This window comes from Notothenia rossii (assembly GCF_949606895.1).
Source record: "Notothenia rossii genome assembly, chromosome: 2".
NCBI lineage: Eukaryota > Metazoa > Chordata > Actinopteri > Perciformes > Nototheniidae > Notothenia > Notothenia rossii.
The window spans coordinates 41178695-41250783 of NC_136904.1; the positions used below are offsets into that span (position 1 = coordinate 41178695).

The 72089-nt window shown below is 40.4% G+C and overlaps 4 protein-coding genes and 2 long non-coding RNA genes across 12 annotated transcripts; 2 read left to right on the top strand and 4 right to left on the bottom strand.

Annotated features, from left to right (window-relative positions):
- Nucleotides 1-5007: 5007 nt before the first annotated feature.
- LOC307029485 (uncharacterized protein) lies at nt 5008-27311 on the bottom strand. 4 transcript variants are annotated; one of them, XM_079665559.1, is made up of 5 exons: nt 26817-27311; nt 24366-24437; nt 24211-24289; nt 5706-5756; nt 5008-5507 (listed from the first exon to the last, which is right to left on the bottom strand). In XM_079665559.1, exons 1-5 carry the CDS (start codon nt 26862-26864, stop codon nt 5455-5457), a joined length of 303 nt encoding a protein of 100 aa, XP_079521685.1. In that variant the 5' UTR covers nt 26865-27311; the 3' UTR covers nt 5008-5454. The 4 variants fall into 4 exon arrangements, 1 of the variants encoding a protein (XP_079521685.1); XR_013805343.1 differs by lacking the exon at nt 26817-27311 and adding an exon at nt 24515-24583 and having other exon boundaries at nt 5008-5756; XR_013805342.1 differs by lacking the exon at nt 24366-24437 and having other exon boundaries at nt 5008-5756.
- Nucleotides 27312-28007: 696 nt separating this feature from the next.
- On the bottom strand, nt 28008-29203 carry LOC307029486. Its single transcript, XR_013805345.1, has 2 exons — nt 28980-29203; nt 28008-28595 (listed from the first exon to the last, which is right to left on the bottom strand). It is a non-coding gene; the product is annotated as an uncharacterized lncRNA (long non-coding RNA).
- Nucleotides 29204-35142: 5939 nt separating this feature from the next.
- On the top strand, nt 35143-36915 carry LOC307029606 (piggyBac transposable element-derived protein 4-like; the record flags this gene model as incomplete). Its single annotated transcript, XM_079665686.1, has 1 exon — nt 35143-36915. The coding sequence occupies one exon, from the start codon at nt 35143-35145 to the stop codon at nt 36913-36915; it is 1773 nt and encodes a 590-aa protein (XP_079521812.1).
- Nucleotides 36916-40869: 3954 nt separating this feature from the next.
- Nucleotides 40870-45138, bottom strand: LOC307029484 (uncharacterized protein). The gene is made up of 3 exons (XM_079665558.1): nt 44445-45138; nt 42234-43486; nt 40870-41964 (listed from the first exon to the last, which is right to left on the bottom strand). Exons 1-3 carry the CDS (start codon nt 44787-44789, stop codon nt 41562-41564), a joined length of 2001 nt encoding a protein of 666 aa, XP_079521684.1. The 5' UTR covers nt 44790-45138; the 3' UTR covers nt 40870-41561.
- A 14-nt stretch (nt 45139-45152) lies between these two features.
- LOC307029487 lies at nt 45153-50351 on the top strand. 4 transcript variants are annotated; one of them, XR_013805347.1, is made up of 4 exons: nt 45153-48738; nt 48887-49010; nt 49190-49397; nt 49835-50351. It is a non-coding gene; the product is annotated as an uncharacterized lncRNA (long non-coding RNA). The 4 variants fall into 4 exon arrangements; XR_013805348.1 differs by having other exon boundaries at nt 45153-47927; nt 48318-49010; XR_013805349.1 differs by having other exon boundaries at nt 45153-45593; nt 47821-49010.
- A 10776-nt stretch (nt 50352-61127) lies between these two features.
- Nucleotides 61128-62297, bottom strand: LOC307030324 (uncharacterized protein). The gene is made up of 3 exons (XM_079666671.1): nt 62288-62297; nt 62070-62156; nt 61128-61948 (listed from the first exon to the last, which is right to left on the bottom strand). Exon 3 carries the CDS (start codon nt 61811-61813, stop codon nt 61148-61150), a length of 666 nt encoding a protein of 221 aa, XP_079522797.1. The 5' UTR covers nt 61814-61948; nt 62070-62156; nt 62288-62297; the 3' UTR covers nt 61128-61147.
- Nucleotides 62298-72089: the final 9792 nt, after the last annotated feature.

A 72089-nucleotide genomic window follows, 5' to 3' on the forward strand; every position in this document is an offset into this window, starting at 1 on the left:
AAGAAATGCTATGTCCTAGGATTTTTGTGCTCAACTTTGTCGGAGGGCCCACAGACCTCTGAAACGTGGGTACATTTATGTTTACACATACGTTTTCTAAAGTCTAACATTACACGCTAGAACCTTTTTAAAAGACCAAAACATTGCTACGTTTGATTTTTTTGTTGTTCAACTTGACTACTCGTGAAGATATATCAATACTTTATTTATAATTGAAAATCCTGTGTGGAAGAGCTGCTATAAATCTTAAAAATTGTAGAAGAGCTTGTACCTTGACTACTCTTTAAGTCTCAATATAGAAACTACCTGGTTACCATGCATTCTAACACTGCACTAAAGGGAGAGGACAATGCACGACACCAGATACAAGGTAAAAATGAACAAAGGCTTTTACTCTAAACTGTGGGTTTTCTCTGGAAGTTTTTCCTTGTACGATGTGAGGGCCTAAGGACAGAGGGTGTCGTGTTGTCATACTGATATTCTGTACAAACTTTGAAGACCACTGAGACAAATGTAACATTTGTGATATTGGGCTATATAAATAAACATTGATTCTTTTTATTTTATTTTTTATTTTATTTTTTTAACAGACATTACTCCAGATAACAAACCGTACATCAAAATATGTAACAACAAACAACTAAACAAAACGTAACGGGGGAGGGGGGTGGATGCAAGGATGACTTCCTAAGACAGCTGATTGTGACATACACAGGACATTACATACACAATACATTATACATTACACAGGAGATGCCATATTGACAGGGTTAGATAGGAAAGCTGCGGACAGTGAACCGCAATCCTCCTGTCTCCCCTCAAAATCCCCCAGCAGAGAAGCTGCACGCTCCATGTTCAGTAGGTCCAGATACTCCCTCAGCCATGAGTCCCTAGTAAAGCAGGCTGGTTTGCGTTCCTTCCAGTTTAATAGGATGAGTCTTTTTGTGGCTAAACAGCCCAATGTCCAGAGCCGATCGGTAGTCCTTGCAGGATTGCCATCTGGCTTGAGACCCAGTAGACATGCAATGGGACATGTATGGAAATTAACTTTGAAAGATTCAGACAATAAGGATATTACTTCTGACCAAAGTTTTTTTTTTTTACCGCTGGGCATTCCCAGAGTAGGTGCAACAATGTACCTCGCTTGCCACATTCATGCCAGCATAAATCTCTGTGTTTATTGTCCATCTTGGATTTTGTAACAGGGGTGATGTAAGCTCTATTTAGAATTTTGAACTGTGTGATCCTGAATCTTACACATTTAGAAGAGAACATAGCTGAATGCCAAATGGAGTTCCATAATAAATATATATATATATATATATATATATATTATAAATAATAAACATTGATTGATTGATACTCAAGAGGTTGATACAAAAATACAAACAAAAAAACACAAAATGCTCACTTTGAGGTTCAAAACATGAAAAACACAAGACGGTCACCAATACACAAACACTGGAAGTTAAGTTATCTGAAAGAGCGGGAGAGGTTACTACAAAATAAAACAGTAAGTTACGACACAAGGCACAGGAGCAGACTTGAACTAGATAAATATACTTATCATAAATATAGACACCATATCTCACTATGATGTCATACACATACCCTTTTGCTCAAATCTGATTAAATAAATAAATAAAATAGCTTTTCAATGCGCTGATATAAGTTATATAATATTTACTTATCAGTACCATCACATTAGAAATGTGTCAATTTGTAACACCTTTAAATTGCAGGCCAACAATGACGGTTACCCGTTGATTCCCTGAGGGTAGGATGTTGTTCATGAAAATCTACCTGTGTGCATACATTCATGTGGCTGTGTATACACTGTGTATAATTTAGGGCATGAAAGGATGCGCTTTGGGTGTTTGTTTGCATGTTATTCAGTGTGCGTGGTTATAATGCGTGCACCTCTCAGTCACCAACACTTCAGTGTGTGTGTGTGTGTGTGTGTGTGTGTGTGTGTGTGTGTGTGTGTGTGTGTGTGTGTGTGTGTGTGTGTGTGTGTGTGTGTGTGTGTGTGTGTGTGTGTGTGTGTGTGTGTGTGTGTGTGTGTGTGTGAGACATGCTAGCAGCCCCACTCGGCCAGCTGACAGGCCACTGTCTGATTATGAAGGCACTTTACTGGTATTAATATTAATGCCACTCCATTTTATTCAGGATGTCTGCCTGCCACTCCGATGAGACTGCACTTTACCGCTTTAAATGGTGTGTGTGTTTGACAGGAGGTGTGTGAGTCTCCCCAGCATAAATGCAGTTGTCAGAAAGAAAGAATACTTCTAGTCCATTAGCAGCGAGGCATTTTTTAAACTTGACCCCACTCTTTAAAAAAGATTATGTTCATTTCTCACCTGCGTGTGTTCCTCTGAAGGGTTTCTTTTGCTACCGAAACAGAATACAAATAATTTTTGGGACAAAGGGTTTGCTTGCAAAGACATACAAAGTGTGGAGAGAAGCATTAGTTCAGATCAGAAGTAATAGGGATTTTGTTGAAGAGGACTTATTATGCTTTTTGGGGTTATCCATTCATGTAGTGCACTGGTCACAAACCTTTTTAAGTCCAAGATCCCCGACCCCGGCTGTAACATCTTGGTGAATACAAGATATTTGATTACAGAGATCACGTTGATGACGTGATGAATGTGTGCATGTTACGCGCCAGTTGAATAAAGATGGACTCTCGGAATGAGAGAAGTAGTCCGCTTCATCTGTTTATGTAGACACTTACATGTCCATAGAACAGAATATTACACGGTGTCAGTTAGTTCATTTATCATCGACCTGACGACGGAAGATGGAGAACAAAGGCGTTCTAACACCACAAATGGACTGGGACTCGTCCAATCTGCCGGACGCATGGAGAAAGTTTCTGTAGCATGTACAGCCAATGTTTTCAGGCCCGCTACATGCTAAAGATGAGGAGGAAAACTGTAGCTATCTACTCCTATGGATTGGGGAAAAAGGCAGGGATGTCTTTTGCCAACACACTCTCACTCCATAATCGTCCAGGAGCGACGTTTGGTCAGGGTCCCGTGGCGTGCAGTTGTGACGCTCCTAGGCTCCTTCAGCTTCATAAAGGGACGCAAATAGCTTTCAACTGATTGCAATGTATTCCTATCTGCGGCGGGATTTGACGCTCATGGAAGCATGGCATTCGTTTGTGTCGGCTGCCCTTAAGGCGAGACACGGCAGGCAAAAACATCGTTTTTCAGGTACTGGTCAATTTTGAGATTTTGTGCTATTTTGATTTTTGATTCTATAACATGTTTTCTTTCAGGCTTTTGGAAGGAAAATGTACACAATACACATTTAAGTGTTTATCTTACTATAGTTTGTCTATTTGCGTCTGTAGATTTCTCCTAAATTCAACAAAAGTTAGCATTCTAACGTAACATAAAGTACCGCGACCGCTGTGTGCACCATGTCAACAGAGATATCGTTGGAAAGCTGTGTCTCTCCTGCACAATCTCGTCGGATCCAAATATGGTCATTTCCTTTGTATCAGCAACCAATCGTGAAAGTACAAAGGGGTCTTAAACCAAGAAACAAAATGTCATTGGCTGGTGTACATTTCTGACAACGTGATTCGTTCAGATGCGTCACGTGGTGTGCTAAAACACTTCCTGGTTAGCTTTCCGCTCGAAATTGAAATATCAAAATGGCAAAAGAACGGCGAAAAAAACGTTCACAGAGAAGACGACAACAATTGTCACTTGCACGAAGCAAAGTTATACAAAAAACAAATGACCCCGAACATGAAATACCTTCACGGAGTGCGTCGATGCGCAAGCTGCCATCCAAAAAACAGGAGGGTTTAGCTAGCGCCTCACTGCAATCTTTAAAGGTCGTTTTCTCAAAATCAGTTTTTTCTCCTACTCTGAGTTCAAAATTTCAACTTCAGTAGCACGTAGATACACCAAACCTTCCAGTTATATTCCTATCAATATTATGAAGGCTTTTACTGAAGGGTTTGTTCATATATCATTCATAGCCTGAATTATACAACATTGTATACCTAAAAACATGGCGAAAATTGATATTTTAGGGCTGATTGGTTGACCTCCAACTGCATTCCATTCATTCCAATGGCTGGCGTCTATGTCACGTGATCTTCGAATGTCTTATTATGGGAAATACGAAAACGTCTTTTAAAACTACAACTCCCAGTAGCGACGTGCCATAGATAGAGAACATGCTGCGAAACACAATAGCCAGCATGTGTAGTTCAGGGGACGTGGTGGGGGAGGGGGGGACGGGGTGGACACGTTCAAATCCAGTTTAATCTTCGTAATAACTAGCAAACTAAAGATCATGTACATCCACTGCACACATAATCTGAAATAACAACTCATATTTCTCGCATCAAAGACATCTAAACCGATTTTAATGGCCAAACTAACTTTAAAATAGGCATTTTCCACCGAGAATAAAACGAAGTTCAGCCATGTCTTTTTTTTCTGCAGGGAGACATTTTAAGATCACGTGACATAGACGCCAGCCATTGGAATGAATGGAATGCAGTTGGAGGTCAACCAATCACAGAGCTTGAGAACTAATCACGGGGCTTGTCAAACAGAGCACATGGTGTAGTCCTAAACGATAGCTGGGGATTCTGGGTAGTGTAGTGTCTTCTGCCATCCTTTACTCCGAAAAAATATTTGTTTCTCCGAATCGAAGGGGAAAAATACTAAAGCATTGCACACAATTTAAACCAATCACTTTTGTGTAATTAACAAGGATAATCTGGTGTTTTTTAGTCGATGAGTAGTGCAGATATCACTGTAAAATCAATCGACAGTAAGGGGAATACTTACTTCCGGGTGTACAATTTTCCATTATCCAATGGGAATGGACGCTCACATTGCCTTTAAGGGCAGCCGACACAAACGAATGCCGTGCTTCCATGAGCGTCAAAACCCGCCGCAGATGGGAATACATTGCAATCAGTTGAAAGCTATTTGCGTCCCTTTATGAAGCTGAAGGAGCCTACAGTAGGAGCGTCACAACTGCACGCCACGGGACCCTGACCAAGCGTCGCTCCTGGAAGATTATGGAGTGAGAGTGTGTTGCTTTGACACATGGACTCTCACAGAAGACCAAAGTAAGGTACTAAAAACGTACTATGACGGTTTTGAAGCTTATGTAACTCCGAAAGCAAATCCCATATTTGCGTGCTATAAATTTCATGAAAAAATCCAAGGAGACAGTGAGAGTTTCAACCAGTAACAGAGCTAAAATTGCTAAGACTGCAACTACCCAAACAGTGAGGATTAGCGAAAGTGTAATACTAGGCCCCCCATCAAGCAAACTCTCAGATTATGGTGGGCACAGGATACCGTTTGAAGAGACTGCCTTTTGGAATCATATCTGCTCAGGATGAGTTCCAGAGGAGAGTGGATGAGGCCTATGAGGGGCTTCCAGGCGTTGCCGCCATCGTAGATGACATCATAGTCTACGGCCGCACCAAAGAGGAGCACAATGCCAGCCTGCGTGCCATGCTGGAGAGAACCAGAGAAAAAGGCATAAAGCTGAATAAGGACAAGTGCAAAATCTGTGTGCCTGAGGTAAGCTATTTTGGGCACAAGCTGACAAGAGAAGGCATCCGCCTTGACCCGACCAAGATTAAGGCCATCAAAGAAATGCCTAACCCACAGAGCAAGGCAGAGTTGGAGACCATACTGGGCATTGTCACTTACCTTTCCAGGTTCGCCCCGGGAATGTCAGAGGCAACAGCTCCACTCCGGAAACTGTTAAAGGAAAACAGTGAGTTTGTGTGGGACTCAAATCATGATGCAGCCTTCCAACGAGTAAAATACATCCTAACACAGGAGCCTGGCCCCGTGCTCACCTACTTCGATCACTCAAAGGATGTGAAGTTACAAGTCGATGCTTCCAAACACGGCTCACCCCTAGATTCCACCGGGTCCGTCTGCGTCGCGTAATGGCTGCGCCGCGGTTTTGGTCCGGCCTCCTCCGGCGTCAAACCCTATCGGGCGCGTTTCAGAAGCATTTCAGAAGCGGAGCGTCTTGCCTGCCGGCTCGCAGTTTTTGTTGATTTGGGCATATTTCCTGGACAGGCTACTTTGTCATCATAATTATTCTATATATATCTACACAGTGCCTGTAAACCGGAGGAGAACGCTGGCATTCCTCCTCCTACTTGAAAGACTACGGAGGGATAGGGTCTGCAAAATTAGTTTGTGTGTATATATATATATATATATATATATATATATATGTGTATATATATATATATATATATATGTGTATATATATATATATATATATATATGTGTATATATATATATATATATATATATATATATATATATATATATATATATATATAAATATATAAATATATATGCTATACTGTATATGGTCTGAACGTTCCACTTCCTGCCTGCCCAACATTACCTTACGGCTGCGTCGCGTCGAAAAATAGACTTCAATCCTGTTTTGAGCGGAGCCCAGCGGCAAGAAGCTTCTGGGACGCTTCTGAGCCGTAACACGGCGCGTCTGGTGGAATAGCACCCATTGACTAGAGTGGCCGCGATCCTTGCGGACACCGCGGCACAGCCGTAACGCCTGCCGCAACGCGACGCAGACCGACCCGGTGGAATCTAGGGCTCAGGAGCTGTCCTGCTCCAGGAAGAGAAACCAGTCGCATACGCATCAAAGACACTGACTGAAACTGAGGAGAACTATGCTCAGATCGAAAAGGAGCTATACGCAGTGCTCTTTGGATGTAGGCGGTTTCACCAATAGCTGTACGAACGATAGGTGATCGTCGAATCGGATCATAAGGCACTTGAGTCAATCATGCGTACGCCCTTAGCAGCTGCACCACCACGTCTGCAAAGCATGATACTGCAGCTAGAGATATGACATCACTATCGAGCACAAAACCAGGAAAACAAATCCCTGTTGCAGACACTCTGTCCAGAAAGCCACTTGAGTGTTACGACCGCTCCATGAGTGAGGGCATGGACTACCAAATACACACTGTGATCAGCAACGCTCCAGTAAGCGACCGCAAAATGGCAGAGATTAGAGCCGCTACAGCCAAAGATGAGCAGCTCTCAGTGCTGAGACAGGTGATCCAAGCAGGGTGGCCCGAGAAAAACATAAAATCTCCACCTGCAGTCTCAGAGTATTGGAATCATAGGGATGAGATATCAGAGACAGATGGCATCCTACTGAAGGAGAGAAAATCATCGTGCCGCACTCACTCAGGGCTGAAATGCTTTCACGCATTCACACAGGACACTTAGGGATGAAAAAGTGCAAACAACGTGCAAGAGATGTACTGTTTCCAATTTGAGGCCTTTTATGTAGGCTAATTGCATCTGTATTACATCAAATCCTTTGGTGCAACTTCCGATTTGATTAAACCAAGAACACAACATAACTAACATGTCAAAAAGGATCAATATACAGTTGCAAGAAAAAGTATGTGAACCCTTTGGAATTACCTGGATTTCTGAATAAGTTGGTCATAAAATGGAGGAAGCCACTGCTGTCCAGAAAAAACATTGCTGCACGTTTGCAGTTTGCAAAAGAGCATCTGTAAAATTTTCTGTGGACAGATGAAACCAAAGTTGAGTTGTTTGGAAGGAACACACAACGCTATGTGTGGAGAAAAAAAGGCACAGCACACCAACATCAAAACCTCATCCCAACTGTTAAGTATGGTGGAGGGAGCATCATGGTTTGGGGCTGCTTTGCTGCCTCAGGGCCTGGACAGATTGCCATCATCGACGGAAAAATGAATTCTCAAGTTTATCAAGACATTTTGCTGGAGAACTTAAGGCCATCTGTCCACCAATTGAAGCTCAACAGAAGATGGGTGATGCAACAGGACAACAACCCAAAGCACAGAAGTAAATCAACAACAGAATGGCTTCAACAGAAGAAAATACGCCTTCTGGAGTGGCCCAGTCAGAGTCCTGACCTCAACCCAATTGAGATGCTGTGGCATGACCTCAAGAGAGCGATTCACACCAAGCATCCCAAGAATATGGCTGAACTGAAACAGTTTTGTAAAGAGGAATGGTCCAAAATTCCTCCTGACCGTTGTGCAGGTCTGATATGCAACTATAGGAAACGTTTGGTTGAGGTTATTGCTGCCAAAGGAGGGTCAACCAGTTATTAAATCCAAGGGTTCACATACTTTTTCCACCCTGCACTGTGAATGTTTACATGGTGTGTTCAATAAAAAAATATAATTGTTTGTGTGGTTTTAGCTTAAGCAGACTGTGTTTGTCTATTGTTGTGACTTAGATGAAGATCAGAACACATTTTATGACCAATTTATGCAGAAATCCAGGTAGTTCCAAAGGGTGCACATACTTTTTCTTGCAACTGTATATATTTACATCATACCTATAATTTTAAGTTTCATTCATTCCTTCATTGCAATCCTAAATATAAATGTATGTAGCTTATTTTCCATTTGTTTGAACGAATGAATAAATTATTTTGTTGACAGTAACCACAACAAAGAAAAAAACATCTTGCAGTGAGCAGATAACAAAAAGTGACATTTTAACTGTGAGGCTTATCCACTGAAGCTTCATGCAAGTGCAACATTTAACATTAACATTACAACTAGTTATTTTAACACAATTCTGAGAAATTCAAAATTCTAACAACATTCTTTATCGGTGTGTAGACCATTGGTGCGTTCACACCGGACGCGATGCGAATGACGCGTTTGCGCGGTAGCCAATCAGTGGTGAGGATCTCAGCCTGCCGTCACTGATGTTGAATCAGAAAACCAAAACATCAGCCGTTAGCTGTTAGCACACAGAGCTCACAGCCCCTCATATCTGTTCAGAAATGGGACAAAAGTTAAACATGAACAAACCACAGACTGTCTGTGTCATTGTGAATACAGTCGCTGTTGTATCTGTGTCTGTATCATGTTGTTACGAGTGTGGACGGAGCAGATGCAACGTTAGTTTAGCCAGATCGATCCGATCTCCATTCAGAAAACACGAATTAAAACGTTTTTTCGCCTGCCGTCTTGTCTGCAGACTTGTCAAACCATTAATTCATGGTTTTTACTAACCGGTATCAGTATGTTGTTAATTCGGCATCATTTTGAAACGTGTATTACAATTAAATCGCAGTAAAATGTGTTCATTTTGTTGTAGTTCATATCTATCATAAGTGCAGTGAGTTCAAAAATATGCAGCATCACTTGAAGTCAGTCTATTATTTTTGGGAGCGACAAGGAATATTTCAAAGATACGTCAATCAAGTGGCACCTGGTAACGGGGTGGTGGATGATGAAACTTTATTTAAAAAAAAACTTATTTTTCGTTTTTAACGGTGCGCGATCTACCCGCACCCGACTGGTTGGTGTCCACTGCTCCAGTGTGTTCTATAGGTTTTTTTGCATGTAAATGGTCTGCAAAGGCTAAAATCACAAAATTCCCCCCAGAGGAAGTTTCTCTCCCACACAATCCCCCCCTGCCTGAAATGCATCCATGGGACTCCTTTGTTTACTTCGGTAACATAATTACATTAATATGCAAGACTCACAAATTGGTGAGAGCTCCAACATATAGTGAGCAACAGATCCAGCCAACTAACCAATCAGAGCAGACTGGGCTCTGGTTTCAGACAGAGGGTGAAAAAAGGTGCTGCAGCACAGGCAGTATGAGAAAAATTAAGAGCTTTTTGAACATTAAAGCATGGAGACATATCACAGTAGAGACACTACATACTAAATTAACCTGAAAATGAGCAGAATATGTCGTCTTCAAACAGACCCTAAGGGTCACACTGGAGGGACACTTGGGTTTCATTAAAGTTGGTGGAAAGCCAGCATATTTTTAAAGTGTGGACATGGTTTGAATTTGAGGTCTCAATATAATGTTGGAATACTTTGAATGTGTGATTTAGTTTAAGAGCAGACAAAGAGTTTATATATAAGACAACAAAGCTACTAGCGTTTTTTAAAGCTGGTAGCCCCCTCCACACACACATGTACATACACACAGCTCCCTACATATCTATCTTGTTTTTCTCTTGTTGTTGGACATGGTGTAGGTCGTCCCTTCCTCTGCCATCTGGGAAGTCTCTCTCTCCATCCATTATGGCCGTCCGGGGACAAAAACCCTTCAACACCAGCATGTCCCACACATGCACATACGTACTACCAAACACACATGTACACTTGAAATCCAAGTGTTGAACTTTCCTATCGGCTCCCAGACCGTAGTCGAGGAAACAGGGGGGATGACTCTCTGTCGTCTCCCAGGTCAGAAGCAAAAGCAACTATGAAGGTAGATATGGTGCAAAATGCGAGAGCGTGTAAAACCTGATGTGAGCACTTGCAGAAAAAAAATCTGAGCTTCTGTGCATACATTTACACTTGTATAAAATATCCGCGTATCTCTGAACCAAATTTTAAGTCACAGAAGAAAAAAAAAAGTTTTGTAGCTTGTACAAAAAAAGTTAACTTAGTGATGAAATGTTCACTTGCAGAAAAATATATATATTTTTTAATATATTTTCAATTACAACTGCAATTTGGTTATTACAACCTCTGAAATCAGTCTCTACAACTTCACAAATCTGCTCTGTGGCAGTATACATCAACGAATCTGCGGCCTTGACTTTTGCTTCACTTCTTGCGATGGATGTGTCTAAAGTAATTTTCACCTGTAGATGTGGGGGGAGGGAGGGGGGTTGGAGCGAAGGGGTGGAGCTATCAGAGCGGGGAGGCGCAAGCTCAGGTAAAGTATTATCATCTGAAAGTAAAATGAATCATTATGTTATTAGTATTAAATACATATAAGTATTTTTACAACTTGTATTTAGAAATACTCCGTTGTAATTATTGATGCATAAATGTGTTCATCCATTCAATGTGGCATCTGCTATAATGGGGTTAATGCAGGACCGTTTCTAGCTTTTTGGGGGCCCTATGCAAGATGCTGTTTGGGGGCCCTAGTTTTGACAGTTTTTTTAAACTACAATGGGGGGGATTCCGAAGCCTTCAAGATGATCTGTGGAGATGCATCAATCTGTTACACTTTAATAGGAAAACAGGCTAATTTCACGAAAACCAAGCAATTGAAAATGACAAATGATTTTGAAAAGGTAAACAATAAGGCTCCTCTATGTCAATAAATGCAAGAGATGCAGCATTTTCTCAACAATGTTTAATTTACATTTTTCATCTTCCTCAGACGTCACTCATTGCCTGTCAGCCAATGAGTGATCGTTGTCGTTGTCAGCCCAACGATGATTTGGACTTTATTACCCCCAAAACCCAAGCCACAGCTTTGCTATCATTGCAGTTTAGTTGTGTTTATATCCTACATTGGATTTGTAAGCATATAATGCTTCACCGAACACACAGTGGCGACTGGTCATTAGGTAGACACTCCAGAAAACGCGGGCAAAAATCCTTGATTATGCGGGCTAAATTCCTTGATTATGCGGGCTAAAATCCTTGATTATGCGATTAAACATGCAGGGTTTTTATGTGATTTTATGCGGTGAAATTGCGGGAAGTTGCGAAATATGCGGAAAGTTGCGAAATATGCTAAATTGCGAGGGAAAAGAATAACAATTTTTTTTAATTTTGGGCTGTCTTATTTATTCTCTCTCACACACAACCTGCCACTAACGTTAAACCCCTTTACTATTCAATTAAACACATTCAATGTTTATTTATTGTAAAAGCAATTGGGCTATTTTAATCTCACACACACACACACACCCCCCCACACACACACACACACTTCTCCGCCTCATTCTGTTTTCATTTACTCGTTCGTTATCTGACCAGCTTCAATCTTGTAGGCTACTCACTTCGTTTCTTGTAGCCCTCGAAAGGGTTTTGGAGGTTGATGCTCACCGTCGATTTTCTCTTATGCTCCAACCAATATACAGTCTATGGCTCCAGCATACAGTTGCACGGGGTGCAGAATAGTTTCCCCCCACTTTTTGCCCGGTCTTTAGTAGAAATGTTCGTCGGTAAATGAGATGGATTAGATTTTTTCATCTTGGTGTTTTCTCTATCGTGTGAGCTCCACACGTTCACTCTATACCGTTTTGTTTACATTCTGTGATGCGCGAGCTGATGACGTCACGTCAAGACGAGTTAACTTTTTTTCCTTCTCAACTTTGTGTGGAAAAATGCGGGGATTATGCGGCCTTTTGATAAATATGAGGCCTTTTAAAAATCTGCGCCATTTTGCTGATTATGCGGTAAATTCTGCGATCACAGAATTGCGTTTTTCTGGAGGGTCTAATTAGGGGCAGGGCACAGCCCCACCTAGTGTCAGCAGAAAGTATTACAAATAATGATTACAAAAAAATGCAAAAAATAAATAACAAAATATATTTTAAGATCATGGTTAATCATCTGATTCGTCTGTACATTGCTGTCTTAGTCTGTGTTCTTCTAATTAGTGTATACAGTGTGTGCCTATTGAGTTGTTTAGAGCCAAGTGGGACAAAACCCGATCATGCCCCTCCCTCTCCCTGTCTAAGTGAACGGTGACTATAAAAACTACACTGCGCATGCTCAGAGTATTGTCCTATTTAATGTGTGTGGCAAAAAAATAATGACCAAAGGGGCATAGAGCTGCCATCCCCACCATACGTCATCTCACATCATTCAGAGCTGATTGGCTTTAAGTACGTGTGCCGCAAAAAGTTTGGTGTGTGAAGAGGAGGAGAGAGACGCATCCTAAAACCAGGGAGTAAGCTGCGCATGGCTTCCCTCCACAAAAAAGCAATGATATTTCTCCATGGGATTTTAGAAAATAGCTCAAAATAAGGTCTGTGGGAAACGTACCTGTTAAATGCACGTTTTGTTCAGCAGGATTATATCCACATGTCTACCCTACTTTTATAATTTTCTAATCATAAATCTATCGATTAGATTTATGATAGACTTTTGAAACTACAAGAAGATAAGGAGGACTTTTACAAAAAAGTAATAGAGATTTTTGTCCAGAAGGATAGGCAAATGGACTTCATCTTCAAGTCAAGGTAAGACCGCAATTTTATTGAAAATGGGATCTTACTAAGAGAGAACAATTCAATATTTAAATGATAAAATTACATTTTTTGGGTATCCTTTTGTTGAACTGTCTGTTTAAAATTAATCGAAGCATCAGACAAAAAAAGCTTTTGAAACTAATATTATATTTTGATTTAGGTCAAAATATAATATTTGTAAACCTGAAGACGAAGAGTCAGTGCCAGTGCCTCACCAGCCATGAACCTCACTGCAGAAGCTTATATATACTGTAGACATCTACGTTTTTTGTGCCCCACCACTTTTGTACATATAAAAACACCACTGCGAACACAGGAGGGGGCTTGGCTGTCTACAAATAAAGACGGCTCATTTTAATTCTCCCCAAATATATTGAGGCTGAACCTGAACTTTGAATTCTTGGCGATCTTGTTAAATTTGTGAATGCAGAATTAAAAATACTTTGTAACTGGTTTGCAGTTAATAAATTATCCCTTAATGTGGCCAAAACAAATTACATGTTATTCAATACAAAGTCTGAGAGTAGAAATTACTGCATTATACGGATTTGCAATACAGAGATAGAAAAAGTTGGTGCATGTACATTTTTAGAACTGCTTGTTGACGAAAAACTCAATTGGAAGCACCATATAAATTATGTACAGACTAAACTGTCAAAAACAATAGGTATTTTGTATCATACTAAGAACATTCTTGAAGAAAATATACTCTTTATAACAGTCTATTTCTCCCTTACCTTTACTACTGCTCCGAAATATGGGGAAACACGTACTCAACAAATCTACAAAAAATAATAACATCCCAAAAAAAAGAATTACGAATAGTCTGTGGTGTTGGTAAATATGAACACACAACTCCCATATTTAAAAAAACTCAATCTATTAAAATGTGTTGAGATAGTACAGCTTAAAATAGTACTGATTATGCACAACATTTTCCATAACAAAATGCCAAATAACATTCAAAAGCAGTTCCAAACCACAGCGTGAACATGGAGCACTGAATTTCGGACTCCAGCTTACAGCTTCCTGCCTACGGCCTGCCAAAGACCAGTATAGAGGAATGTTAAGCCCTCCCACTATTTTCCAAGAGGGCGTTGCCAGATTTTCAATTTCAGGTTTTAACCAGGAGATGGCGCTTCATTCACAAATACAGAAAGACAAGTTTCATGGACTTTCAGTTGTGTTTTGAAGAGCATTTGAACACATCAATATTTTAGATCAACTAAAGTATATCTAATCTTGTAATTCAATAATATATAGTCTTTATATATTAAATAATCATAATTATAATGTAAATGTTTACATTACACTTCTTTATTTGTTATGCTCATACTTTAACCTTTACAATCAATTGCTTTAATAGGCAGTACCGTATTTTCCGGACTATAAGTCGCACTTTTTTTCCTAGTTTGGCTGGTCCTGCGACTTATAGTCAGGAGCGACGTATATATGTTTTAAATGTCAATTCATGCTGACTGACATGAACCGTCTACAGCCACCAGAGGGCGCTCTAGGCTTGTGACAACTATATGCTGCCCCTGTACCACCGAAAAAAATAACATTAACATTAAAAGAAAAGAAAGACTGAACAAAATCGAAATGCCTCCAAAAAGAAAATCGTATGCTGCAGATTACAAACTGCAGGTTGTGAAATATGCATCCGAAAACGGCAATAGAGCAGCAGAGAGAAAGTTTGGAGTCAACGAGAAACTTGTGAGAGACTGGAGAAAAGCAGAGGTTGCTCTTGCCGCCATGAAAAAAACAAAAAAAGCGAATCGCGGGCTGAGGGCGAGATGGCCAGAGCTGGAGGAACGACTATATAGATGGGTTTTAGAGCAACGTGCTGCCGGGAGAGGCATGTCAACGGTGCATGTACGTCTCCACGCCCTGGCAGTTGCCAAAGACATGAATATAAACGACTTCAGAGGCGGGCCGTCCTGGTGTTACCGTTTCATGCAACGGAACCGGCTCTCTATCAGAGCACGGACAACTGTATGTCAGAAACTGCCAGCAGATTTTCAGGCCAAGATCGACAGTTTCCGTGAGTTTGTTGCAAAGCAGGTGACTGAACACAACGTGTCACCGGATCACATTATAAACATGGATGAAGTCCCCCTCACGTTTGACATCCCCATGGGCCGAAGTGTCGCAGAGAAAGGGCAGAAAAGTGTGAATATAGTGACAACTGGTCATGAGAAATCACACTTCACCGTGGTGCTTGCATGTTGTGGAGACGGATCGAAATTACCACCGATGGTCATTTTCAAGCGCAAAACCATGCCAAAAGACGACTTCCCCCCCACAATTGCCGTGGCCGTGAATGAGAAAGGATGGATGGATACAGAAATGATGAATGTTTGGCTTACGAAGTGCTACACTAAGCGTCCCGACGGCTTCTTTAAAACACGCAAAGCCCTGCTTGTGATGGACAGTATGCGAGCGCACATAACGCAACTGTTCAAAGATAAAATAAAAGCTTGCAACTCCATACCTGTCATCATCCCTGGAGGCTTAACAAAAGTACTCCAGCCACTCGACATCTCCGTGAACCGGAGCTTCAAGGCTGTCTTGCGTCGCCTGTGGGAGGAGTGGATGGTGGATGGAGAGCACAGCTTCACGGCAACGGGAAGGATGCGCCATGCAACTTTCCAGCAAGTCCTTGGATGGATCGACAAAGCATGGACTTCTGTGACAACCGAAACCATACTGTCCGGATTCAGAAAGGCTGGGATAACGGGAAATAATGCTGCGTCTGACGACAGCCCCGCAGAAGAGGAGACAGTGCTTCGTCTTCCTCCGGAGTTGGCGGAGTTGTTCCGCAGCGACACCGAGAATGAAGAATTCAATGGATTCAGTGAAGTGGAATGAGATCGGGAGCTTCGTTAACTTGCTTACCGAGACTTGGCTCGTCGTGTTAATTTAGCCTCTTTTTTTCAGCCTCCCAGCGATGTTCCTTATGCTATTGTGTAGCTGAATAACTGTACATATGTTACGTTAACATACCGGACATTCAGCCTGTTCTGTGTTAAATTAACTGAATAACTGTTTGTGTTAAATTACCGGTAACATACCGGACATTCAGCCTGTTCTGTGTTAAATTAACTGAATAACCGTTTGTGTTAAATTGTTAAGTGTGAAATAAATGTCTGAATAAATGCGAATTCATACTTTTTGACAAGAACTGTCTACAGCCGTGAGAGTGCGCTCTCGGCTTGTGACAACTATATGCTGCTCCTGTACCACTGAAAAAAACGAAGAAGAGAGCGGACGGTTCTTCCGGGTTAGCTGCTTGTTAGCCATCTGTTGTTAGCCGTCTTGTTAGCTTGTTAGCCGTCTGTTGTTAGCCCGCCGTCTTGTGTCCGGTGCGGCGCAGGGTCCACCCCTACCAGCCCAGCGGCCGAATGCTCAGTGGGTGCGTCCGAGATGCCCCGTCTGTCCCAGCAGTCCTCCGTCGGAGCGCGTCAAGGGGTAGAAGCATGCCACCCTAGCCCGACTCGCAGAGCCAGCCTCCAGGTAGAAGGTATGTGTTGCGTTAACATACCGGACCTGTGTAGTTAATAACTTCCCTTTCCAGTTTACCGTAAATGTCTGTTATTGGCTTGGATTTGAAAATAAATATCTGAATAAATACGACTTATAGTCCGGTGCGACCTATATACGTTTTTTTCCTCTTCACGACGCATTTATTGGCTGATGCGACTTATACTCAGGAGCGACTTATAGTCCGGAAAATACGGTATATTTTTGTGTTTACTTCCTCCTGCTCCCTTTCGGACACATACTGTATGATTTATTATTATTATTAATATGAAGATATTATTAAGATAAGATAAGATGTTACTTTATTGATTGAACATTTTAGTTTAGAATGTGCTGTCCCACGGTAATTCAGAAGGCTCACAGGTCACATTCCGACCATTATTTAAAACAATAGGTGCTTTCACACCGTCTACAGTTTGATTTGTATAGAGAGAGCTCTGTCAGTTTTCGAATTACCCATTTGCTTTCAGGGAGCCCTATTTTTCAGAGCACATCCTGCTTCTAAATATGTCGCACGCACGCTCTGTTGACTGGCGCAGCAGCGCGGATGCGATCAATTGCTATAAAAACACTCTTCTACTAATACAGACGGTGTCACTATGCCGGCGGATGTGGCCGTTGTTGAAGCCTCTTCAGGCTCCGCATTGGCAGGCCTCTCCCTCGGTGTGGAGCTATCAAACTCGACCCTAACGCCGCTTACAGCCGGCCAACTAAAAGTTGTTTTCCGTTCACGTTGTCATTTTTAGACTCCTTCGCTTCTTTGCTTGTGAATCCAAAAGCTGTGACGCTTGGCTGTTTTTGTTTTGCCATATTTTTTTATTACACAGCCAGAGTTAAAAAAATGTCAATATGAACATTTCAAATACCGCGCCGGCATCACCGCCATAATCATAGCAACGTAAGTAAGAATGCAGCGCCGCCACATACAGATGGCAACACCCAGACATATTCACAAATATAAAACAAATATTCAGAAACTGTGATGAACAATAACTATTATTTATTTCAAGAACTGTTATTTACAGAAACTCAACATTTCTAATCTGTATGACACAAATATGCACGATTGTTTTGGGCTCCCCCTATTTATCTCAAAGTCAGCCTTCAGGGGAGCTCCCTCCCTCTTCGGGGGAGCCAAGCTCCTCCTAGCTCCCCCCCATTTCGAACAGTGTCTGTGGCTGAATGGCCAGCGATTAGGTGCGGCGCATTTGTCATAGGTGATCAGAGCTAACTGCCTGCCGTCAGATTTCATTTAAAAAACAGATCTGATTTTAAGACTATTTCTGCGCTCATAAAGAATGATAAGAATAAGAATAATGCGTATTGAACTGGTTTCATTAATTAGTGAGTTTATTTAATACTAGAACCGCCAATCGGGTCAATTTGTGTGATGTGTGTTGTGTGTGTGCAATGTAACTTTTTTTCAATAAAATATTAAAGTCTCCCAGTCCCTGACTTTTCCTTAAAGTGTGTTATGTAGCACCCTATGTTGTTAAAAATTGCATTCTAATAGCGGGATTTGACAGGTTTAGGTAGGCCTATACAAAAACCTCTGGCGGTTCTAGTGTTAAGGTAATTAGGTACAGTCATGGGCGCGGGAAGGGGGGTGCTGAGGGCGCTGCAGCACCCCCTAGCGGCAGGCAGGGGGTGCGGAGCTCCCCTGTCTGAATTATTATTTGACGGTTATTGCTGCTCCCGCTGTGCATAATCTGTGTAATATGTAGCCAATAAATTCCACATTGTTGGTAAAATAATATTTTGGCCTGCCCTGAATGTTTTTTCTGTAGCCCCGGACAATTCTGCCTCAATAATATAATACATTAACCGTGCTTTACGTGAACCTCATCAAGACACTAGAAAGGACGGCAGGACTGTAATTTCCCGTGTTCAGTGAATGCAACAGAGGCAAGACACCAGACCAATCAGAGAGTTGCATGGAAATAAAAGTGTGCTTGTGTCATTCAAGCTCGCGGCTCTGTGTGTGTGCGGAAATAGCGCATTTACTGTGTGTGAGAGAGGGGTAGAGAGAGAGGGACCGGTGCCAGCAGCAGGGACCGTGTTGTTAGCATCTGGTTAGCTAGCTGCACTAACGGACATACGGAGCTGTTTGTTCCACAACAAGCTGGAGGAGAGCTCTCCTCTCAGACTGAGAGGCTCAGGTGAGCTAAAGGACTCTCTGAGTGTTTAGATAGTTAACTTTAGTCTAAGTTATCTCAGTGGGTCTCAAACGGTTTGGTCAAAAATTATTCAAAAGATTATTTCCGCGGCACACCTTCATATGGTCATTATAGTTATAAAAAAAATAAGAGAATAAAGGAAGAAAGTTATGAAATACTATATGGCAGTAAAACAAGAATACAGTTTGAAAGGGGAGTGATTTGTAAAATATCCATAAAGAAAAAGAACATCTGCTTACAGTTGTGTTTAATCTGGGTGTTGAGAGATGTATCCATAGATCTCTTAATGTTGCTCTCAAAGTGCACCAGATTGATGCTTTTAACTTCAATATAAAAAAAAAATCTTCCCGGGGGAACATCCCCCCGGACCCCCCTAGAGGAGGTGAGGTCCGCTCCCCACTCGTAAAAAATAGCACTTTTCCCCTGTCTATATGCCGTGAGCTGATTATCGAGCCTTCATTGTAACAGTCGCGGGTTTACTGTGTGTTTGCGTGTGGGGAGTTTTTTTGTGCGTGCTCTATAGTGCCCGTAATAGTGTTCACTGGAGTCCAGCACCTCAGCACCCCCACTCAAAATACCTTCCCGCGCCTCTGGGTACAGTAGAAGCCCTTTTTTTTATCAGTAACGAATTTAGCAGTTGAACATAAAAGTCAACTAACTGAGGGTCACTTGCAATGACAGTGTTGTGTCTAACTGTAAGATTGTCACTCAGAGTAACCTACCGTTAATTTAGCTGCTGGAGAAGAAAGATCAAGGGGGGGGGGGGGGGGGGGGAGAGCTGTGGTTGATGGGCCATTAGTTGTGTAAATACACAGCTGAGAGCTGCCGTTTCATTCAGACTGTTTAATAAACTGTAACAACGGACAATTTTTCTTAGCGGATGCATGTCAATTTAAATCAATACATACAACTATTTTTTAAATCAATAAAATACATTTTCTAAATCCATAAAAGCATTTCAATTAATATTGGGAGTCATGTCGTTACTTTGTTGAGAATTTGGCCGTGTAATAAGCGGGATAATTTGCAGTGACTTGTTCCTTATGGGGAAAATAACACCCGTCATGTGTGTGTAGAGGTGTGTGTGGTTAAAACACTTTCATGAAGTGAAGGAATTTCCTTCTATAAAACAGCTGTTGGCAGCAGTGAGTGTCACGGCATGAATTCATAGATCAAGGCAGACTGGTGCACACACTCTCCTGTCCTGCCAGACGACACGCCCGTTCTAAGCCGTGTCCCTCACTCCTCACATCCCAAGCATCCCCAGAAGTGTATTATGTTGTTACATCGTTTCAGATGTTATGTTTCAGTTGTGCTCTGTCTATGTTGAGTGATGCAAACTTGTCACCTTTCGGCGAAATTCGCCGTTTTGAATCCAAAATAAGTCGTTTGTGTGATTCATGTAGATCTGCAATAAAAATATTTTTGGGGTATGGGGGGGGCTGGGACCCGGAGTAATCTGCGGCCGTGAGCTGTTATGTGCCATCATGACACGCATGGTGTTCTTTTTTTATATATTATAATGAAGTACGAGCTGTGTGCTCGAGTCTTCCTGCCTGTCGGCTCTGCTCATGGATGTATAATAAGGCTCTGCTGCTCCGAGATGATGGTCTAGCTTCAGCAGCTATATTACCTACGGGTGCGTTCGTTAATATTAACTGTGCGTCCGGAGTCACTGTGGCACAGACTGGACCGCTGGTGAACAGCTGTTAGAACGGGCTGTTCAGGTGTTCAGAGCAGAGCTCCCTGTCGGAGCGGCAGAGCGTGATGTGAACTGAAAAGTTTTTCTGTGGCAATATTATTTAAGGAATCGTTGAGCTAGCTAGCTAGCATACATTGTCACTATCTGCTAACGTTAGCTTTAGCCTTCTATTTCTAATAGTTTTTTTCATAGGCTATAAACAGAGGTGGTATAAGTATATATATTGTACTTGAGTAAAAGTAGAAGTACTCAGGTCTTGTACTTGAGTAAAAGTAGAAGCACACAGATCTTGTACTAGAGTAAAAGTAGAAGTACTCAGGTCTTGTACTTGAGTAAAAGTAATAGTCCCAGAGTGTAGGAATACTCTGTTACAGTAAAAGTCCTGCATTCAAAATGTTCCTCAAGTAAAAGTAGAAAAGTATTATCATCAAAATATAGTGAAAGTAGTCATTGTGCAGATTGGTCCATTTCAGAATAATAGATATGATATGTTTTATAATGATTGATCATGAAAGTGTTCTCAAAGCTGCTAAAGGTGCAGCTAGTTTGAATGACTTTGTATACTGCAGGGTAGCTTGTGGATTTACTCCAGGTGGAACTAAAGTCTGATTTAACACTTGATTATATTTCACTTAATTAATCCAGATCTGTGAAGTAACTAAAGGTATTAAATACATGTCGTGGAGTCAAAGTACACCAGGTACCTCTGAACTGTAGTGGAGTAGAAGAACAAAGTAGCAAAACATTGAAATACTTAAATAAAGTACAAGTATCTCAAAATTGTGCCAAAGTATAGTACTTGTTGAGTTTATGAACTTAGTTACTTTACACCATGTGGCTATAAAGATAAAAAGACTTAAGCCTTGCACAGAGGCCTGAAAATACATTTTCAAAATGCTCAACAGTGCTGCCAAAATTATAAACTGACTGCTCGACAATTTGAAATAAATGCTTTTATATATTTCTATTATGTGACTCTTTGGCGTTTCTGTTATTATTAACACTGCTGCTTTAGTTGTTCTGACTGCTAAAATCCTCTGTCATTCCGTGGGGTGGGGGAGCCGGGGGCTCGGATCCTTGTCACCTTTTTCATACCTGATGAGTTTGCATCCCTGTATGTTAAAAAGCCTCAGTCACCTTAATTCATGTAATAAAAACATCTCAGGTCAGTAACACTCAAAGCTAAATGTGCAATACCATGTTCAGCTATGTTACTATTTATAATGTTATTGTTGTTACATCAGAAGATGTACATATTGAAATGATTTCTTAACTTACAGTAGGCTATTTTTTACAATGTGTGTTGGAAGGATTTATTAAATTACAATGAATATTGTCATTGTTGAAGGCTTTTAGAGAAGGGTGAACTATAAGCCTGAATTACATAAAATGTTATACCTAAAAACATAAAAGCCACAATAAATAAGTTACAATTATTGTAGTTATTTTTACCTCCCGTATTGCTTTCAACCCACCAGCTTTTATGGTGTTTTTACGTCACTAACTGTAAGCTTGTCACATACAGTCTATGGTCACTCAGAGTAACCTACTGTTAATTTAGCTGCTGGAGAAGAAAGATCAGGGGGGGACGGGGGGAGAGAGCTGTGGTTGATGGGCCATTAGTTGTGTAAATACACAGCTGAGAGCTGCCGTTTCATTCAGACTGTTTAAAAAACTGTAACAACGGACTATTTTTCGTAGTGGATGCATGTGAATTTAAATCAATACATACAACTATTTTTTAAATCAATAAAAACATTTTCTAAATCCATAAAAGCATTTCAATTAATATTGGGAGTCATGTCGTTACTTTGTTGAGAATGTGGCCATGTAAAAAGCGGGATAATTTGCAGCGACTTGTTCTTTATGGGGAAAATAACACCCTTCATCCAGATGAGGATCCCTCCGCTACACTTTGGGATCCTGATCGACCGACGAAACTCCATTAAAATATACATATTTTTGGTGAATTACTGAGTTTAGGCACGTTAATAACGTTTTAATGAAGTTGAATACAGTATATTCATATGTGTCAGTGATTTCATGTCAATTCGGCGAACATAAACATAAATGATCGTGGTGAAGATGATTAAATTAGGATTAAAAATCGAGAGCCGGGCTGCATTTCCTCCCGTTCGTTTTTTTCGAATAACAAAATTATTTTGTTAAATAACAACATGGTGATGTTTTGTAAATGATTACATGTCTCTTATTTAGCACAGTAGTATGATATCCGTGACATATGGATCTTAAAAAAGTTCCGCTGTACATCCAGCATACTGTATCTCACTTTATTTCACATGAGCTCCAGTGTGGAACCCCACTGCACCCCCTGGTGGATCAATGATCCATTGCAGCTGGCTTCATTATAATTACATTTATCTATCACGGGGGCGGTCTCAAGTCAAGCTGGAGGTTTTCCCTTGAGCGAGGGCACATCACGTACCAATCACGGCCCTCGCGTTTCAAACTGTCTGAAATGAATCGCTACATCTGTATGAATGTAAAAAAAGTCACAATGTTTATATGCAATTATGCATATATTATTATTATTCATTTGCCAAGTACATGTGTACCTATGTATATATTTATATATAGTATTTTAATTTCCAAAAAAAGATAGTTGAAACTGCTATTGACATGTGCAGAAAATGACCCTATATCTAGTTTTCGTATATATGTGCATTTATTGTTTTCCTGCCTTAACTTTTATTTAATTTTTTCACCTGTTTTCTTTATTTCTTTGCACTCCTTCATTTCTATATGTTTTTGACGCAATAATGCCGCTGTATTAGGATAATGGAGAGGGCTACTTTCCACAAGCCCTCCCGCTTCTACTAATTTTGGTCATCTTTGTGTGTATGATTTAAACTTTTTTTGTTTTTCGGATGAAGAAAAAAAAAAAGTAATAATAATTTCAGCTTGGGGGCCCCCTAGTGGCCGCGGGGGCCCTATGCCCCCGCATAGTCCGCCTATAGGAAGAAACGGCCCTGGGTTAATGTATGATATTACTTAATAATACAATACATTATAATATATGATATGATAATTAGATTTTAATTTTATTCATTTCTTATTTCATAAAAACGTATCAAACATGTAATTAGAGAATGGTGATATATGTTAAGGACTAACGTTTATAATAAATTGCCTAGTATTTCTCCATATTCATAATAATATAATAATAAAACACCATATTTCCTAATATATTTGTAGAACGGCAGGAAATTGAATTAAATCCGAAACATTTTTAACTGTGGAGGACCCCTGTTTCGTGTTGAGACTTCAAAGGATCTTAAAATCAAAATGTTTTTTAAATGAAATCTGACGGCAGGCAGGCAGCTCTGATCACCCAATAGGCGCATTCACACCGCAGTACTTTTCCCACAAAGGTTCATGAGAACTTAGTTCATGAGAACTCTCTAGTTCTCATGAACTAAGTGTGGCGGTGTGGTGCTCGCCACCTGGGGGAGTCCCCCCCCCAGGAAATGACTACAAACTAAAGTTTATCCAATTTAATAAAAGGCAATCAGGTTCGTTTGAACACCACAGGCAGAGACAGTGTAAAGGATATTACAACAAGAGGTGGGGAGAGTGGTTACGGCGCCCCAACTTTTACAGCTAGGCACTGCCACAGAGCCCACCAGGAAGGGAGAATGTTTATGGCACCCCTGGAAAGAGGTTTAAAATGACTTGTGAATACTTAAGTTTATTGAATGAAAAGTTATCTATTGGGAAATTCATACATACCAGCATGTGCGGCCAGTTGCAGCCACAGAGCCCACAGGGAAGGGAGAGAGAGACTCAACAATCCCACGGCCAAATCCCACTGTGAAATGAATAACAGTCAATACACCAGAGGAACTAAGCTGAAGGTGAGACAACGGCAGACAACGGCAACTCACCAATAGTTGCAACACAGCAAGACCAGGGAGCCTCGGGCGGAGCAAATCCTCCTCAAAAGCACCGGGTGTCAGCTGCGCTAAGACAGAGTAGTGTCAAGCCGGGTGTTGCTTGTGGCCATGAATAAATGACAGAATGCAAGATGCTTTACCTGTCTGGTAGAGAGTGTGATGCGCGAGCTGCCACGCCAAACAATCTACGCGGCCACGCCAGGCTGAAGCCACAACGGAGAAGCAAAGGAGGAGGCAGCAGATTTGTCACTTCCACTTAAATAGCAGGTGAGCTGGCATGGTGCCAAGTAGCGTCACAGAGGGAGGAGACATCTGACAGCTGCTGGGACTCCCAGCAGCTTCTACTGAAGCCTTCCGAGTAAATCGCCAGAACGCCGACACCTCCTAATCTCCACCGCTCCCATGTTTTCTTTTGTGTTGCCATAAATTAGTCTCTCTGCGTTTCTGCGCTGGGCTAATGCTAATGCTAATCATGCTAATGCAAGGATAATAAAATGGCGGCTTCACAAAACGTTTTGGGAGTTTTACGGGGCGTGGTTTGCAATCCGCCCAGCCAATCAGACATAGGAACCTTTTTACCAAACGGAAGTCCCTGCTCTCTACCAGGAACTGAAAAGGGGGTAAAAAGGTTCTGATGAACTCATTTTAGTTTCGGCTCTTTTTGGTATGAACGCGACAATTTTTGAACTCTATCGGAACTAAAGTGGGAAAAGTGCTGCGGTGTGAACGCGGCTAATGATAAATGCGCCATTATCGCCGGCCATTCAGCCACAGCTCCCTCTATGCAAATCAAACTGTAGATGGTGTGAAAGCGCCTATTGTTTTAAATAATGGTCAGCATGTGAGCCTTCTCAATTACCATGGGACAGCAGAGAACTCTAAACAAAAATGTTCAATCAATAAAACATCTTACCTTATCTTAATAATATCTTCATATTAACAATAATGATAATAATAATAAATCATACAGTATGTGTACGAAAGGGAGCAGGAGGAAGCAAACACCAAAACAAATATTACAAAAAATATACTTCATATTAAAGCAAACGATTGTAAAGGTAAAAGTATGAGCATTACAAATAAAGAAGTTTAAACTTTTACATTATTATTATAATGATTATTTAATATATAAAGACTATATATTATTGAATTACAAGATTAAATATACTTTATTTGATCTAAAATATTGATGTTTTTTCGTTATACTGTAGTAGCCTGTGAAAACCATAACAAATATGTGTTCAAATGCTCTTCAAAACACAACTGCAGCACTGAAAGTCCATGAAACTTGTCTTTCTGTATTTGTGAATGAAGCGCCATCTCATGGTTAAATCTCTTCAAAGACACTTTGATTTAATACAATAAAAAAAAATTAATAATGAAATGAAACAAAATAATTACGATACTGTAGAATGATCAATATCAAATTGATAAAGTAAATATTATTGAATTACAAATTATATATGAACAAATGATCTACCCAGCGCCGTATAGATAGAAGAGTTACGACAGCGGAAGTCCAAAAACGGTTATCGTCACGTGGTTCATGCAGGCGAGAATCGTTCCCCGGAAGTTCATGGCGGGCAATGTGAATGCATTGATAACAGGAGATAGAACTTCGACTTTTGGTAATTATTAGTGAATAAAGGTTTTGATTTGCAATATTTATACAACAAATCGATATGTGTATGTATTTACATCAATATGTTTTAAAAAATAAAATAGAATTTGCTAATATTAAAGGCCCAGTGAAGTGCATGTTTTTGCACCAAAATGAAATGGCAGTTTCATTCCTTACATATCATTGTGCCTGTTCATGGCTAAAATAATTTTTAATAATTCATAATTAATGAATTATTAATTTTGCCGTCTGAGCCTAACGGAAGTTGCAGACGATAGTGGCTGTGACGTCACAAGATGTACCCAGTTGCGATTGTAAACATGGCGGAGACTCTGGAAAGTGATACTAGTGTGAGAGAAATGATTGATTTGGACAGCTTTTCGGACAGGATAGATGAGGAAAGTGATCAATCTGGTGCACTTTGAGGGCAACATTAAGAGATTTATGGATACAGCTCTCAACACTCATATGAAACATATATTTCAATAATCAAAAAACATTGGAAGGATTTCTTAACCTATTTTATACAACTAATATTACATAGATGGAAATATTTGTTTACATAGATGACCAAACCCACTGAGATAACTTAGGCTACAGTTTACCTCCCTGAGCTGACGTTATCTCTCTCAGTCCCACAGGAGAGCACTCTCCCTCTCCTTATTGTTGAAACAGCTAATCTCCGTTAGCTCCGAGCTAGCACCAGATGCTAACAACAACCCTGTAACTCTCTCAGTCTCTCTCTCTCGAATCGACCAGTGGCCTTTATTTATCATGATCAATCAAAGAATCTACGAAACAATGACACCAGCCAGGCTCACCTTCATCTTTTGGGAACAGAAACATCGCCACTTCGGCAGACTTGACATTACTACAGCCAGCGGCAATGCATCGTTTCCCCTGTGTTTTTCATCCCTCTTTCTTCACTGTCGCCTCCATTGTCAGGTTTTCTCGATTGGCAATCACTTCCAGTCGACTCCGACACACTTTCCAGGAAAATACTAGCTCAAAAACGTTGAGAAATTCGACTTTGAAAAAGAGAAAAAATGAACGGTGGTGAATGTAAACAGTGCGGCGGCCTCCATCTCGTGACGTCACGCAGTAGATCGCAAGCCACGCCCACGAAGGCGAAGGTCGACTGCAGATTTCCCCGGAAAATTCAAAACTCGTCAAATTCGTTGCTATTCCAACATCTTTTGATATGGGTTCCAATGGACAATTTTGGTCATTACTATACGTATTAGTATAACAGATCATGCACAGGTGCACACTTCACAGGGTCTTTAAGTGATAATATTAGGATTAGTGTGAACAACTAGTTTACATGTTAGGCTAACAGTGCCTTGGTTAAAGAGCCTGTTGCTGTTTATTTATAGCTTTGAATTCTTTCAAACCAATATTATCTTCTTAAACTTGTATAGTAGTCAGGAGCATCACTTTCTAATGTTTATTGATATATTTAGAGGGAGGGGATCTAAAGGAATGCTTCAAAATTCAGATTAGATTAATTTCTACCATTTTCTTAAATTCATGGTAGTTTCAGTAATCCCATGGTAATTGAGGACACAAGTTATCGAAATGACTAATGTCATCTTTATGGCTTTCAGAAAGGACAGGAAACCGACAGGTGACTATCAAAGGACTAGCAGCAGCAGCATGATGATGATGTTAAATGTGTTGTTTTAGGAACATCCATTGCAAATACATGGAATTCAATAAAAATTGAATAGCATATCATGCAGTTTGTCTGTGCCTTTTCCTCCGTGTTGTCCTGGTTTGCTGTGCTGCCTCCTAGTCGCCACCATGGTTTGCTGTGCTGCCTGGGGATGCTCAAATCGCTCCGAGAAAGGAGTACGAATGTACGGCTTCCCCACTGACACAGAGCGGAGGAAAAAATGGCTGGCTCAAGTCAGCAGGAGCAATTTCACGACCAACAGCAAAAAAATATGTGAGGTAATTATATACAACACTGCATTTGCACTTTTTCACAAAACGAAAACCACACCATTGGGAAAGCTTAATGTTTTGTTTAATACAAAAAAACAGGGAAAGGCTTGAAAAACACAGAGCTGAGACTCAGGGTGCAGGGTGAGGGTCTCAGTGCAGGTATTCAGGCTCCATTGAATCCCCCTCTGGTTCTTGTGCTGAAAGAGGGAGTAACAGACAGGAGAAAGGGTTATACACACCTATATAGCACACCTATTGGATGGGAAATTGCCTTGGGGAGATAAGGTGTGGTCTTTTTTCCCAACTGAAGTTATGGAACTTTATTATTTGTGAGTTTAACAAAGTATGACAAATGGCATCATACATCTTTAGAAAATATGAAATAAAAAATTGAAGTGAAATCAACCTCTTCTCTGGAGAACAAACTTTGATTTCTCTGTCTTGTGAGTTTGCAGTCTTGCTCCTCCACCTGTAACATCACTGCCCCTCCACCTGCCATACAGTAGGTTACTAACAAGATTACTTATATAATACAGTGATAGAATACATGTTTAGTATGCTTACTTATATAAAACAGTAGAATTAAACTTACCTTGTGTTTTCATTCTCACTTAAGTCCCTCTCCCTTTGCCATCAATCCAAAATCAGCTGAGCTGCAACATTATACAGACAGGTAATAATCAACATAATCACAAGGACACAATATGACTCTGCTAAAAACACTCACTCTTACACGCACCAAACTTTATATTTATCTAATATTTAACTCCCTCCACCCCCGCATACAATCCCGTTTATAAGCCCCTCTTCTCTAATTCAACAATGTTGGACGAAATGACATTAAGAGAACGGAATTTACAATTAAAAGGCTGTTCAACGTGCTGCTAACTCTATCCGGTAGCTTTATCTGTTATCTGTAAACGTTCCCTAAATCTACTAATTTAGGGATAACCCACTGACATCCTTTAATACACATGTTAATTTGAATCAGATGTACTGATAATATCCGCAATATAAATCTTTAAACTTCTTCTTACCTTTCAAAAGTCCGTCACAAACGGTCTATTATGCTGGAACTCTACTGCGCTGCTAGCCTTGGCGCTAACTTCCGGGGAACGATTGAGAGGCTCCACGATCCGCCATTGCTGTAAAAAAGTGGTCCATTGGAGTGAACGGAGATGACATAACTCTCAGTCTATACGGCGCTGGATCTACCTAATTACACATCGGAAAAGGCGTGGGAAGAAGTTTACACGTATTTAACCCCACCCCTTCTCCCAAAAAATAAATTAACAGTTTTGTTTTCTTTGAACAAAATATACATCTAAATGTAAAGGTGATATCATTATTACTACAATATATATATATATATATATATATATATATATATATATTTATGTGTTGTATGTAAAATTTGATAAGACAAATATAAAAGACTATCTTTTTACATACAAAATACATGAGACTCAATACTCGCTTGTTGTACTTTTGCGGGCATCCAATTCGCTAAGGGGCGATGTTGCAAAACAACTAGAAGTCTGTATCTACTTGTCTGTATCTACTAGTCTGTATCTGCCGCCTCCGACGCTGCAGCTTCATACTATTGAAATGAATGACATTTTGTTTTAAGAACTGTTCACCTGTGGAGATTGCAGTGGCAAAGTGTTCCTGTGTAGCTGGAACAGCACTCTGCAACCACAATGTTGCACTGCTGTTCCAGACCGCACACTACTCCACACTCAACCTGGCTGCTGTAGCCCCTGTTCTCAGCTGCACTGAAACAGAGCAGCGATGGCACAAGCCAATAACCATGGTAAGTACAGTATGTGTTCACAACCAATCCACGGTTTAATGAGTATTTCCTTTGTGCCAAGAGCTGATTTAGTATGTTGCATCAACGACCTTTTCAATTAATTTGACAATTATTTTGTGTAATTAATAGGGTGTGAAACCAGGCAGAGTGAGTGACATGGTGTTCATTTCCACTAAGCCAAAGCAGTTTACAGTTGCTGACGGTGTAAGGTGATATCTATTGTCCTAAGTAATTGTATGTAGCCTGCTACAACTTTCTTATTGTTGTCTGAGGGTAAAATTGTTCTTAAAGTCCTAATTATCATATAAACATGTTCAAAGGAGTACACGTTACAAGGCCGTGCGGGGGGAGCTAACAGACCCAGATGTCCTCAAAGTCAGCGAGGCATACAAGGACTTCTCAGCAGACATCGCACAACGAAAAGAAAAACGAATGGCTCACTACTCAACTCAACGACTAACACTCTTTCAGAGGATATGTTGGAAATGCACACATTATATATATTTTTTGCATCTACTTTCTGGATATTGTACATCTGTTCATCTGTTCTATAAACTAGCATTACTTAAATATGCAGAGACTAATTGAAATGTTTAAATATGTATTTTCCCTCCCGATATAACATCAACCTATGTTTTGTAAAAGTTTATGAAATTAATCTGTAAAATGTTATCATATTGTGGATTTATTAAATTATGTATTTTCCTTTGTTATTTATGTGTGTGTTTGTTTTGAGGATATAATTAATTAGTACCTAAACATAGTATGGTATAACTGCTTTTTATAATGAAATACACAATTGGTTTGGGAGCAAGAAATCTTTTAATCGTTGTTGCCCAGGCTTGCCGAAATTAATGGAAACTTATCTCCCGATTATAACATTGTGTAACTTGCTGCTGTTAAATACCGTCAAACTATGTGCAATATGTGCTTTATGTGCAATATATACTTTATTAAATATGCCATCTTTAATAACTAATATACCGGGCTGCTAAATCCTAAGAACTGCTACAGGATTTGATTTGTAGATTTGATATGTATTTTTGAAAATTATGTAACTTTTTATCTTTTTTTTAGCTTATTGTTTATTATATTATAACTTAGTACTTTTTTAGCATACTGTTTATTATATTATAACTTATTACTTTTGGACGCATGTAAGATATTCAACACTAAGCTGTCTGTGGCTCTTTCCTGCTTCAACGCTGCAAATTTCCCCTCTGTGGGACTAATAAAGGTATTCTGATTCTGATAACGGGACGAATTTGTACAAAGGGGCACACAGCAATGTAGTGTCGACTTTCTTACACGCCGGAAGGCCAATCGCTTTTCTTTATCCCGAAATGCGCTCATTCTTGCTCTCGGTGTGTCATAACAAACTGTCAAACTGTCAAGCTGTCAAAACTCTGTACTCAAACCGGAAGTACTCGGCCTCACACCCAGCCGCTATTAAATATTAAAATCTAAATACACAGTTTATTAAAGGTGGGGTAGGTAATAACTACATACTTATTTGCTATAAATCACTCTCTGTGCCGCGACTTTGTCAGTCAAGCCACCGCTCTAGCGGCCCGTCCACACGGAAGTTGAAGCTTCAACGCAGCTTCCCATTCACTTTGAATGGGGTGACGTCAGGCTTTGCCGAAATGCATTGTGCTCGCGTCGCTTTGCCTCCATTGCTCGCTTTGAAAGAAGAGAAAAGTACATATATATACATATATACACAATACATATACATACATACACACATATATAAATATATAAATACAGTGCAATAAACTTCTTAGTGCAATAAAAAGCTACAGGGACGTTAATCTACGTCGGTAATATTAACTTTATTTAAAACAACATTTACCGTACAAGATTTACATCATACAGCCCATGTAGTATAATATTTTACAAATGATGAATTACAGCAAACATGGGCAATATATCCATTATTACAGCTCCGTGGGCTCACTGGCAGTAAGGCGATATGGGTCCGTTCTTATTGTGCATCCATGGGTAAAGGTAAAACGCATGTAGTACTGAACACGTAATGCCATCAGACTGCTGAATTTTAAGTAGACCAGTAACATACTGTGTAGAGATTACATTACGCTGTGTAAAGCACACATATTTTCTATATAGTAGGCCTATGTCTGTTTACTGAACACGTAATGCCATCAGACTGCTGAATTTTAAGTTGACCAGTAACAGATTACATTACGCTGTGTAAAGCGCACATATTTTCTATATAGTAGGCCTATGTCTGTTTTATTTATATGTATAGTAAGTAGGGCTGTCAAGTTAGCGCGTTAATAACGCAAAAAAAAAATAACGCCACTAATTATTTTAACGCGATTAACGCATGTGTATTTTTTGTCCTCGGCCGCCCCGTAGTTTCAGAGCGCATCGAGTTTAAAGTCCATGTAATGTCCAAAATAAATGTTATTCTGTGTTAATAAATCGCTTCATCACTTTCCACTGTTTCATTTGACATATCAACATCAATGATTCTTTCCATAAATATCCCCCAAATAACATGAAATGTGTGCCACTTTCCCGTGTTATTCCGCTCCGGTAGCGAAAAGCTTGCCAGCCATTAACCCAGCTGTGTGACGTCACACGTGGCAAACACCAGCCTCGTCTGGATTGTTTGTTTTGTATCCTTCCGCTATTTTCGCTCAACATATGTGTAACCGGACCTCGCTAAACTTTTTTTATCTAACAATTCATGATGGGGAAGCGATGTGTAGTTGTGAGCTGTGAATGTTTCCTGATTGCTATAAACATTGATCATGGGTGCTGGAAGATTGTGCACAAAACTCGGGTCAGAATTAAGTTACTATAGGTGTTATGCCAGCTTGAGCTAAATGTCACCAGAGTACAGTGAACTTGCCTAGTGACTGAAATATATAAAAGTTGAAGTGAAATAAGTAAGGCCAAAAATGAATTACGTCTGAATATCTTTATTATTTTTACCACTTTTAATTATTTGTGGGCTCGCACATATACCAAAATAGACTAATGTACACTGCAATAAAGATAAAATGTTACAAGTGAAAAATTAACAAAAGAACCCTTTTTTATTTATCAAACAGTAAATTAATACAATCTTACGAATTTGTGATTTGGAAAATGTTGTTATATTTACATGTTTCTTTGGAAAAATAATAGTGTAAATGATGTACTTTGTAAATTATTTACATCATGCGAAACCATTTTAACCAGTTCAGCTGCATGACTTATGTCAAATTACAGATTTAGCCATTGAAATCCCTGATAGCGGCCTCCCGGTTCAGGGTAAGTCTTCCGTATCTCGGTTACAGCACATGCAGGCAGCGGGACTCTGATTTTTGGGCCGAGTACACCCCAGCACCAACGTACAAACTGTCGATAAGTTGTATATCGATACTTCCTAATGAAAAAAAAGTATACAGATTATAAATATATTTGGAGAAAAATAAAATGTTATGTAGTACTATTATGTAGCAATGGTTACAAATTGGCTTATAACATGATATTTGTATTTTACTTGTACAAAATAAATATGAGGTTATACATGACTGCTTGACAGAATCATAGACCTCTTATATATTTCCTCACATGTGTAGTTGTTTCTTTTCCCAAGCATACATTGAACTTGCATACACAGAAAAAATAAAAGCCAAGCTGTTTTTGACTGCTTGAAAGAGTTTAATGGTATCTTTAAAAGTGTACCATATCTGTAGCAACTAAAAGTATTATATGAAAGCAAAGCTGCAATAGGCAGTTGGGTCAATCAATATTTACTTACTGGTGTAGTGGGCCATCAACTGCTCTGTGTTGTTGTTTGTATTGAAGATACGTTATTTTCAGTGTCCAAACACTGAGACAGCCTTCTCTAAAGCCTGGGTGGCTAATAATGCACCTTGGTTTCTCGTCGGTGTCTTCTATCTGGCAGAGTCCTGCACGGGTCTGATTTTCAAGACCCGCTCCCGCCCCGCACCCGTGACGTGCAGTACCGAACCCGCCCCGCTACCCGCACATATTGCCAATTAGTTCCGCAACCCGACCCGACCCGCCCGCACATGATCCGCAACCCGACCCGAACCCGCATATATATAAGTAGTGACAACTTGCAATTATTAACACACGCAGTTGCATATTTGGCTCAAAAAGCCTGGGATGTTGTTTATTTTCTCCATCTAGCATGACACCAAAAGCCTCCCAGACGTTGGATTTCGCTCTTGAGGAAGAGTTATTGAAAATGCTGTATTCTCCACTATAGAGAGCTTCACCTCAGCCATTCAGAATGTGGTGCGCTCAGCAGCAGATAGATGCACTGCAGAGGTTATGATTATGCTCGGTCCCGCGGAGGAGAGGTCTGAGGATTTAAACATTAAACTAAATTATTATTGTTTAAAACCCTTAGATGCATAAGTGGGGTCAAAAATGACCCCGAGGGTTGTTATTCTTCAAAATCTCTGAAATTAAAAGTTTTTACACTTCCATATTCCAGGTATTCCTCATAAAACATGTTTGTGACTTGAGGCCATTTGAATTTTTTTAAATGTTTTTATACATTTTAAGAAATTGCAGTTTTTGTGTCACTACCCCAGTTTTTCATAAGCGGGGTCAAAAATGACCCCAATCATTTCCTACAGAATCTCAAGGGTTTGCTTTGGGAACCTTTGATTCTTACCAACTGTGACTGTCAGGATACATTTTCTGTCCCACTTACACATCTGATGCCTGCAGTCTCACCACCAGGAGGTCAGTTTGACACAGCAGCATACATGTAAGTATTATCTTCATTTATCAACTCCATGACTTTTCTGCGATAGAGTATCATGTTGGTCAACAAAGTAGACACTAGTTAGCTAACTGCTAAATAATGTTAGTAGTAATGTTAGTACTCTGTTAGCTAGCTTACTAAGCTAGCTAACATTACACTAGCTTACTAAGCTAGCTAACATTACACTAGTTTAGTAAGCCAGCTGATATTACTGCATTTGTTGTGTAGAGACTCACTGTATTCATAATTCCTTCGAATAAAAGCTAACCTGTTAGGTAACCTATTATATGATTATTGAATATTGATTTGTGTGTGTGTGTGTGTGTGTGTATGTCTGTGTGTGTGTGTGTGTGTGTGTGTGTGGGTGGGTGTGTGTGGCTGTGTGCGTGTGTGTGTGTGTACACATGCATGGCTGTGCCTTTACTTACATATAATATGTAGCTATCTAAGTAAATGTCGGTGTGTGTGTGTGTGTGTGTGTGTGTGTGTTTGTGTGTGTGTGTGTGTGTGTGTGTGTGTACAAACACACACCGACATACCGACATTTACTTAGATAGCTACATATTGATTTATAGTTTTGTGTGTCATTCAAACATTGTCTGTTTTATGTTTTCTCATCTAGACTATCATGGCTACTTGGAGGCCAGCTAGGATACCCGCAGAACTTGCTCGAGATATGATCCTGAACGGATGGGATGAAGAGCCCATCGGTGGGATTGATTCGGAATCTGACATCTCAGATGTAGAGGATCCAGATTATTGTCCACCTGGACATGTCAGGCCGTCTGGGAACCAACCTGCCCCTGCCGAACAAGATCAGTCGGACACGGAGGAGTCCTCTGAGTCCTCCGAAGAGGAAATGGATATTGTATCCAACAGAATGAGCCGCAAGGGCTCTTACTGGGCAGAGTTACCTCCCACCCAGGCTAAAACACCAAGCCACAATTTACTGAGAAGTCGGTCAGGGCCTGCACCTGGGTTTAGCACCGTCTCTCCAATAGATGCATGGAAGCTGTTTATCACTGATAGTATATTAGAAGAGGTGTTGAGATGCACAAACATGGAGGGAAGAAGAGTCGCAACAAACAGAGGAAAAGAGTGGAAAAAGCTAAGCAAAGAGGAGCTCATGGCCTTCATTGGATTGACCATTCTTGCAGGAAGTGAGAAAAACTGGGATGTACCAATCCGTGTGCTCTTTGGGAGTCCTCTACACAACCCAATGTACAAGGCCACAATGTCAATTGGACGTTTTGAAGATATTCGCCGTTTGCTGCGCTTTGATGACAAGAGGACCAGAGCCTCCCGACTGGAAACAGACCACATGACAGCCTTCCGCTACATATGGGACCTGTTTCTGGTCAACTGCAGGCAGAAATTCATCCCCAGTGATTGTGTCACAGTGGACGAACAACTTGTACCATTTCGAGGGAGGACCAAGTTTTTGCAGTATATGCCAAGCAAGCCTGCCAAGTACGGCATAAAGATATTCTGGGTTTGTGATGCACGCACCCCTTATGCAATTGATGGAATTGTGTACACAGGGAGACAACCAAGGGAAGAAGTCCAGAAGAATCTAGGGGAAAACACTGTCCGTCAGTTGTGCAGTGGATTCAGACACACAGGTCGCAACATCACCACAGACAACTTCTTCATCAGTGTGCCTCTTGCAGAGCATCTCCTGGAGAAGGGTCTGACTATTGTGGGAACGTTGCGACAGAACAAGCCAGACATCCCTCCAGTGATGAAGGCTTCCAAGTCGAGGGAGGTCCACAGCACTGAATTTGGGTTCAATGGCAGCATGACCATGATCAGCTATATCAGAAAAAAGGGAAAGGCTGTTCTGCTTCTCAGCACAATGCACCACAGCAAGATGGTGGATGAAAACAGCCAAAAGAAAAAACCAGAAATAATCATCTTCTACAACCAGACCAAAGGAGGTGTAGATACCGTTGACCAGATGGTTGGCTACTACACCTGCAAGCGCCAGACACAGAGGTGGCCCATGGTGCTGTGGTACAACATGATTGATATAGCCACTCTAAACGCCTACTCATTTTTCAGGGCTCAGCACCCTGAAATTTCCACAGGTATCACCAACGCACGGCGACATTTCCTCACAGAGCTGTCAAAGGAGCTTGTGACTCCTCACATACAAAGTCGACTGGAAGGTACCCCGAACCTACCAACCTACATCACTGAAGCAATGGGAAGGTGTGGAGTGACAAAAGCTGCAAACCAGCAACAGGAGAGAAGCACAGAGGGCCAACAGAAGAGAAAGAGGTGCCAGATATGTCCAAGAAACAAAGATCGCAAAGCCACCAATTGCTGTTGGAAATGCAGTACCCCAGTGTGCAATGGTCACAGCCAAAAGCAAATAGTTTGTGACAACTGCACACAGTGAATAGAGAAAAGACATTTGTGTGGGCACATGTGAGTGGACAGTGTTCTGGTCTTATGTATGTTCATTCTCTTTTTTGTCCTCCAGACAGATGGACATACTAACAATAATCTTTGAAGATTTTTGATGTTTTTTCTTGTGAATTGTTTTTATAAAAAGTTATAAATAAGCATGTTAAATGTAAAATCAGTCTTTTGTTGACCCGAATATAATAAATATAATCACCTTTAACCAAAATTAAAGACATTTTTTTTAATTCATTGCAAAAACACATTGATTCTAATTGGGGTCATTTTTGACCCCACTCATGGAAGAGTGTAGGTATTGGTCGTTCATGCATCTAAGGGTTAAATATATTTATTATGCAACACCCGCAACCGGACCCGCATCATCTTTGTTTTACCCAGAAGCGAACCCGGAAAAAAGCGTTTGAAAAAATACCACCCGCAAATCACCTTTTTTGCGGGTCACCTGTCGGGTACCCGCGGATACCCGACCCGATGCAGGACTCTGCTATCTGGTCAATAGGTTGCAAACTGTCTATTTGTTCCATCACCTGCCAGATCTCTCTGCAGCATACACATTCATCTGCAGTGGGCATGCTTTCACAGCATTGACATGTACACCTGAATATTGTACATAACATTAAAAAACAAAACAATATCTGCCGGACGTGTGAGGAACAGATGACAAATTAAGATCGACATTTAGTGCAGGTCAAATTAAATAAAACAGAATTTACCATTCAGTATTGCCGACTCGAGTCTCGCCGGCTGCGGAATCCGCTTCTCTTTCACAAGTTTCTGCCTCGTTGTTCGATTGCTGGGCAGGAGGCTCGTACTTATAAGGAAAGATGCCTTGAAGTGAAAGGCTAGCTGGTTCACTCTCTACTTCTGTAACTGAATCCAGATAACCCACCGAATCTGAGCTTGAATGATCGCTGTCGCTGTCGCTGTCTGAAGTTATCGCGTTGCTTGCCATTTGGACTGATTTGATCAAATGGCAATGTTTGCCACGTGTGACGTCACCGCTCGTTCGGGAGTGATCGGGGGCGTACTCGGCAAACTTCGGAACCAACATCGGTTTTTAACGTATATGTCATTTAATTATGACGAAACTTTAAACATTTTTATTTATTTTTATTCTGGTGATATCTAAACTACATGTTAAAAAACACCTGTGTTAGATGCATTACATGGCCTTTAACATACCATCTACACACTGATGCTGACAGCCCCGCTCCTGCCGTCCGCTTGCGGCAGACCACACTTCCACGCTCACCGGCAGGCACCGACTGGCCATCGGGAGGGTGTGTATATGTGTAGCGCGAGCGAGCGAGAGAGAGAGAGAACGGGCACACCTTACGTGTATTGTTGTTGCTAGCATCTGGTGCTAGCTAGCTGCGCTAATGGATATATAAGGAGTTGTTTCAATGAAAACAGAGGAGCGACATTTCGCCGACAACTGCGCCGAGCACTTGACTTTATGCAGGTAGCCAGACAGTGGGACATTGTACGAAAAGTCAGCACACTCAGCACGGATAGTGCGCGCAACATGATTGCAGCGTCCAGGCAGAGGTCCAATGTTCAGGGATTGTTATGTTTAATATTCATGAGAATATTTGTCATTGATCAAATGATAATAAACAAACATTTGCATAAAGAATATTTGTCCACTCATATGTTGATAAGAGTATTAAAAACTTGAAAAATATCCCTCTAATGAACATTTAGAACAGATAATAAATGTGCGATTAATTTGCGATTAATCGCGATTAACTATGGACAATCATGCGATTAAACGCGATTAAATATTTTAATCGACTGACAGCCCTAGTAGTAAGTCTTTATATTTTAAACGCACACTTTATCTTTAATTTGATCAGCACAACGTCACTATTATTTATTTATATGTACAATTTTAGCAAGTTTTTATATTGTCCTGTTCCTGTAAGCCAGTACAACGACATTTTGTTTTAATAGTACACTGTGTCTTGTTGAAATGACAATAAAGTATGTCTAAGACTGTCTAAATCTAACATGAACGGCGCGGTCCCGTGGGTTAAATGCACGTTCATAATGCAGAGGGAAATAACTGTCAGAATAACGTTATTAGTACATTTTACAACTTGAGGACCGAATGTTTTTAATAAGGGCTATACATACGTTCATACTAGGTAGTTTATTTAGTTTCCAAAAAATTATCCAACGATTTACAGACCACTCTTTCCCAATGTAAGTCCATGGGAAAAAGTGTTTTCGGTGTCGGTAGCCTACCTATGTGTTCGGGGTGCATGTGTGTTCGGGGTCCGTCTCTTATCAATGATGCCACGACGTCATGATGTCAATGACGTCACGCACACCAATTTCCCCGCAGGCTAGGCAGTCAAGCATATTCTAATTAGCTTCGGCTTGATGTGGAGATTTGATTTGATGTGTCGTTTGTCCCCCAACTCCTCTCCAAAGTTGAGATATGTAATAAAATACTCAGGGGAGTTTCCTGAATTTTCATGCCCAAAGCCAAGCACTAGGCCCTGGGTAAATTAAGAGGCTGACCTGGGGCACTTTTTTCACTTTCCCTGGTGCTAGAAACTCAAGTCAGGCATCCCTGGAATCATCTCAGAGATTAGATGATCAGTGGGGCCTTGTTTTTACTGAAACATAATGTTTCGATGTATATTGCCATTGAAAATGCTAACCGCTAGCCGCAAAGCTAGCATCGCAGCCACTGCTCCGTTTTCAGAGACTTTGCACACGTTTTTCAAACATTTTACATTGTTTTTGTTTCTTTCGTTGCAGTGTCTTAAATGTAATTTAGATTAACTTCCTGTTTGAAGTTGTTGCTATTGAAACAACATGATGTTAACTGTGTTCGTTATTCTCCCGTTCAGGAGAGAAGCTTTAAAATAGGAGACTAAATGGAGTCTCTGTGAAAGTTCAATTGGGTACTTTAATTTAAAAAGGCGCGGGTTGGACACAAGCATGATATTGTTCAGTCAGACAAACAGCTGTGATCTGGCTCTCCTCGATAGGGAAGAGAAGAGAATGGATCTCTCCTCCGGTGCTGTTTATATATCCTCTGCTGGCTCCTCCCCGCCAGCCGGCTCACCTCGTCTCCAATGTCCGTTATTGCATTTAAACAGAGGATAGGTTCTTTTCACATTCAATATATGCTTAACACGCCGTTTCTCCTCATATTCTCTTTCATCACTTTTCATTTAACACATTCTAAACGCTGTAATCAATACTCTAAACAATACTTCTCGGCTCGTTTGGTTTCCGGTCATTCCGGATGTTGTCACATGCTACTCTCGTCTGTAAACAATAATGTATTCAAATAAACTGTACCTTCATTTAATATTCAGCATGGTAGTATCTCGACATCTATAGTTGTAGTGTTAAATCAGTAGGCTTCGGTTTGCACCACTCCATATCATTTCGCTACTAAATTCACCTCTTTAGGAAATCGTATATTAGCCACATGCTAAATGCTAACCGTAGATGAAGGATTTTCAGAATAAAAGCTTAACTACTTGTGCACAAGAATTTCTGGTTTTTCAGTATAAAAGAGCATTAAAACTGACGGCATGTTTAAACTACATTTCCCCATTAAAACATTGATTTTAATTTCTAACAATGACCAAGAAAAAAGTAGTATCTTCTACATATAATAACGGACAAAGTAAAGACTGAAGTGTAGGCTATGTTTAAATGTTCGGAATTTTACCGTGTATGATGGTCCTCTTGAGTTGCCGTACAGCCAATGCCGTACAGCCACTGCTCCGTTTTCGGAAACTTTGCACACGTTTTTCACAAACATTTTAAAGGTCCAACATTTCTTTTTCAATAAGACAAAGGTCCGTTTATTACGGTCATTCAAACTTTTAAACAATTGCAACAAGATTCTTAACACAAGGTTGCAAAAACAAAAATAATCTGTATGCAGCTAGGGTAGGGTTGCCAACTCCCAGAGTTTCAAATAAGGGACACATCTTGGCAGCGCGGCAAAACCCCCCATTTTTGGGTTAAACCCCTCAATTCCAGTCTAAATTTTGTGTCAAACACCCAAAGTGTGAGGTTATAGTTAGGTTATAGACATGAGACATGAGAAACAGATTATCGTTCAATCATTTATTTTTTCAAATGTGCAAAACAGTTGTCTTTAAATAACTAAATAAATCAGTGCAAAACACACCTTCTGAACAAAAACATAAATATACACCTTCTGAACAAAACACATAAATATAAACCTTCTGAACAAAAAACTGTGTGTTTGAGATGTAGTGCAAACATATTTGGCCTCTTTGAAAGAAAAAATAGATTAGTGCAAAACACACCTTCTGAATAAAAAACATAAATATACACCTTCTGAACAAAAAACAGTGTGTTTGAGATGTAGTGCAAACATATTTGGCCTCTTTGAAAGAAAAAAGTAGATTAGTGCAAAATCGTAAACTAAAGAAAAACACACCACCTGTGTGTGTGTGTGTGTGTGTGTGTGTGTGTGTGTGTGTGTGTGTGTGTGTGTGTGTGTGTGTGTGTGTGTGTGTGTGTGTGTGTGTGTGTGTGTGCACATTAAAGCAGAAAAAAAATACTATTGGCAAACCCCAAAACTGCCTATGGAACAACCAGAGACGATGTCACACAACCCTATTTCTTCCACTTGTATTTTTGTTGGCCTTTTGCAGCAGCAAGGAGTTGTCTATCCACCAGAGATGCAGTGTAAAACTCTGAGCAAGACTCTTCATAATTGAGAGTGACAATCAGCTCACTCTTAATTAGTTCAACAGAGCATCTGTTCCGCACATCTGACCATTTATTTTTCATCAAAGAAAAGACCCTCTCCACGTACCCAGTAGAGGAAGGGATGCTGAGGACAAAGGACACCACAGCCAGAATGTTTGGAAGGTCAGCTGCCCGGCCCCTGAGAACTGCTACCCACCTCTCAGCTGTTCCCTTCAGCTCCCAATCATCCTTTGACTTTGTGAGGTGATCGAGGAGGCTGTTTGCCGTAACACACTCATCAAAGAGCTCATCCATGGAGAGGTTGAGCCTGCGAATAGAGATGAAACTGAAATTCAGTTCAGTAGCATTATTAAAAACTACTGAGACACTTGTTGAATTCATTTGATAAAATGTTATATTAAAAACAACACATAAAAGCCCCGTGCATTTGTTTGCATTTAAATAAGACATGATTTGTATGATGAGAAGTATTTATGTATAATTTTGTTTTTTATTAATACAAGACAAAAGTGGTGTGCATAATATGCCAGTATAAAGGGAATAAGTACAAAGTGGTACAGTGTGTGAGTTACATACCTGGCAACTAGGTGTAGCTTCTCAATGATCTTTTCCATGTCTTCATATGAGATGTTCCCAGATGTCAGACAGAGTGGCTGCAGGTAAAAGAGCCAGTTTTCCTGAGAGAATGTGAACCACTTCTGCAGATAAGTGATGGCAGTGTTTAAGAAGGCTGTAAACTCTTCCCTGGCAAGGTTAGCTTCAGATGGAATGAGACGCCGAAGCTTTTGTTTGGTGAGGTAGCCATAGAACTGATCATCTCTTCTCTTGATTAGTTTTCTCAGAAAAGAGTCCATGATGGCATATAGGTCAGCAGATGTGGTGGCATCCCTCTCCAGTTTTTTGACCGACTCTTCAAAAAGCATCAGGACATTGTTGCAGAAGAGGAGATACACCTCTGCAAGATCAGCCTCCTCTTCAACCCCAGCTGCATCTTCAGGCAACCTCAGCAACTCTCGCAGCCGCCTTGGACATTCATCACCGAGGCTGATGAAATATGACTTCAGCGCAGTCCAGTTCTCCAACAAGCGGCTGATTGCAGGGTTGAGTGACAGCCATCTGGTCACCACATGGCGCAGAATGTCATGGAACTCTACATCCAGAAACTCACAGAACTCCTTCAGGGTCTCTCTCCTTTTGGCAGAGATGGAAAAGTGACCGTACACCTTCAGGACAATATTTTCCACATCAATTGACAGCTTATCCAAGGCATGTTTCACGGTGTTATGGACCACATGTGCATGGCAGTTGCCACGGAGGATCTCGCTGTTGGACTCCTTCAATTTTGTGAAGACAGAGTTATGGATGCCATAATTGACATTTGCATTGTCTGCACTGAATGCAGACACATGATCCAAAGTTAGACCCATTTTGTCCAGAGAACTTTGGATTGAACTGGCTATCCCTGCAGCAGACTCATCTGCATTTTCAACAAAGTCGATCAGCCTTTTAACAATGCCCTTCTCTGGAGTGAAAAACTGCACAGCCAAGGGAAACATCTTACGATTGCCTCTATTTGAGGCATCAGTTTGTAGAGAAAACTGGAGCGGCTTCACTTCACTCTTCAAATGGCTGAGTACCTCTTCAACTGCCTTTGGTGCCAGGACATCAGTGACCACTGCCTCAGCTTTTGTCTTCCCACACGACATCTTTTTTGCGATTGAGGAGTCACTTAGTGTTTGCAGGGTCAATTTGAATGCACAATCAGATGAGTTATAGCTCAAATTATGTTTGACCGTGTGATAAACATGGGCTACCTCAGCAGCAGTTACCTGTAAAAGAAAAAGAAAATATCACTATACATATAATCATTGTAATATAATATTATATATAATATCAAATACTACCTGATATGTATTACACATGTATATACTAGCTGTTTGAGTGTGTATAGGTTGTATATAGTATGCATTATTTTTTATTATGAACAGAGGTGGGTAGTAATGAGTTACATTTACTTGAGTAGCTTTTTGGATAAATTGTACTTTGAAGAGTAGTTTTAATGAAAAATACTTTTTACTTTTACTTAAGTAATATTGTTCTAAAATAAGAATACGGTTGGCTGCTCTACCCACCTCTTGAATACAATATATATATATATATATATATATATATATATATATATTCCTTCCCTCCCTCCTTGCTTCTTTCCTTTCTTAAATCTGTACTTCATTCATTCCTTCTTTACTTCCATCCTTCCCCCTCTTTCCTTCTTTCCCTCCTTACTTCTTTCCATCTTCCACTCCTTCCTTCCTACCTTACTTGCTTATTTCCTTCCTTCAATCTTTCCTCCTTCCTTCCTTCTTTCCCTAGCTCCTTCTGACCTCCCTTCACTCCTCCCTCCATCCTTCAGTCCTTCCTTTCCCTTGGTGTCCTCTATAGTGGACACAATTAATATCTGGGTCTCCGGAGGTGAATAGTAGTTTTAATGAAAAATACTTCTTACTTTTACTTGAGTAATATTGTTTTAAAACAACAATACTCTTACTTGAGTACACTTTTGGCTACTCTACCACCTCTGATTATGAATAAATATTAGTCATTACATCTACTTGCATCATTATATGATTAAGTTGATCATATATTGTTTAAAAAATATCACAGTGTATCAGTGTTGGGGTACTTAATTACATTGAACATTTAGCAGTATGAAATTGACCAAACAAAATGTTTGTAAATGTAGGTTTAATTTAAATTCATATACAAAATTAACATCCTTATTTGACATACCAAGTTAGCCTCTGGAGTTGCTGGACGAACGAGGAACTGTGTCAAGGCTCCCTGGCTTCTCCTTTGCTTCTCTGTTTTCATGTGGTTTTCACCTGCAGCATGTTGTTTAACGTCAGTTAGTCCTCCGTGACTAACTGAAAATTGTCGGCGGCAGACAGTACAATTTGCCTTGTGCACATCGTCCCTTACGCTTTCTAGCCACACGTATTCTTTTTCCCACTCAGTTCTGTAGTAACTCTTTCTTTTCGTCTTTTTCTTCGGCGGAGGAGGAGGAGAAAAGTTGTTTTTTGCATCACTTTCGGACTCTGAGGAGGTAGTTTTGTTTGTGCTTGTCGTCGGCAGCATCTTCCATGTTGGGCAGGACGAGCAGCATGGAGGTGAAACGGTTGCTAAGATACGATACGTTATAGTGATTGGCTCCTCTGCTGCATGACTATGAGTATTGACCAATGAGCTGAGCGTGCATGCTGCTGCTCCCACAGCTCAAGATAGCCCCCCCTGCTTGTGTGTGTGTGGCTCTGAGAGGTGCGCACGCAGTCCTCAAGAGAGCGAATGACTGAGAATCACCATAACGAGCGGTCATTCTTCCACCACCCCAAAATACGGGACAAGGTGCGTCCCGTATCAGTTCATTACGGGACAGGTACTTACGTTTCCAAAAACGGGACAATCCCGTATTTTACGGGACAGTTGGCAACCCTAAGCTAGGGTGACCAGGTCCCAACAAACCAAATGTGGGACAATAGTATGTTTCTGTGGGACAATTATTAACTCTGTCAAACAACTCTCCACAGAGGCAGGCAAGCACATCTGTTATTATGGACGCTGCTTTTGTACGACCACATGACATTTTCTTTACTATATCAGAGTCTGGAAAAATGGTCGGCGCTAGCTTGTTACCAGTTACTGTGGTAACACTGGTTATTTCTGCTGCTGTTACCTTGTCTGAGTGGCCATCATTTTTTGGTTTGACTAGGAATGTCTCCATAGAGTGGGATATCTCTTTTTGAGCGACATGTTTTTTGTGAAAATCGCATTCTCTGTGTCTTTTGACGTCGTATTCAACGCCATGTGAAATTGAAAAATTACTCTTGCAAAGATTGCAAAAAACTCTCTCTGAGAGTCGCCCTGCACTGGCTTCACCCACGGGTAAGTGTCTTCCCAGTCTTTGTTGTATGTGCATCTTCTTTTCTTCTTAGCTGTAGTTTCAGTTTCCTCAATTTTCCATAACCTGCTTCGTCGCCTGCGTTATTGACTGACTTTCGTTGTTGTTGTTTGGCGGGGCTGCGGAGGGGTGTGTGTGAGTGAGTTACTCTCATTGGTTAACACTTGACCAGCACCCGCCGTGTGTTACAGTTTGATTGAGAGCAAACACACCCCCGTGATGATAGTCTTCCCTGCTTTCTCAACAGCCATTGGATACATCTGATTTTAGAAAAGCGTTTTAGCCTATCAGAATGAAATATGCGGGACATCGGCTCAATTTGCGGGACGCACCAAAAGTCATGAAAATGCTGTGGATTCCCGCGCAAAGCGGGACATCTGGTCACCCTACAGTATATGCAACAGTTTTCATTGTTATTGTGTCTGTGCTCGATCCCTCAGAGTCGCAGTGTAAGAGCTGCAGTTATGAATAAAGGCAGCTGCACCCTCTTTCATTCAGCATTCCCATTATTGCTTTATAAATGTCTTGCCCCCTTGTGTGTCCACTGAGGTTCGTCAGGCCCAACACATCTTCAACAAACTCCCCCTTTGCCTCATCATAACAAATCACAAACACCAGCAACTGAGCATTGTCAGTGGTGTCAGCGGACTCATCCACAGCTAAGGAAATAAACTGTGCATTTTTATTCCATCACAAAGCTGATTCATCAAATCACCAGCCAGTATTTATGTTCTTCTGGTTGCTGTGGAATCTGAGATGGGGATTTGCTTGATTTGACCTGTTATTTCCTCTTTTAGTTTGCCTTCAAACATGGTCTCCATCACTTCAGTCATGCATTCTTTTATACTTCAGTTATTATCAAGTGGAAAGTCCTTACCTACTGGCCTAGTTCAATCAAAGTGGTTACTTTCTTTTGGCTGGGCAGTGAAGTTTTAAACACCGTCTTATTTGACTTTCTCAGGACTTAAAACAGTTTTTTGGGGGCAGACCCCCACAAAGAAAAACATATATTTACACACGTAAGGTCATCCTCTTAACAGTTTTGTATGCTCATCCGTGAGCAGAGCATCAAGTTGACATGTCTATTACAGCTGAATGCGGCGATTACCATCTTGTTCAGCAAAACGCCTCACAAACTTATTAAGATCCAAAGCTTTAGTGCGTTTTGATTCAATGCTTAGTACAGCCAACCTGACAGTCTCTTCTCTGTCATTGTAGACCGCACCTCATTCCTTCAGTACTTGGGTCCGAATGCTTCTCGTTTTGCGCCGTACCGTTCAAATGAAATCGCCGCCAATCATATTTCCACGCTCGCACCAGGTCCGGGGGAGGGGTTACAAGGCGTGCGTCTTGTGCTGCATTCACTTGTACTCGGACATTAGAGACTTTCTCTCATAAATGTCCGATGAGCCACAACTTTTCTTTCAAAACAAAGCTGCCAACTGGGGTGGCAAGGCCTATTTTGAGGGTAGCAGTTGCCCCCCCCATGCCACCCCAGTAGGTGAAACTAGGCTACTACTACAGTACAGATGCAACAAGATGAGCTGTTAACTCTCGCTTTGACTTTTTTTTTTTTAAACACACGCATTCCGCAAAGACCCGCCCTACTGTGCCTCTGATTCACAGACTGTTGGTGGGGGAAAGAAATGCTGACGGGATGCTGAATGTGATTGGACCAATGCGTTGACAGACACACACAGCCAGTGGAACAGTCGGACATGCAGAGCGCTGTTTGCAGTGGACATAGCGGAACATTTTGACTCGTTGCGTTGTGGCGATGTCTCGCAGATAACACATATGAAAAGTATAATTGCTCAGATTCCAGAGACAGTTGTGGTTCGGTCCGGATCCGGACCGGAGTCCGGACTTTGAGGATGCCTGCGCTAGGAGTATGGGAGTACTTCCATTCGCTTTGTCTTGATCTGTAGATGTGATTTGCCCCCGAGCACCACTGGGTAAATTACCGTACAGCCTATCACAATGCGTGACGTCATTGGTAAGAGACGGATCCCGAACACATATGGTACCCCGAACACATATGGTACCGACACCAGGCCCAGCAACCTAACGGAAGTGTAGTACCGCCGTTTGGCCACAACGAATATTTTCCTCAGAGTACGGCGCACTTCCTGGGGGCTTGGTGTGGACCAGCGCCATATAGGCTGAGAGTTGCGTCATCTCCGTTCACTCCAATGGAACACTTTTTTACAGCAATGGCGGATCGTGGAGCCTCTCAATCGTTCCCCGGAAGTTAGCGCCAAGGCTAGCAGAGCTGTAGAGTTGCAGCATAATAGACCGTTCGTGACAGACTTTTAAAGGTAAGAAGAAGTTTAAAGATTTATATTGCGGATATTATCAGTACATCTGATTCAAATTAACATGGGTATTAAAGGATGTCAGTGGATTATCCCTAAATTTGTAGATTTAGGGAAGGTTTACAGATAACAGATAAAGCTAGGATACCGGATCAAGTTAGCAACACACGTTGAACAGCCTTTTAATTGTAAATTCCGTTCTCTTAATGTCATTTCGTCCAACGTTGTTGAATTAGAGAAGAGGGGCTTCTAAACGGGATTGTATGCGGGGGTGGAGGGAGTTAAATATTAGATAAATATAACTTTGGTGCGTGTAAGAGTGAGTGTTTTTAGCAGAGCCATATTGTGTCCTTGTGATTATGTTGATTATTACCTGTCTGTATAATTTTGCAGCTCAGCTGATTTTGGATTGATGGCAAAGGGAGAGGGACTTAAGTGAGAGTGAAAACACAAGGTAAGTGTAATACTACTGTTTTATATAAGTAAGCATACTAAACATGTATTATATCACTGTATTATATAAGTAATCTTGTTAGTAACCTACTGTATGGCAGGCGGAGGGGCAGTGATGTTACAGGTGGAGGAGCAAAACTGCAAGACTGCAAACTCACAAGACAGAGAAATCAAAGTTTGCTCTCCAGAGAAGAGGTTGATTTTACTTCAATTTTTTATTTCATATTTTCTAAAGATGTGGAAATGGCAAAAAAATAATAATTGAGAGCTATAACCAAGACAACTGTAACAACATGAGTAGAGAGCCACCAAGGTTTTTCAAGTCCCTCTCTTACTCCATTTTGCCAACCCAAACTTCCAGGTACATGACGGGACACCTTGCTTGTTTTTGTTGTTTGGCTGGCTGGGTGCTGGCAGGTGGAGGGCAGTGATGTTGGTAGGTGGAGGGGCAGTGATGTTAGCTGTTACACACCAGGCTCAAACTTAACACATTGCTTCCTTCTTTGCAGTGTCCTTATTCCTGGAAGGGGAATCTGCAATTCCTGCAGAGTTTTGTAACCCGTTGGTCCGCACGCAAAGCACATTTTTAAAGCCTTCTTAATTGTCTCATTGCTCCATTTCATCCCCTTTGTGGTGAGTCTGCCTAATGCTTTAAGTTGGTCTTTTGAAAAAGTTTTCTTATATTTCTTGTCCATAATTTTCATTGTTTTCTTGAGAGCTGCATTTTCCTTCCTGATTTTTCTTAGTGCAGCCTTTGCATTTTTGGTGATTCCTTCTTGGTTCTTTAATTTTGTCTTTAATTTTTTTAATAGATCTGTTTGACTGGCTGCTGGTTCCCTCTTATGCTGACTGGCTGCTGGTTCCCTCGTATGCTGACTGGCTGCTGGTTCTCTTGTATGCTGACTGGCTGCTGGTTCCCTCGTATGCTGACTGGCTGCTGGTTCCCTCGTATGCTGACTGGCTGCTGGTTCCCTCGTATGCTGACTGGCTGCTGGCTGAGTGGGTGGTGTCACGAAGATGGTGGGTATAGCCTCTGCTCTCAGCCTAGTTTTGCCCTTTTTTGTCTTGACAAACTGGTCTGCATCAAAATTTGCCTGCGGAGTGACTTGAGGTTACTTCACACACAGAACAACTCAGTTTTGTCTGCCCACATACATATTCCATAGTGGTTGAATACACAGTATTAGGAAACACTTTATACTTACTGGACATGTTATACTCATTACATACTGTATATAAAATATAACCAAGAATGTGAGACAACTTTATAGAAATTCATATCACATTTGTTACTGATGCCATTTGTCATACTTTTTTAAACTCACAAATAATAAAGTTCCATAACTTCAGTTGTGAACAAAGACCACACCTTATCTCCCCAAGGCAATTTCCCATCCAATAGGTGTGCTATATAGGTGTGTATAAACCTTTCTCCTGTCTGTTACTCCCTCTTTCAGCACAAGATCCAGAGGGGGATTCAATGGAGCCTGAATACCTGCACTGAGACCCTCACCCTGCACCCTGAGTCTCAACTCTGTGTTTTTCAAGCCTTTCCCTGTTTTTTTGTATTAAACAAAACATTAAGCTTTCCCAATGGTGTGGTTTTCGTTTTGTGAAAAAGTGCAAATGCAGTGTTTGTATATAATTACCTCACATATTTTTTTTACTGTTGCTCGTGAAATTGCTCCCGCTGACTTGAGCCAGCCATTTTTTCCTCCACTCTGTGTCAGTGGGGAAGCCGTACATTCATACTCCTTTCTCGGAGCGATTTGAGCATCCCCAGGCAGCACAGCAAACCATGGTGGCGACTAGGAGGCAGCACAGCAAACCAGGACAACACGGAGGAAAAGGCACAGACAAACTGCATGATATGCTATTCAATGTTTATTGAATTCCATGTATTTGCAATGGATGTTCCTAAAACAACACATTTAACATCATCATCATCATGCTGCTGCTGCTGCTGCTAGTCCTTTGATAGTCACCTGTCGGTCTCCTGTCCTTTCTGAAAGCCATAAAGATGACCTTAGTCATTTCGATAACTTGTGTCCTCAATTACCATGGGATTACTGAAACTACCATGAATTTAAGAAAATGGTAGAAATGAATCTAATCTGAATTTTGAAGCATTCCTTTAGATCCCCTCCCTCTAAATATATCAATAAACATTAGAAAGTGATGCTCCTGACTACCATACAAATTTAAGAAGATAATATTGGTTTTAAAGAATTCAAAGCTATAAATAAACCGCAACAGGCTCTTTAACCAAGGCACTGTTAGCCTAACATGTAAACTAGTTGTTCACACTAATCCTAATATTATCACTTAATATTAGCTAATTCTATTTTATTTTTTAAAACATATTGATGTAAATACATACACATATCGATTTGTTGTATAAATATTGCAAATGAAAACCTTTATTCACTAATAATTACCAAAAATCGTAGTTCTATCTCCTGTTATCAATGCATTCACATTGCCCGCCATGAACTTCCGCGGAACGATCCTCGTCTACGTGAACCACGTGACGATAACTGTTTTTACTTCCGTTGTCGTAACTCTTCTATCTACAGGACTGTCTCAGAAAATTAGAATATTGTGATAAAGTTCTTTATTTTCTGTAATGCAATTAAAAAAACAAAAATGTCATACATTCTGGATTCATTACAAATCAACTGAAATATTGCAAGCCTTTTATTATTTTAATATTGCTGATTATGGCATACAGCTTAAGAAAACTCAAAAATCCTATCTCAAAAAATTAGAATAGTTCCTCAGACCAAGTAAAAAAAAAAGATTTATAACAGCAAAACACAATCAAACATTTGAAAATGTCCATTAATGCACTCAGTACTTGGTTGGGAATCCTTTTGCACGGATTACTGCATCAATGCGGCGTGGCATGGAGGCAATCAGCCTGTGGCATTGCTGAGGTGTTATGGATGCCCAGGATGCTTCAATAGCGGCCTTTAGCTCATTAGCATTGTTGGGTCTGGTGTCTTTCAGCTTCTTCTTCACAATACCCCACATATTCTCTATGGGGTTCAGGTCAGGGGAATTTGCAGGCCAATCGAGGACAGTAATGCCATGGTCAGTACACCAGTTACTGGTGGTTTTGGCACTGTGGGCAGGTGCCAGATCATGCTGGAAAATGAATTCCTCATCTCCATAGAGCTTTTCAGCAGACGGAAGCATGTAGTGCTCTAAAATCTCTTGGTACACAGCTGCATTTACTCTGGGCTTGATGAAACACAGTGGACCAACACCAGCAGCTGACATGGCTCCCCAAACCATCGCTGACTGTGGGAACTTCACACTGGATTTCAAGCAACTTGGATTTTGCTCCTCTCCAGCCTTTCTCCAGACTCTGGCGCCTTGACTTCCAAATGAAATACAAAACTTGCTTTCGTCTGAAAAGAGGACTTTGGACCACCGTGCAACTGTCCAGTGCTTCTTTTCCTTAGCCCAAGTCAGACGCCTCTTCCGTTGTCTTGAGTTCAGAAGTGGCTTGACCATGGGAATACGGCTATTGTAGCCCATTTCCCGGACACGTCTGTGAACAGTGACTTTTGATACCTGGACTCCAGCTTCAGTCCACTGTCTTTGAAGCTCCCCCAAATTCTGGAAGCGACTCTTCTTCACAATGCTGTTAAGGCTGCGGTCATCTCTCTTGGTTGTGCAGCGTTTCCTGCCACATTTCCCCCTTCCAACAGACTTTTTGTGGATGTGCTTTGAAACTGCACTCTGTGAACAGCTTGCTCTTTGAGACATTTCTTTTTGTGTCTTACCCTCCTGATGGAGGGTGTCAATGACGGTCCTCTGGACAGCAGTCAGATCAGCAGTCTTCCCCATACTTGTGATTTAGTTTACTGAACCAAGCTGAGTGTTTTTCAAGGCTCAGGAAACCCTTGCAGGTGTTTCGAGTTAATTAGACGATTCAAGTGATTCGTTGAACACCCTACTAGTATACTTTTTCATGATATTCTAATATTTAGAGATAGGATATTTGAGTTTTCTTAAGCTGTATGCCATAATCAGCAATATTAAAATAATAAAAGGCTTGCAATATTTCAGTTGATTTGTAATGAAGCCAGAATGTATGACATTTTTGTTTTTTTAATTGCATTACAGAAAATAAAGAACTTTATCACAATATTCTAATTTTCTGAGACAGTCCTGTATATGGCGCTGGTGTGGACGTACTGTTACGCACACTCTCTCTCTCTCTCTCTCCACATTCACTTCCTGCGAACCTCAACCCGCCCCCCTAAACTAATCAGTGACCAGCATTTTCCTTATTCACAAACACTAATTCCTTTTTCATCCATGAACTTTCAAAATAAAACACAATATTTATAATTATGCATTTTAGTCTTTTAAACATATTTATTACACTTTCCCTTTTTAAACTGTAATGAATTATCTTTGAATCGTTATCTTTGCATGAACTAGATATTTTAACCACACTTATAACTAAATTACATATTTATTATGTTGTTTTAATTTCACTGTAAGGGTTATTTCCAATCTGGTTACAGAAGGAAGGAAGGAAGGAAGGCGGAGGCATAACAGAGATGATTCCTTATGAAAAGCTGTAAGAGAAGAGGTGGGAGAGTTTGTGTTTCCACACTAACCACCCACCTCCACAGCGAGAAAAGACAAAGCGTGTAATAATTACAAGGCCGGGACACAATGCGGTGTCAGTTATGGCGCAGGGAGAGCTGAGCTGTAGCTATCACACTGGCAGATAAATTGAAACGCACAATTATTCATCCAGGGACTTTGGCATGTAGATTAATGAGTTTGATAACCCGGAGCTTTTATACTGAGCTTCAGCCTGCCGTCGTCATCACCCTCGCCTCACTTTCTGTTTCTCTGTCTCTAGCTCACCACTGATAGGGGATGTACAGAAAGGAGGGGTGGTCATCAGCTGGTGAGATGTTTTCACAAGGAGAGATGAGGAGAGATGGGGGAAGTCTTTCAAAGCCCGGACATTTGGTTATCTTCAATTTTACTACACGGGTTGTACTGGATTACCACTGAAGCTAGTACATGACAAACATCCATGTGTACTGTGAGCTTTACAGAAGTTATTTGACATTCCTTCCTTCAGCTGCCTTGTCTACATTTTCCAGGATTCCATGAGTCAACCGATTAAGGCAGGAAAAACATTAAGTTGGGAGAAACTACTTTTTTCCTACAATCACAAGGTACAAATCAGGCGTAAAATTGGGATGAATTATCAGCAAATGAGAAGATAGATAAACATAGATGACATATGAGAATGAGTGAGCAGTCTATTGACAGCAGCCTGCATTTTATTTACAAAATTAAGTGCTAATTGCAATATTATAGGACACTGACAACACTGAAATGTAATATGTCAACACATTTCATATAACTGTATTAGGTTAGTTGAAAGCAATAATATTAAGTTGACCCTATTCTTTTTTTATTTCAAGTTAATATTATTGCTTTCAACTAACCTATTACAATTATGAGTCATTTAAATAAAATAAATGGATTTATTTAAGTCAACGTTTAAAAAAGAATGTCAGGGTAGTGGAAAGAAATACAATTAAAGGAGACCTATCATGATATATTTAAATGATATAGTGTATGACCATACCTATATAAGGTATATTTATACATTTTATTTTTCAAAATACCAAACAGATAATATTTTAGCCATGCCTCGTTTCGCTCATTTTCGCTCTATTCCAAGCCTGTCTTTGAAAATTCTGAGCAGCAGCTGACCACGCCCCCCTGCAGAAGAGGGGGGCATGAGCCGGCGAGAGTCACATTACCATGTTTGCTGTGATTAAGAGTGTGGAATAAACATGTCATCTCAGAGCAATGCATGGGTTCAAGCATATTATCAATTTGATCCAGAAACTGACCCTGAAGCAGCGGAGGTTTTGGTGGAGGTGCAAAAATGTCGGTTGCAGCAGGACGTTTCTGAATGGTTAGTTGACAACATACTTGTCAACCCTCCCGATTTTCACGAGAGACTCCCGATTTCATTGCCCTCTCCCGGTTTCCTCCCGGGGTCATATTTCTCCCCCATTTCTCCCGATTTCTGACAAAATCAGATTTACACACGACTGTTTCCACTCTGACTTTAATACAGCTACACCATTGTTTGGTTTCCATGGTAACTCGTCTCTTTAGTAGCGCGCGCAACTCAAAGTCTGAGAGGGTGAGGCAGATATTCACAGAAAACAGAACAAGAATCGACAACTACTCTACTCTCTGCTCACTCCTTTCTGTAAAATACAGGTCCAGCCCACACATATGCTCCATCAAGGACGGTGCTACAGGCCGCAAGGCATTGCACTTACAACTACAATAAGCATGTTAATGTTAATTTAACAGCTCCGGCGATCCACTAGCACCCCCCCCTCCCCAATTTTGCATTTTGAAATGCTCCCGATTTCTGAGGTCTAAACGTTGGCAAGTATGGTTGACAAGCTGTTGTCCCTATTTATTTTACTCTGTTTGTTACGATGCTTGCTACTTATTCCGTTCATATTTTGGCTAATTAGCAAGAATGCAATGTATACAGTTTGTAACTTAGAGTTTGACCCAGCAATAAGTCTCTGAAAGGCGGGGAAAAGTTGTGTGGATAGAGGCAGAGCGCAGCGGCAGGCAGGCAGAGGAGCAGGCTGCGATACCCCCCCCCCCCCCCCCCCCACAGAGTGCACCCAGAGGATAGGCTGCGTCACCTCACTTTGTAACCCAGGAAAGGAGCAGGAATCCTGGGTACGTGAGTGTTAAAAGTGCATTAAACTGTTTTAATCCGACAGCCGCTGATGTGCACGAAAGTCTGTCCGTTTCGTTAACATTTGAATAGCCAAATGGACGGAAATCCGTCCTACAGTATATGCAAATGAGAGGTTTGGAAAAGCACGTGACCGTGGCTCATTCCCCTGATAGGTGGAGAGTTGACCAATAAGCGGAGCACCTCTTTGTGACGTAGAAAAGTGTTGAAATCTGGATCCGTTTTTTTCAGATCCGTTGCAGCCCCTTTTTTAGATATTTGGCTAAGTAGGAAAATAGAGAGTGTTGTGTTTTCTGACACTTGGTGAGTTCCCTGGAACACCGGGGACACATATTCATGTATAAAAAACGTACAAAGGTGCATTTTGCATGATAGGTCCCCTTTAAGTCTAAATAAAAAACATTCGGTCCAACTTATTATTATTGCTTTCAACTAACCTAACTAATACTTTTGTGTGAAATTTGTTGACGTAAAACATTTAATTAAAGTCAACGGTTCAGTTTTTTCAGTGAATGGGGCGAAGCCTGCGAGATAGTTCAGGCAGTCAACTCGAGCACCAATGATACATTAACACGTGACGCACGCAGCTCGTCCCTCTTACAACCAACCAACGCATTCTCATAAACATGCCGCTCTATTTAAGCTGCTAGATCTGCCTGCCTTTGCCTCGCTTTTGCTGCTGCTGCGTTCGTGCCAGAGGTGGGAGTAAGTCCTACATGTGCAAGTCATGAGCAAGTCTCAAGTCTTGACGTACAAGTATCAAGCAAGTCCCAAGTCACTGTGGTGAGAGTCAAGCAAGTCAAGTCATTGCTCAGGTCAAGCAAGTCAAGTCAAGTCATATGAAATGTTGATGAATAAGCCCAGTTTCCGTATTTAAATCAGTTAAAAGACAGTGGTTATGAAAATGGATTTAACCCACACTATGATCTTCATTACATACACAGTTAATCACTTGAAATCTAATTTAGACCGATGACAATCATATCAGATTAATATTAACCCTAGAACTGCAGACAATATAGCTAGGACTCAATCAAAAAGTCTGTTCAAAAAGGCAGAATTCCAGGTAAGAAAATCCAACCCAGTCTCACAAAAAAACATTTAATAACTACGTTGGTCCACAACGTAGGACGTAGTATTTCTACAAAAACGCTTCTGAAATTGTAGGATCCCTATGTTTTTTTTCACCATTCATTCCAATGGCTGGCGTCTATGTCACGTGATCTTCAAATTTCTCCCTGCAGAAAAAAAAACATGGCCGAACTTCGTTTTATTCTCGGTGGAAAATGCCTATTTTAAAGTTAGTTTGGCCATTAAAATGCATTTTGATGTCATTTGATGCGAGAAATATGAGTTGTTATTTCAGATTATGTGCGCAGTGGATGTACATGATCTTTAGTTTGCTAGTTATTACGAAGATTACTTCAGGAAATTGTGTCCATACAACGTTTTAATTGTTACCAAGTTGGTTGCTAGGGACGCTGCTATCGATATTATTTCTGTTATGTTGTGTAACTGTTTAATGTTGTTATCTTTATTGCTACCCCCTTCCCCGTCAATTTATAGTGTTGGCCCACAGCGCAAACGTATTAGTTTAACAAAATCTGCATCTATAATGGTGGCATAGATAGGTATACGTTATTTTCTCCTGTGCAATTGCAGTCTCACATCTCAAATCACCTCGTCATTAACAAATACCGGAAACAGACCGAAAACATTTAAAAAAAATAAAATAATACTTTATTCCGAGTGTGCTTGCTTTTCTCTTTGAAAGTCATCACATAACGGCATTGTAATACACGGTTCGGCTGCATTCAATATTACATATCTGCCGTATTTCTTTATTTATGGAGCCCTGATGAGAAGACTTCTAGACAAACATGAGGAACTGCCGCCAACACTGAAAACGTGACGTGGATCATAAATATATCAGCAATTAAACAACATCTTACATTTCTTTTCACACAATACGTCTCTTTGCAGTATCAACACTAATTTTACTATTAGATATTAATAGGATCCCTATAAAGTCTATTTATTACTCGTTATTCTCTACTAATTGTTTATTAAAGACTGTATATAATGACTATTTTGCACATCCCTTTCAAGATTTTCTAAGGTTTATTGACATATCGTATACACAAATGATCAAATGGTGTAGTTATGCAATGAATGAAAAACTTGGGTCTCAGGTTCCTCAATAGTGCATTACAAGACATCAATAGTTGTAAATACCTCCAGCAATGTTAACTATGTTGAAGCACTTATTTTAACTGATATTATACATATGTATTATACTCTTATAAGATGCATGTAGATATTTCATCTCCAGCCTTGTCAGGTATTGAACAATCAATAACTAAAGAACACAGAATTACGAAATATAAAACACAGAATTTGTGTGATTATGCTAAATGATTTACAAATAAACACCACTGCATATTTACAACTGTTACACATGCTGATGTAACGCAATTTTTTTCCAACTTGGGATCAATAAAGTATATCTTATCTTAAGATGATCGATGGCTACTGCCATATTTGCAAAATTTGCCTCTGAACCTTGACAAGTGCATGTTTCAGGCTTATCAATTAACAACAGGAGGGGTCACCGACATAAGACCAGCTGTTAAATAAAGCTCTTCTGACCTTAGCTGGCATGTGGGTATATATATTAATGCTGCCCATTATAGGCACAAGCCATTTTCACCCATTTATTAATTATATGTTTTAAATTTGAGTGTTTCCTATCCCCTAAACCTCCAGGGATGTACAGATGTAGCACCTCTTTTCGGACAGTTTGAAACGCGAGGGCCGTGATTGGTACGTGATCTGCCCTCGCTCAAGGGAAAACCTCCAGCTTGACTTGAGACCGCCCCCGTGATAGATAAATGTAATTATAATGAAGCCAGCTGCAATGGATCATTGATCCACCAGGAGGTGCAGTGGGGTTCCACACTGGAGCTCATCTGAAATAAAGTCAGATACAGTACGCTGGATGTACAGCGGAACTTTGTTAAGATCCATATGTCACAGATATCATACTCTGTGCTAAATAAGAGACATGTAATCATTTACAAAACATCAACATGTTGTTATTTAACAAAATAATGTTGTTTAGTCGAAAAAAATGAACGGGAGGAAATGCAGCCCGGCTCTCAATTTTTAATCCTAATTTAATCATCATCTTCACCACGATCATTTATGTTTATGTTCGCCGAATTGACATGAAATCACTGACACATATGAATATACTGTATTCAACTTCATTAAAACGTTATTAACGTGCCTAAACTCAGTAATTTACTAAAAATATTTATATTTTAATGGAGCCTCGTCAGCAGATCAGGATCCCAACGCGCAGCGGAGGGATCTTGAGCATGAAGGGTGTTATTTTCCCCATAAGGAACAAGTCGCTGCAAATTATCCCGCTTATTACATGGCCACATTCTCAACAAAGTAACGACATGACTCCCAATATTAATTGAAATGCTTTTATGGATTTAGAAAATGTTTTTATTGATTTAAAAAATAATTGTATTGATTTAAATTGACATGCATCCGCTAAGAAAAATAGTCCGTTGTTACCATTTTTTAAACAGTCTGAATGAAACGGCAGCTCTCTCAATTCAATTCAAAACCTTTATTTATTCAGGTGAAAACCCATTGAGATCATTGACCTCTTTTTCAATGGTGACCTGCTGCAAGTAGGTTCCAACATGAATACAAACATGACAGAAAAACAAAGAGGACATCATATGGCATATTTACATTGACTACAGTTTGTATAGCTAGTAGCATTTACAGATACCAACAGTTTCCGATTGGATAGCATCTATCCTTGCTTTAAAAACATGTAATGGAACCAAACTGCTCAACTTCCATTCCTTTTGCAGACTGTTCCAAGTTAGCGGAGCTGCGCATCTAAAAGCTGTATTCCCTAAGACAGTCCTAGCAGTTGGCATTTAATACAACCACAGCATTCGATCTCAAGCAGTAGCCATTTACAATACGCCGTGAGATCAGGGAGCAGATGTAGGATGGAAGTTTCCCTAACATTGCTTTGTAAATAAAAAGATACCAGTGATTGAGCCGCCGTACAGTTAGTGAAAGCAAACCTGCCCTTGCATACAGGGTACAATGATGGGTTAATGCTTTACAGTTTGTCACAAATCTCAGTGCACTGTGATAGGCGGCATCTAACTTGATCGGGTAATTAGCCGGTGCATTCAAATAAAACAGATCACCATAGTACAGGTAAAAAGGTCACAGTGACTAGCCTTTTCCTGGCCTCAAGTGAGAAACAGGACTTGTTTCTGTAAAAGAAACCTAGCCTAACCCTCAGTTTTTTTAGCAGGTTATTGACATGCAGTTTAAAAGAGAGACAGTCATCAAGCTAGATACCAAGGTATTTGTAACAGGTAACCACTTCAAGTTTTATTCCTTGCGTAGTTACAATATCTAAAACAGGCTCTGGTGTCTTTTTAGCTTTTGAAAAGAGCATTACCTTGGTTTTATCCACATTTAAAATAAGCTTTAGTTCAGAGAGCTGAGTCTGAACAGTGTTAAAAACAGCCTGTAATTTAACAACCGCCTCCTTAATGGAGGTACCTGCACAATACATCACGGTATCATCCGCATACAAATGTAAAGTAGCTTCATCCACATTTTCACCTAACCTGTTGATATATATGGAGAATAAAAGTGGACCTAAAACAGAACCTTGTGGTACACCATTAGAAATGTTTAACCACTCAGAAGACAGCCCATCAAAGTGAACACATTGGGACCTTTCAGAGAGGTGGTTCACAAACCACCCCACCGCATGGCTGGATATGCCAATACTGAGTAGCCTCTGCTTTAAGATCGATGATCAACGATGTCAAACGCTTTGGAAAGGTCAATAAACAGAGCTGCATAACTCTGCTTATTATCTAAAATACTAGTAATGTCATTCACCACTTTCATTGTCGCAGTGATGGTGCTATGTTTCTTTCTGAAGCCTGACTGATGTTTAGACAGGATATCATTTTTACATAAAAACTCCTTTACTTGCTCACTCACTCGTTCGAGCACTTTAGCCAGAACAGACAATTTAGAGATTGGCCTATAGTTATTTAAAATAGTTGCCTCCCCTCCTTTCAGTAAAGGCAAGACATAACTAATGGCCCATCAACCACAGCTCTCTCCCCCCATCCCCCCCTGATCTTTCTTCTCCAGCAGCTAAATCAACTGTAGGTTACTCTGAGTGACAAGCTTACAGTTAGTGACGTAACAACACCATAAAAGCTGGTGGGTTGAAAGCAATACGGGAGGTAAAAACAACTAGAATAATTGTGATTTATTTATTGTGGCTTTTATGTTTTAGGTATAAAATGTTATATAATTCAGGCTTATAATTATTAGGTTTTGTGCGCTGTGATGATTCGGGTGTTCCTTTAGTAATGAATATTAAATGTTGTGAGGAAATCTTTCCACCAATAATTCCAATAAGTAATCCAAAATGTATTCACTTCAGGTTTACAAAAGTAACTGTAATCAGATTAGTCGTTTTTCAAATGTAACGCGAGCTGAATACAGTTAGCCTACTTGATTTTAGTATTCTTTTTTATGTATTCCGTTACAACCCAACCCTGATTAGGACACATACTGGGGATTTCAGAATGGTACTGGATTTTGATTTATTGTATTGGCTTCATATCGCAATAGCCTATATTCCAGAAGTCTGAAATGCAAAGAATGTCCCACATTAGGGCAATTCACCATACAGTACAGAAGAAATAAAAAGAGGAAACAATTGTATATGTCTACCATTTATTTTTACGAGTGTAATATTGTTAAGATATGTCACAGATAGGATCATACATTTACATAACATCACCATGTTTTTATTTAACAAAATATTATATCGTAAAAAATCTGAATCTTATAATATATAAAAACATATACATAGGCTATCTGCGGCCTATTTGCGGGCTATCTATGCCTATCTGCGGCGGAAACCAGGGCGAGGTGTTTCTGGATCCGTTTTCCGTGGGCTCCTCAGTCTCTCGTTTACCCGGTTCCTAATGTTATGCCACTGGTCCGTGGTCAGGCCTGGGAACCGACGGGAGACACTGGACTCAAGTGTCTGCCTTACATTGAGGGGAAGGGGCATTTTCCCTTCGCTCCCGCTCCAGTTAGTTATTCTGACCATGTTCTCATATGTTTCAAATGGCAACATGGCCATGAACATATCCCCCGCAAATTTCTCAGGGCGACGCTGTCCCTTTTGGAAGCAGTCCTCGAAGAACATGTCCTCGCAATCCGAGGAAACTGCCCTGGTGATGGTGGGCGCATCAGGTGTGGGCGCATCAGGTGTGGGCGCATCAGGTGTGGCCAACGGTCGTGGTGTTTCTGCGGACCCCGGAGTGACCGCTGGATTGGCCGCTGGCACTGTCCGTATGGGAGTGGCCGGAATTGGCACATCTGGCTGCATAGGCTGTGGGTCTGCGTCTTCCACATCAAACCCAAACAGTCGCCTGGGTTGGTAGGCGCTCGTGTTCAGCTGCTGCAGTTCCAACCTCATGGCAGCCCGCTCCGACTCTGCAGTCTTCTGTGCCAAAGTAATGGCAGCCCGCTCCGACTCTGCAGTCTGCTGCATAATCCTCATGGCATCCCGCTCTTGAGTCAGGTCGGACACTTGTGCCTCCGTGGCGGTCAACCGGATTTTAAGTGCACGAATTTCTGCGTCACCCAATCTAGCCGTGCACGAAGCAGACGCCGGGAGCAGAGCAAGTGTGATGGCCTGATGGGAAACAGAAAAAACAATATGAATACCAGTGGTCACATGGAAATAAACAATATATTGTATAGCAGAGAAATGGTGTAAGTATTAATGATTGACAATGAGGGCCAATAGTACGTACCGCTTTCTTTTTAACAAGTCTGACTTTGCTTGTTTTTTTTGGCGCAGGAGACGGCTTCACTTTTTTTGCAGCCACCAGCGGGGCGGACTATAGGAATTAGGAATAAAGAATATAACACAATTAGACATAAGCACAAGTGAAATTAACAAATAATCACACATACAGTAGGTCTAAAGGGCAGAGTATAGGTTAGGCCTATTTACAATCTGTCAGCTCACCTGTGCAAGACGTTTTCTCCGGGTCTGGTAAAAATTGCTGGAATCCATTCTTCCAAAAAAAGAAGTTGTGCGTTCTTCCTTGATTCACAAAAAAGACGATGTGCCAAAAGCAAGTTATGCACTCTATTTATCTGTGAATCGTACATGGTGTTCGTGCACCTGGATTGCTATTGGTGCGTCTATAGACGCACCAATAGGATAGCTGTATACAGCCGCACCTACTTTTGTCGGCTACTAATTTGCGTAACCGGCTTATTACGTATTACTATTACAGCAAGGATGACACGCATCAACCGAGAGAGGTCCCAGGAGGTTCGTGTCATCCGGGCAAATGGAAAATCAACAAGAGAAATCCAAGAACTTTTTGCAAGCCTTGACATAGAAGTTTCACAAAGCACTCTGCGAAACCACTTTCAGGAGAAACCACCCCGCCGCTCAGGTCCAAGAAAACTCCAACAGTAAGTAGCCTACCTTATTTAATAGTATAGCACGTATCGTAAACAGCTGATACTGTATGTGACAGTTCTGCATTTCCCTGATGGCTTTTGTCTTTTTCTTTTATAGCAATATCGTGACTGCGATCGAGAATGCGACAAAAGCTGACGACGAGCTCACGGCTCATGGTGTAAAGCGGAAAATTCAGGCGGACTTTGGGGTTTCGCTAGGACTGAGCAGCATACGCAAGGCCAGGAGAAAACTTGGCTGGAAATATGGCAGGACCCGTTTCACTCCAATGATCAGAGATCACAACAAAGAAGCAAGGCTGAGACAAGCCCTCCAGTGGATCGAGTCTGGGGAAACGTGGCATGATGTGCTTTTTACGGATGAATCCACAATAGCTCTGGAACACTTTGCAAGGTTCAGTTTCAACAAGAAGGACCATTCTGTTGCAAAGCCTCAACCGAAACATCCAATAAAGTTGCATGTCTGGGGATTGATTTCGCGCCACGGTCCAGGCCCTTTGGTTATCTTTGAAGGAATCATGGACAGAATCTACTTTGAAAACAGTATCATCAAGGAAGCTGCAGGTCCATACATCAGGGAACATTTTGGGTCAGATCACCGCTTCTTCCAAGACAATGACCCGAAACACAGCGCGGCTGTAGCTGGAATTGCGGCAGAGGGAATAAACTGGGTTAAAACTCTACCCGAATCTCCGGATTTGAATCCCATCGAGTTGGTCTGGCACTTGATGAAAGGCTACATTCGGAAGGAGGCTAAACCAGGCTCGAAGCAGGAGCTGATGCAAGCGATAGAGGATTTTTGGAAGACAAGACTGACCCAAGACACCTGTAGTCGACTGATTACAGGCCTCAATAAAGTTCTGCCATTGGTTGTGCAAAATAAAGGTGGACATAGTGGAAAGTTAAATTGTCATTGTTCAATAAAAATACAAAATAATGTATCTGTGTACGTGTTTTACTGTACTTATCTGCATGCACTTATCAAACATTTAATTAAAGAATGGTGATATACACAGTGATAGATGTTAAGATATAACGTTTATAATAATAAATAGCCTAGTATTTATCCATATTCATAATAATATTTATATCTTCAACTTTTACTTAAAAAAGGGCTTGTACTGTACCTAATTACCTTAACACTAGAACCGCCAGAGGTTTTTGTATAGGCCTATCTAAACCCGTCAAATCCCGCTATTAGATTGCAATTTTTAACAACATAGGGTGCTACATAACACACTTTCAGGAAAAGTCACGGACTGGGAGACTTTAATATTTTATTGAAACAAAGTTACATTGCACACACACAACACAGATCACACAAATTGACCCGATTGGCGGTTCTAGTGTTAAATAAACTCACTAATTAATTAAACCAGTTCAATACGCATTATTCTTATTCTTATCATTCTTTATGAGCGCAGAAATAGTCTTAAAATCAGATCTGTTTTTTAAATGAAATCTGATGCCAGGCAGTTAGCTCTGATCACCTTTGATAAATGCACCACACCTAATCGCTGGTCATTCAGCCACAGAGCTCCCTCTATACAAATCAAACTGTAGACGGTGTGAAAGCACCTATTGTTTTAAATAATGGTCGGAATGTGACCTGTGAGCCTTCTGAATTACCGTGGGACAGCACATTCTAAACTAAAATGTTCAATCAATAAAGTAACATCTTATCTTATCTTAATAATATCTTCATATTAATAATAATAATAAATCATACAGTATGTGTCCGAAAGGGAGAAGGAGGAAGCAAACACAAAAATATACAAAAAATATGCTGCATATTAAAGCAAACGATTGTAAAGGTAAAAGTATGAGCATAACAAATAAAGAAGTGTAATGTAAACCTTTACATTATTATTATTATTATTTAATATATAAAGACTATATATTATTGAATTACAAGATTAGATATACTTTAGTTGATCTAAAATATTGATGTGTTCAAATGCTCTTCAAAACACAACTGAAAGTGCTGGAAAAGTTGTCTTTCTGTATTTGTGAATGAAGCTTAAAATCAGACCTGTTTTTTAAATGAAATCTGAAGGCAGGCAGTTAGCTCTGATCACCTATGATAAATGCGCCACACCTAATCGCTGGCCATTCAGCCACATAGCTCCCTCTATGCAAATCAAACTGTAGACGGTGGGAAAGCACCTACATTATTGTTTTAAATAATGGTCAGAATGTGACCTGTTATGGGATTAGTTTCAGAAAGAACTGCACCAGCTTCATCCACGCTGGTGTTACTGTTATCACCTGCTCAGTGTCATTTCATTTGACAAAATGTCTTTACATATACATTTAATAGATTGTATTATTATCCACCTTTTTGTTTTATGTCCTTTTATTTAAAATATTCTTTGAGACTTCATCTTCTGGTTCAAATTTCAATAAATGTAATTTGTATAATCACTCTTTTGTCTTTATTCTACATGAAAATGTTAGAGATTCCATTCAAATCTGTTGATTATTCAGATCTTCCTCAGGCTAGGAATAGTATGTTGAGTTTTTAATGCTAAATGTATATCATATTCTCACAGGATATAGAATGAAACAACACAGTTTGTATCCATTGTGTATAAATGTTTCAGCTCTTCAGACCAACATAGTGAGATGTGAGCATGTTCCTAATTGTGTTGGTATGCAACCTAGGTCTGCTCTGTTTAATAAAGAAAATCTGCACTTTTATATTGCAGAATTTGTTAAATTAAAGCAGTCTTTAATTGTTTGTCTAAAAATAGCAATATATGCTTTTGAAATGTAACATGTCTTTGAAAAAATAACAGTATAAAGTTTATATTGTGTATCACCTTTAGCTTGAAAATACATAGATGTGTTTTTTAATCTAATAAATAGACAGACAGACACTTTATCAATCCCAAATTGGGAAATTATTTAACAGCAGCAGTGTGTTCAGGTATTAAAATATTTAAAGTTGAAATAAAGTATGAACTACACATCACAAGTATAATGCACAGCAATCCATAAGATAAGTCCGATATGTTCATGAAAACTCCCCAGGAGGCACCGACACTAACGTGGACGAGTGGACTCCGGAGTTTGGTGCATGAGTTGCACTGTATGATCTATGGTGTAGTGGGCTTTCACTCAAAAACTGAGTAGCCAATGGGGACGCACCCCTGAAAGTCCCGCCCACCTGGGATGTTTGTGTCAAAATCTCAAACAAAAAATGAGGGAGCGCAAAAGAGAAAGCTGCAGAGAGAGCAAAAGTCTGATCATTGAGAAAGAAGAAACAAGAACTGCAAACAAAAACCTAAAATGATTAAACAAATGATTTGTTTGCAACTTATATTTTATTTTGCTTGACTTCGTTTTTTTTTCTTTTAAACTCATAGTTTTGCTTTATTCTGAGAAAGTGTTGCTTTATCTTTATGATACAAAACTAATCCCATAACCTGTGAGCCTTCTGAATTACCGTGAGACAGCACATTCTAAACTAAAATGTTCAATCAATAAAGTACTATCTTATCTTATCTTAATAATATCTTCATATTAATAATAATAATAAATCATACAGTATGTGTCCGAAAGGGAGCAGGAGGAAGCAAACACAAAAATATACAAAAAATATACTGCATATTAAAGCAAACGATTGTAAAGGTTAAAGTATGAGCATAACAAATAAAGAAGTGTAATGTAAACATTTACATTATTATTATGATTATTTAATATATAAAGATTATATATTATTGAATTAGAAGATTAGATATACTTTAGTTGATCTAAAATATTGATGTGTTCAAATGCTCTTCAAAACACAACTGAAAGTCCATGAAACTTGTCTTTCTGTATTTGTGAATGAAGTGCCATCTCCTGGTTAAAACCTGAAATTGAAAATCTGGCAACGTATGCTGGTCTTTGGCTGGTGGTAGGCAGGAAGCTGTAAGCTGGAGTCTGAAATTCAGTGCTCCATCTGTACACATACTGGCAACTTCTTATTATGGGAAATACGAAAACGTCTTTTAAAACTACAACTCCCAGTAGAGACGTGCCATAGATAGAGAACATGTTGCGAAACACAATACCCAGCATGTGTAGTTCTGGGGACGGGTGGGGGATGGGGTGGACCCGTTCAAATCCAGTTTTGGACAGTCTGCCGTGGTTCCATCCCATTTCAAAGTGTTGTTCGACGCTCGGCGTAACCCTCGGCGCACACTCAAACATCCAATCACAGAGCTTGAGGACTATCACGGGGTTTGTCAAGCGAAGCGGAGAGAATACTTACTTCCGGGTGTAATATTCTCTAAAGCAAATGAGCTGCTCCGACCCTCGGTCCTGACGGACTCCAACTTGTGTTTAATAATCAAACAAACAAATAAATAAACACAAGGATAATTATGTGTTGTTGAATAAATGGATAATTTCACAGGGGAAAATAACGTATCTATGCCACAATTTTAGATGCAAATTTTGTTAAACTAAAACGTTTGCGCTGTGGACCAACACTATAAATTGACGGGGAAGGGGGTAGCAATAAAGATAACACCATTAAACAGTTACACAACATAAAATAAATAATATCGCTAGTGGCGTCCCTAGCAAACACCTTGGTAACAATGAAAACGTTGTATAGACACAATTTCCTGAAGTAATCTTCGTAATAACAAGCAAACTAAAGATCATGTACATCCACTGCACACATAATCTGAAATAACAACTCATATTTCTCGCATCAAATGACATCAAAACACATTTTAATGGCCAAACTAACCTTAAAATAGGCATTTTCCACCGAGAATAAAACGAAGTTCGGCCATCTTTTTTTTCTGCAGGGAGAAATGTGAAGATCACGTGACATAAAAACGTAGGGATCTTCAGATTCATTTTTACAATAAATCAAGGAATCGCTTCTACAAACAAAAACAACATAATTAAAACATTTTAAAAAAAATACTCAAAGTACAGTGTTTCCCCTACCAATGTCTTGGCGGGGCGCTGCACCCTGCCAACGGAGCCCCGCCTGAAATTCAAGGAGGTTTTTTTTAATCAAAAAAATATATATATAGCACCAAATTGCAACTGAAATAATAAATCTACGGTCACTTTTCACATTGAACATGTGCTCTTTTATTAAATAAACTAAACGCCTATGTTATTTATCCAATGTATGTGCATGTTTCAGTGTCCACTGCTTTGCGTATTCACATACTCCCTCCGCTCTGGTTCTGAAGGGCGGGGCTCCGATGCGCCCCCCCCCCACCACACACACACACGAATGCACACACTCACAATCAGACACAAGAGCGGAGGAAAGGAGGAGATCAACAAAGTGTAAAAAAGTCAAAGAAATCTGCATTATTGCCCCAACTTGAGCTCTGCTGTCTGCCCGTTTGTGTGTCCCCCCCCCCCCCGTTTCAAATTAGTTTATTATTATGTTTCAACCTCAAGCCGTTATCGTCACGGAGGAGAAGGACACACACAGCCTGCCCAGGTGGACGCGCGCGAACACGACAACGAACATAGCGTGTGCATTCTAAAAATAGCTCACAGATGGTGAGCAGGTACCGCGGTTTTGAACTACAGTATTGAATTTGACAGAAAACAACAATGAAACGCCAGCAGAAGAATAATCTAATGCAGGGGTGGGGAATCTTTTTCCTCTCAAGGGCCATTTCAATTTTTTCAACATCCTCCGAGGGCCGTACAAATTGTTGACCTCTGCTTAAAACAAACAAAAAAAACACAGCCCATTCATTGGGCCTTTCTTTCATGCTGTGCAAAGAAAAAGCAACCTCTTAATCCAGATATCTCACCATGACTCGCGCATGCATGCACGTGCACGGTGTGGCATGACCACCACAACAGAAAGATATGGACACAAGATGTGTGCAAATGTATTTAGTTTCATATCCATGTGGACACAATTTAAGTGGGGGGGTACCTCACACCCTCTAGGGGGGTCCGGGGGGCATGCTCCCCCGGGAAGATTTGTTTTTAAATGTTTAAGTTAAAAGCATCAATCTGGTGCACTTTGAGAGCAACATGAAGAGATCTATGGATACATCTCTCAACATCCATATGAAACAGAACTGTAAGCAGATTTTATTTTTCTTTATGGATATTTTACAAATCACTCCCCTTTCAAACTGTATTCTTCTTTATTAATAACAACTTTGTTTTACTGTCATACAGAATTTTATACCTGTTTACTTTATTCTCTTATTTTTTTATAACTATAATGATCATATCAATAATAATAATAATAATAATACATTACATTTATAAAGCGCTTTTCCTGGTGCTCAAAGCGCTTACAAGCAAGTAAAACAAAATAACAACAGATAAATAAAGATAAAATAAATAAAGATGATGATAAAGATGTGCCTTTACCTCACTGGTTGGAGAAAAAGCTTCTTATATTCGTTAGCATAGCTAGCTAACCAGATGCTAATAACAACAAAGTTATTGACTGTATGGTCAGTATGACAGATGAACAGATCGCCCACTGGGCTTTCAACTAAAGACACAGCCACGCAAAAACTGCGGCATGTATTGTGTACGGCTCCTTATGGGTACTGCAATTTCTCAAGTGCCGGAGCGGCGTTCTGGCGTTCCGGTGCTCTCTGTCAAAACTGCACCCCTGTCAGACACGTCAGGCTCGTGTTGTGTTCAAGGACCCTAATCTTGGCCAGGAAAAACAGGCACTCGCTTTTTTTATTTTTTTGCGGTCTATATTTCTTCAATTTTTTTCTTTTTTGCGTGTGTTTATAAATTACCTCGAGGGCCGTACCAAATGGTCTCGCGGGCCGTATACGGCCCGGAGGCCGGAGGTTCCCCACCCCTGGTCTAATGAGTTGGGTGAAAAAAAAGACAGGAGATGTGAGTTGGTTTATTCAGTAAATTAGCTCAGGATAATTGGATGTTCTGTCTACACCTGTTTATGTGAGGCTAATGCAGGATTTGCTAGCTTTATGCTACCGGCATTTCGCGGCAGTGACTCAACAAATTGCCTCTTAAAATGTATCGTCAGCAATGTATGACAAGCAGACTGCTTGTTTAATGTTAGACTCACACCAATAGCTCAATATGATCATAACACGATTGCTTTCATATCAGAGATCAGATGAGGTGGAGCTGCGTCCAGCAATAGAGGATGAGGCAGAGAGAAGCAGCAGCAGCACAGGGTTGCAGCAGGTATGTTATATGCTGTAGTCAGGTGATTTAAATGTATCAATGAAAGGAAGAAGTGTAGGCTGTAATACAGTACAGTGTAACACTGTAAAAAAATAAAATAAAAATTGGATCCGAGCAGCACCCTGCCAAGGCAGTAAACCTAGGGGAAACACTGAAGTAGATGAACTCCATTATTCAAAAGTTTACAGTAACTTCTGATAATAACACAGGGGAAATAAATGAGGCATCTCTTTTCCTCTCTCTCTCTCTCCCTCTCCTGACAGCCCGTCAGTATCAGGGTTAGTACAATGAATCCCTTGGAGGTTCTAGTGTTAATTTACCGATTTGTCTTCTCTTTGCAATGCTTAATCAATTTGAAACCAAGTCTAACGTAGCTTAAACTTAACGTTAGCTTTCTAGCTAACACAACACAATCATGCACCTTTCTCTGTGGGTTCTTTGTAGTGACGAATGAAGTTGGATGTTGTGGTGGTCGTATCACTGATCTGTATGCCGCAGACCCTGCATACAGCTGTTCTCTTCTTATTAGCGTCATCAACAACATAATCCTTGAATCCAAACTTGACTATTTGTGGAGTAACGCTAGCCGCTGCCATGTTGACTGACTCCTGCCTTCTAGTGGGTTGCCAGGTTTGCGCGCATGGCGCTATAATCACCCAAACGCAAATATTTAATTTTAAAAAGTCAAGTCCTTTCAAGTCATCTGTCTCAAGCTTAAAGTGGACCTATCATGCTATATTTGAATAACATAGTGTAGGACCATACCTATATAAGGCATATTTATACTTTTTATTTTTCAAAATACCAAACAGATCATGCATTTTAGCCATTCCTCATTTCGCTCAATTTAACACTGTCTTTTCATGGGCTGATTCTTTGAGAACAGCACCATCTACAGGCCTGGCATATGTACTACAGCGTCTCCAGCGCTTTTGAACGGCAATGTCCGTGGCTGTCTCCTCCTGATTGGTGGAGTTGGCCCAATAGCCGTAGCGCCACTTCTGTGACGTCATAGAAGTGTTCAAATCTGGATCAGTCTGTATCAGATCCGTTGCAGCCCCTTTTTTAGAGATTTGGTTATGGAGGAAAATAGAGAGGGTTGTGTTTTCTGGCACTTTGTGAGTTCCCTGGAACACCGGGGACACATATTCATGTATAAAAGACGTACAAAAGTGCATTTTGCATGATAGGTCACCTTTAAGTCAAGTCCCAAGTCATGAATACCAAGTCAAAGTCAAGTCAAGTCTTTTATCAATGTTAGTCAAGCAAGTCTCAAGTCCAGAAATATGCGACTCGAGTCGAGTGAAGTCATGTGACTCGAGTCCCCACCTCTGGTTCGTGCCCTGCTATTGCGTTCACATTGCTACTGCTGCTGTGTTTCATGTTGCTGCTGCTTGCCTGCTTTATTCACAACGCTGCTGCTCTACACAGTCCTCCATTATATTTTCAGGTTACCGGCTGCTGCTAGTGATGGGCAAATTAAGCTTTGAATGAAGCATCGAACCACTTGGACAATTGTTTCGAAAATAGGTTCATTTCTCGAAGCTTCAGTTACAGCGACCTCTCCTGGCGAGGTGCAAGGCTGCAGTGGGTTTAACGTAACTTTGCCTTGAAAAATATTTGATGCACACACACACACTAAAACTGAATATCATGTTCTATTTGCTATTAAAGATTGATAATTGTGTGTATTGGGTTATTGAGAAGAGAGTGCTGGAAAATGTGGCATTGGTTGCATGTGCAATTATGGCAGGGGAGGATTATGTGGGATGGGGAACACTCAAATATCTGTATTGAGGTAGCCTACATTATTCTTTTTATTTTGTAAAAAAATGTCTAAAGGCATTTTTTTTGGCCGGAGAGGTCCTTTTATCAGTTATAGCATGTGGGCCGCCAGCTCTATCCACTGGGCTATCTATTCTTTAAACTGTTTCAATTTTTTTTTAATAGGGCTACTCATAATTGTCCTTTTGTTCACAACTTCTCCACATTTTGAAGTGTTTCCCGAGCCAGGACGACCTATCTTTCTTCCTGGCTTGCTCTATAATGATCCAATACAAATGATATAGCAACAACAACTCAACAGCAACAACGCAAATCCCGACCCACACATTGCGCATTGTTTAGAGTGGTTATAAAGTGTTGAAGCGATCAAATTTGAAACTGTTTCA

What these genes read in the sequence shown, in the direction of transcription:
- LOC307029485 (XM_079665559.1), bottom strand. Translation starts at nt 26,864, where the DNA reads ATGTCAAGTCTGCCGAAGTGGCGATGTTTCTGTTCCCAAAAGATGAAG. An exon ending in TTGCTGTGTTGCAACTATTG is followed by an intron (nt 24,290 to 24,365) that starts GTGAGTTGCCGT and finishes TTCATTTCACAG; the next exon opens with TGGGATTTGGCCGTGGGATT. An exon ending in CCCGGGGCGAACCTGGAAAG is followed by an intron (nt 5,508 to 5,705) that starts GTAAGTGACAAT and finishes GGTTCTCTCCAG; the next exon opens with CATGGCACGCAGGCTGGCAT.
- LOC307029484 (XM_079665558.1), bottom strand. Translation starts at nt 44,789, where the DNA reads ATGCTGCCGACGACAAGCACAAACAAAACTACCTCCTCAGAGTCCGAA. An exon ending in CAACTCCAGAGGCTAACTTG is followed by an intron (nt 43,487 to 44,444) that starts GTATGTCAAATA and finishes TTTCTTTTACAG; the next exon opens with GTAACTGCTGCTGAGGTAGC. An exon ending in AAGCTACACCTAGTTGCCAG is followed by an intron (nt 41,965 to 42,233) that starts GTATGTAACTCA and finishes CTCTATTCGCAG; the next exon opens with GCTCAACCTCTCCATGGATG.
- LOC307030324 (XM_079666671.1), bottom strand. Translation starts at nt 61,813, where the DNA reads ATGAGGATTATGCAGCAGACTGCAGAGTCGGAGCGGGCTGCCATTACT.